General features: G+C 36.6%; 2 protein-coding genes across 10 annotated transcripts; both read right to left on the bottom strand.

Moving 5' to 3' along the window:
- Window positions 1-16,388: 16,388 nt before the first annotated feature.
- Window positions 16,389-32,335, bottom strand: LOC110628189. 7 transcript variants are annotated; one of them, XM_021774718.2, is made up of 12 exons: window positions 31,669-32,335; window positions 31,483-31,509; window positions 31,011-31,108; window positions 30,889-30,934; window positions 27,824-27,906; window positions 27,659-27,723; window positions 27,339-27,400; window positions 22,652-22,711; window positions 18,829-18,861; window positions 17,050-17,115; window positions 16,892-16,966; window positions 16,389-16,624 (listed from the first exon to the last, which is right to left on the bottom strand). In XM_021774718.2, the coding sequence occupies exons 1-11, from the start codon at window positions 32,116-32,118 to the stop codon at window positions 16,922-16,924; spliced, it is 1,035 nt and encodes a 344-aa protein (XP_021630410.1). In that variant the 5' UTR covers window positions 32,119-32,335; the 3' UTR covers window positions 16,389-16,624; window positions 16,892-16,921. The 7 variants fall into 7 exon arrangements, with proteins under 7 accessions (XP_021630410.1, XP_021630415.1, XP_021630411.1 ...); XM_021774719.1 differs by lacking the exon at window positions 16,389-16,624 and adding an exon at window positions 16,661-16,756; XM_021774720.1 differs by lacking the exon at window positions 16,389-16,624 and adding an exon at window positions 16,661-16,723.
- Window positions 32,336-33,119: 784 nt separating this feature from the next.
- On the bottom strand, window positions 33,120-56,940 carry LOC110628298 (beta-galactosidase 10). Of its 3 annotated transcripts, XM_043948729.1 has the most exons (19): window positions 56,507-56,938; window positions 56,159-56,254; window positions 55,949-56,061; window positions 55,752-55,818; window positions 55,543-55,635; window positions 53,811-53,954; window positions 53,210-53,298; window positions 51,590-51,695; window positions 51,356-51,443; window positions 50,970-51,088; window positions 49,697-49,861; window positions 48,108-48,304; window positions 47,612-47,721; window positions 43,352-43,461; window positions 37,085-37,192; window positions 35,510-35,620; window positions 35,192-35,403; window positions 34,296-34,632; window positions 33,120-33,535 (listed from the first exon to the last, which is right to left on the bottom strand). In XM_043948729.1, exons 1-19 carry the CDS (start codon window positions 56,693-56,695, stop codon window positions 33,425-33,427), a joined length of 2,565 nt encoding a protein of 854 aa, XP_043804664.1. In that variant the 5' UTR covers window positions 56,696-56,938; the 3' UTR covers window positions 33,120-33,424. The 3 variants fall into 3 exon arrangements, with proteins under 3 accessions (XP_043804664.1, XP_043804665.1, XP_043804666.1); XM_043948730.1 differs by lacking the exon at window positions 37,085-37,192 and having other exon boundaries at window positions 56,507-56,940; XM_043948731.1 differs by lacking the exons at window positions 43,352-43,461; window positions 47,612-47,721; window positions 48,108-48,304.
- Window positions 56,941-72,089: the final 15,149 nt, after the last annotated feature.

The following is a 72,089-nucleotide window of genomic DNA, read 5'->3' as shown; positions in this document are numbered from 1 at the left end:
TTTGGGGAGTATCTTAGAGTCATATTTATGTATGTTTGGTCCCTCATTTGAGTCCACCTGTGTAGGTTCGGACCCGAGGAACCGAGGACCCCAGCAGTGAGTCAGCTGCTTCAGTGTCTGTCAAAGCTAGCCAAAGGTGAGTGGAATAACTCTCTATGTTTTCAAAGTGAATAATGAAAGTTTAGCATGATTCACGCATCATGAATGCTATGAGTTATATAGGGTGCTTGCATTAGAATTCACGAATATGTTGCATTGCATATTATGTTGTTGATGTGGATGAATGTTGAATGATCCATTAGCCCTCATATGTTATGACATGATGATAGGATATGGAAGTCCAGGCGTGCCTGCACTACGCCCCTGGCACTATGTAAGAGAAAGTCCGGGCGAGCCTGCACTACACCCCCGGCACTATTGGATGTGTATGTTATGCTATGGAAGTCCAGGCGAGCCTGCACTACGCCCCTGGCATGATTAGACTGTATGGAGGGTTAAATGGTGACAAATTCATCCTTGATGTGAATTGTTTGTGCTGTGATGCATTCCATGTTATCATATGTTTTAAATTACCACGTTTTATTATTCTGCTCACTGGGCTCTAGTAGCTCACCCCACTCCCCTATCTCCCCAGGTTTGCAGGTACAGGATAGACCAGGAGGTCAGCTAGAGTAAAGTTGTGGTCATGTAATAGCTAGTGGTGTACATGATAAAACGTTGAAATGTAATGTTTAGAATAGTAATGTAATGAATAGAATGGAATAGAAATGTTATGTAATGATGCTTATGAAAGTTTAGAGTTGTGCTTGACCATAGTATTGTTAATCCCTTTCTAGTACATGATCTTAATGTTTAATGATGATTATTGTAAACCAAACTTAATTTATATTATGTCACCCCATTGGAGCATTGATGAGGACTCCAAGGTGGGGTTAATGTTTATGTTTATGTATAGTGCATGCACAGGTTGAGTTTGGTGATTGAATGGAAAGAAAAGTTCAAAATTTTTATGTATGTTGTTGATCATGTATGGGATTAAACAGGTTCACAGGATGAATGTTTGGCTTGCTACGGGTCCCGACAGCCTTAAGCCGATCTGGATCCTAGCGCCGGTAGCGGTCCAATTTTCGGGTCGTTACAATAAGGTTCGGCGGCCGAACCTGGATTTTCCTTCCAAAAAATATTTTTCTTTCTTTTGAGGATCTTTAACACAAAAACCAACATTAAAACCAAAAATTCATTTTGTGAAAAACTTATTTTACCCTTCTAAGAGGTTTCGACATTCGAGATTCTAGATTTCAATGGGGATTCCATCGGAAGGTTGGAATTCCGACGTCGGAGTCTAGCCGGGTATTACACCTCCCTTTTCCTTTGGGGTAAGGGAGGGCCCCTATTTTTGAGCTTTGAACCCATGGCTCTAATCCCACCATTTTTATGAGTTATGTTTTCTATTTATTGTTGATTTTTCTATTTCTTTCCACGATAAGTATTTTTATAGGAGTTCGTTTGGTCTGGTATTAGTTTGGTTGTTTGTAGGTTCTTAGTGTTCTAGTTGGAGAGGCTTTAAGAGTTGTTTCGTGGAAGAAATCATTGAGGATGCAATACTGGTCAATCAACACTGTAACGACCCGGAAACCGGACCGCTACCGGCGCTAGGATCCAGATCGGCATAAGGCCGCCGGGACCCGTAGTAAGCCTAACATACATCCTGTATACCTGTTAAATTCCATACATGATCAAACATATGCATAAAATTTTGAACTTTCTCATTCATTTACCAAACTTAACATGTGCATGCACAACTCATAATCATAAACATCAAACCCCACACTGGAGTCCTCATCAAATACTCCAATGGGGTAACATATCATAATTTAAGTTTGGTTTACATAAACAGTGATAAAACATTTTATAGACCATGTACAAAGGGATTAACCAACATATTAGGGTCAAGCACAACTCTAAACCTCAATAAACATCATTACATTACATTACTGTACTATACTTTACATTACATCATTCTCATGTCCACTTCTAGCTATTACATAAAACATGACTTTATTCTTATTGACCTCCTGATTCTATCCCGTACCTGCAACCTGGGGGATTAAGGGAATGGGGTGAGCTACTAGAGCCCAATGAGCAGAATAATAAAACATTATATTTAAAGTTCATGCTTTCATGGAATGCATCTTATCACAAACAAATCACATTAAGGATGAACTTGTCACCAATAGCCCTCAACATATCCAGTAGTGTCAGGGACGTATAATGGGTCTTCCTGGACTTTCTCTTACATAACATATCATAACATTCCAATATGCCAGTGATGTAGAATGGGTCTTCCTGGACTTTCTCTTACATAGTGCCAGGGACGTAGAATGGGTCTTCCTGGACTTCCGTACCATATCATCATTATATCATACCATATCATTTCATACGAGGGCTAATGGATCATTCAATATTCATCCACATCAACAACATAATATGCAATGCAGCATATTCGTGAATTCTAATGTAAACAACCTAATATATCTCATGGCATTCATGATGCGTGAATCATGCTAAAACTTTCATTATTTGCTTTGAAACGTAAAGAGTCATTCTACTCACCTCAGGCTAGCTCTGACAAGACACTGAAGCAGCTGTCTCACTGCTGGGGTCCTCGGTTCCTCGGGTCCGAACCTACACAGGTGGACTCAAATTAAGGACCAAACATACATGAACATGACTCTAAAATACTCCCCAAAAATCTCCTAAAACACCTTAAAACAATCATAGAAATCATGCAAAGGAAGGCTGAACAGGGCACTTTTGGCGGTAGGTTCGACGGCCGAAAGTCCCTCCAGAGCCGAAAGTCATGCACCTTCGGCGGCACTTTCGACGGCCGAAGGTTCTTCTAGATCCGAAACTCATGCATGTTCGACGGCACCTTCAGCGGCCGAAACTCCCTTCCAGAGCCGAAAGTCCACTTTCGGGGGCAGGGTTCTGCAGCCAGAGGCTTGCCTCCACAGGCAGGTTCAGCGGCCGAAAGTCCCTTCGGCTGCCAAACTTGAGTTCTTCCAAAGTGGCAGAACTCAGCCATTCTATGCACATTTGCCTCCTAAACCATTCAAACATGCATTTAGCTATTCTACAACATGCATATACAAGCAAACAAGCATATAGGGGCCTCAAACTATCTTAAACCCCAACACAAACACATAAAGCTACTCAAACAACATACATTACCCAAAAACTCAACATTTACCCCAACAATATTCAACTAACTTAAACATGTATTTCTACCCCAAAAACTTTCATAAAACTTGTTTAAAACATGAAATGAGCTAAGGATCTACTCTTACCTCTTGGAGATCGAGAGGGGAGGCGATCTAAACTGGGAGATGGGAGAAATCTAGCTCCTTGGGTCTCCAAGCTCCAAAACTTGATCTTAGCTCCAAAACTCTTCAAAACCAAGTTAGAACTATTTAAAACTTGAAAGATTTGAGGAAAATCAACAAAACCAACCATGGGAGAGTATGGACTCACCGTTGGCCGAAAATAGGGGAGAAAGCTCGCTTGTTTCGGCCATGGAGCCCTTTTATAGGGGCTGGCCAGACCACCTTCGGAAGCCTAAAGTGCCTCCAAAACTCATGCAAGTTCGGCGGCCGAACATGAGGTTCAGCGGCTGAACCTGAGCCACTTTCGAAAGCCTAACTTGCCCCCCTAAACTATCCCATGTTCGGCGGCCGAACATGAGGTTCGACGACCGAACCTGGAAATGCCTCCATGGTCTTTTTCATTCAAAACTCAGTTTCTTTCCTACTTAAAATCATATAATACATTAAAAACATTTTATGAAAATATGATTTTACCCTTTTAGAGGTTTCCGACATCCGAGATTCCACCAGACGGTAGGAATTCCGATACCGGAGTCTAGCCGGGTATTACATTCTTCCCCCCTTAAGAACATTCGTCCCCGAATGTTCACCAAACAAACATACATAGCATAAAACATCAACACACATACAAAGCACATAAAACTCACCTTAGAAGAGATGAGGATATTGCTAGAGCATGGACTCCCGTGTCTCCCAGTTACACTCCTCGATGTTGTGGTGATTCCAAAGGACTTTCACCATCGGGATTTCCTTGTTTCTTAGCTTTCTGATCTGGGTGTCAAGGATCCGTACTGGCTGCTCAACATAGGTGAGATCTTCTTGGATCTCCACATCAAGCTCGCTAAGAACCTTGCCCGGATCTGACACGAACTTCCTTAACATGGAAAGATGGAAAATCGGATGGATTCTCTCCATTGAAGCAGGTAAATCCAGCTTATACGATACATTCCCGATCTTTTGCAAGATTTCAAAGGGTCCGATGTACCGCGAAGCTAGCTTACCTTTCTTCCCGAACCGAATCACCCCTTTCATAGGAGACACCTTGAGCAATACCAAATCCCCCTCCTGAAACTCTACTTGCCTTCTATGGATATCTGCATAACTCTTTTGCCTGGTCACAGCAGTCTTGATCCTTTCTCTGATTATGGGCACCACCCTGCTGGTGATCTCTACGAGCTCAGGCCCTGCCAAGGCCCTTTCTCCAACTTCCTCCCAGCAAACAGGTGACCTACACTTCCTTCCATACAAAGCCTCATAGGGAGCCATTCCTATGCTAGTATGATGGCTGTTATTGTAGGCAAACTCCACCAAAGGTAGATGCTGCCTCCAAGAACCGCCAAAATCTAGCACACACATTCTGAGCATATCCTCTATTGTTTGGATGGTCCTTTCTGATTGTCCGTCCGTCTGAGGATGGAAAGCAGTGCTGAAGTCTAGCCTGGTACCCATAGTGTTCTGCAGACTCCGCCAAAACCTGGAGGTGAACTGGGGTCCTCTATCAGACACTATTGAAATAGGAACCCCATGCAACCTGACAACCTCATCAACATACACCTGGGCCAACTTGTCCACAGAATAGCCACTCCTGACAGGGATGAAGTGAGCAAATTCGGTCAGTCTGTCCACAATCACCCATATGGAGTCCAACCTGTTGGACGTTGCCGGTAACCCCACCACGAAGTCCATAGCTATATTCTCCTATTTCCACTCTGGAATCGACAGTGGGTTAAGTATTCCAGCCGACTTCTGATGTTCTCGCTTCACCCTCTGACATACTTCGCAGGCTGACACAAACTGTGCCACTTCTCTTTTCATAGCTGGCCACTAATACAATCTTTTCAGATCCTGATACATTTTGGTGGCTCCAGGGTGAACACTGTATCTGGCATTATGAGCCTCTCTCATAATGTCTCCCTTCAGACCCATGTCATCTGGTACACACAATCTATTCCCATAGGGGAGGATCCCCTTGCTATCAAATCTGAATTCATCATTTTTGCCTGACTGAACAGTCCTGGCAATCTTCACTAACTCTGGGTCCTCGTGCTGTTTCTGAGCCACCTGCTCCAGAAACACGGGTGCCACTCTCATCTGGGCTATCAAAGCACCTGTACCAGACAACTCCAACTGCAAACCTTCATTAATGAGCTCGAAGAACTGCCTCACCACTGGTCTCCTCTCTGCTGAAATATGGGACAAACTGCCAAGTGATTTCCGGCTTAAGGCATCTGCCACAACGTTCGCCTTACCCGGATGGTACTGAATCTTGCAATCATAGTCACTAAGCAGTTCTACCCATCTTCTATGCCTCAAGTTCAACTCTCTCTAACTCAAGATGTACTGCAAGCTTTTATGATCTGTGAAGATCTCACATTTAACCCCATAAAGGTAATGCCTCCACATCTTGAGTGCAAAGATTATGGCTGCCATCTCTAGGTCATATGTAGGGTAATTCAACTCGTGCTTCTTTAGCTATCTAGAAGCATAAGCAATCACCCTTTCATTCTATATTAGCACACAACCCAGTCCCACGCGGGATGCATCGCAATACACTGTGAAGTCTTCATTACTAGTTGGCAGAGCTAACACCGGTGTCGACATCAACCTCTTCTTTAGCTCTTCAAAGCTCTCTTCACACTAGTCAGTCCATACGAACTTCTGGTTCTTCTTCGTCAGTCTGGTCATAGGAGCTGCAATCTTAGAGAAGTCCTGAATGAACCTCCTGTAGTAACCTGCCAAATCCAAGAAGCTTTTGATCTCTGTCACTGTAGTGGGTCTAGGTCAGTTAGCTACAGCTTCCACTTTCTTGGGGTCCACTTCAATTCCATTTTCTAACACAACATGCCCCAAGAATGAAATGCTCCTCAACCAGAACTCACACTTTGAGAACTTGGCATACAAGCCGTGTTCCCTCAAGGTCTGCAAGACTAACCTCAGATGATGGGCATGCTCCTCTGCATTCCTGGAATACACTAAGATATCATCTATGAAGACGATAACAAAGTGATCCAGATACTGACTGAAAACTCTGTTCATGAGATCCATGAATGCTGCAGGGGCATTGGTTAACCCGAACGGCATCACAATGAACTCATAGTGCCTATATCTGGTCCTGAATGCCGTCTTCGGCACATCCTCTTCTCTTATCCTCAGCTGATGGTACCCAGATCTCAGATCTATCTTGGAGAAACAACCTGCTCCTGCTAGCTGGTCGAATAGATCATCGATCCTTGGCAACGAGTACTTATTCTTGGTAGTGACTTTGTTCAACTGCCTGTAGTCGATACAAAGTCTAAGGGATCCATCCTTCTTTTTCACAAACAGCACTGGAGCATCCCAAGGTGAGGTACTCGGTCGGATGAAGTCCTTATCTACCAACTCTTGCAACTGCTCTTTAAGCTCCTTCAATTCTGCTGGTGCCATTCTGTAGGGAGGGATAGAGATCGGTCTGGTTCCCGGCATCAACTCTATTTCGAACTCTATCTCCCTAGCAGGTGGTAAACCTGGCAGCTCGTCTGGAAAAACATCCAAAAACTCTTTGACCACGGGCACTGAGGCGGGCTCTATGACATGATTATCCAGCTCTCTCACATGAGCTAGAAAACCCTAACAACCCCTCCTGAGTAACCTACGAGCCTGTAGGGCTGATATCAAACCTCTAGGTGTACCCCTCCTGTCTCCTCTGAAGACAACCTCTGACCCATCCTGACATCTGAACCTGACTACCTTGTCTCTGCAGTCCAAGGTAGCACCATGGGTAGATAGCCAATCTATCCCTAGAATGACGTCAAAATCTGTCAAATCTAGAACCACAAGGTCGGCTGAAAAGCATCTCCCCTCAACAAAAACTGGACTACACTGACAGACTGACTTTACCACTGACGGGTCACACTTGGGTCCACTGACCCATAGGGGACGCTCTAACCCAGAGACCATCAAACCCAACCTCTCGACGGCTCTCGGAGCAATGAAAGAATGAGATGCACCAGGGTCCATTAAGGCATAAACATCTGAACAACCAATGATGAGATTACCTGACACCACGGTGTTTGATGCATTTGCCTCCTGCTGAGTCATCGTGAAGATCCGTGCTGGAGCTGATGGACCTTCACCCCTGAAACCCGCTGAAGAAGAGGCTGCCCCTCTCCCTCTGCCTCTGCCACTGGCCTGAGTCGCGGCTGGAGCTGCTGGCTGAGCCACACTACCCAAAGCTGTCTGCTGGAACTGTGCCACAAAAGCTGCTCTAGGACACTCCCGTGCCATGTGTCCCTCCTGCCCACATCTGAAGCAGGCTGTCGTCCCAAACCGACATACTCCTTTGTGCGGCTTCCCAAACTTCATACATATTGCATTATCTGCACCTGAGCTCGAGCCACTTCCTAATCCCAGACCTGACTTGATCTTGTTCCAAAACTTGTTCATCTTTGACTTTTTAGTGGTATTGCCCCACCTCTTACTGCCTGAACTCAAAGAAGAATGGTCTAACCTTCCACCACCTGGGGTCTTGGAACCAGAAGGCTGCGCCACTGATTGCTTAACTTTTCCTTCGATTATTGCACTAGCCTCCATTCTCCGGGCCATATCCACTATGGCATGGAAACTCTCCCTCTCTGCTGACTGGATCAAGGAGGAATACCTGGAATGAAGCCTCATGATATACCTCCTAGCCTTCTTCTGATCTATGTCCAGATTTTGCCCGGCAAACGGCAACAGCTCCAAAAACCTATTTGTGTACTCATCCACACTCATCTCCTCTGTCTGGCTCAACTGCTCAAGTTCAATCATCTTCAACTCCCTTGAACTGTCAGGGAAAGCCTATCCTGCAAACTCATTAGTAAACTCTTCCCATGAAAGACTATCCAACCTCGGGTTCACATAGTTTTTAAACCACTCTCGGGCCTTCTTGCACTTCAGTGTGAACCCAGCCATCTGAATGGCTCTACTGTCATCAGCTCCTATCTCATCTATAATCATCTTGACCCTCCCAAGGTACTCAAACGGGTCATCACCTGTTTCATACAGGAGAGCACCCAGCTTCATGTAATCGGTCATCTTGACCTTGCTCCCTCCAGATGAGCTAGGTTTAGGTACTTAGGTTTCTGGGACAGTAGGTTCTGCTAGTGGTGGAGCAGGTGCAACATCCCCTGGGTTAGGGTTTGCTGTACCTGGATAGAAAGATGGGGGTGGGTACATAGGGTACTGTGGGTATAGTGGGTATGGCATGTGAGAAGGGTAAGGGTTAAAGCTGGGGTAATCTGATGTACCTCCCATCGAATACCCGGGATTCTGCGAAAATGGTGGGTACTGGGGTGGCTGAACAAATCCCGAGGCCTGAGTGCCTCCTTGAGACTCTCCCATGCCCTCTTCCGACATACTGACTCCTAGTGGACATGATTTTCCTATTGTGCTTGACCTTCTATAACATCTATGAGCCCGACTCTCTCTATAGGTCCGACCATATGAACCTAGGGCTCTAATACTAATCTGTAACGATCCGGAAACCGGACCGCTACCGGCGCTAGGATCCAGATCGGCATAAGGCCGCCGGGACCCATAGCAAGCCTAACATACATCCTGTATACCTATTAAATCCCATACATGATCAAACATATGCATAAAATTTTGAACTTTCTCATTCATTTACCAAACTTAACCTGTGCATGCACAACTCATAATCATAAACATCAAACCCCACACTGGAGTCCTCATCAAATACTCCAATGGGGTAACGTATCATAATTTAAGTTTGGTTTACATAAACAGTGATAAAACATTTTATAGACCATGTACAAAGGGATTAACCAACATATTAGGGTCAAGCACAACTCTAAACCTCAATAAACATCATTACATTACATTACTGTACTATACTTTACATTACATCATTCTCATGTCCACTTCTAGCTATTACATAAAACATGACTTTATTCTTGTTGACCTCCTGATTCTATCCAGTACCTGCAACCTGGGGGATTAAGGGAATAGGGTGAGCTACTAGAGCCCAGTGAGCAGAATAATAAAACATTATATTTAAAGTTCATGCTTTCATGGAATGCATCATATCATAAACAAATCACATTAAGGATGAACTTGTCACCAATAGCCCTCAACATATCCAGTAGTGCCAGGGACGTAGAATGGGTCTTCCTGGACTTTCTCTTACATAACATATCATAACATTCCAATATGCCAGTGACGTAGAATGGGTCTTCCTGGACTTTCTCTTACATAGTGCCAGGGACGTAGAATGGATCTTCCTGGACTTCTGTACCATATCATCATCATATCATACCATATCATTTCATATGAGGGCTAATGGATTATTCAATATTCATCCACATCAACAACATAATATGCAATGCAATATATTCGTGAATTCTAGTGCAAACAACCTAATATATCTCATGGCATTCATGATGCGTGAATCATGCTAAAACTTTCATTATTTACTTTGAAACGTAAAGAGTCATTATACTCACCTCAGGCTAGCTCTGACAAGACACTGAAGCAGCTGTCTCACTGCTGGGGTCCTCAATTCCTCGGGTCCGAACCTACACAGGTGGACTCAAATGAGGGACCAAACATACATGAACATGACTCTAAAATACTCCCCAAAAACCCCCTAAAACACCTTAAAACAATCATACAAATCATGCAAAGGAAGGCTGAACAGGGCACTTTCGGCGGTAGGTTCGGCGGCCGAAAGTCCCTCCAGAGCCGAAAGTCATGCACCTTCGGCGGCACTTTCGGCGGCCGAAGGTTCTTCCAGATCCGAAACTCATGCATGTTCGGCGGCACCTTCGGCGGCCGAAACTCCCTTCCAGAGCCGAAAGTCCACTTTCGGGGGCAGGGTTCGACAGCCAGAGGCTTGCCTTCACAGGCAGGTTCGGCAGCCGAAAGTCCCTTCGGCTGCCGAACCTGAGTTCTTTCAAAGTAGCAGAACTCAGCCATTCTATACACATTTGCCTCCTAAACCATTCAAACATGTATTTAGCTATTCTACAACATGCATATACATCCAAACAAGCATATAAGGGTCTCAAACTATCTTAAACCCCAACACAAACACATAAAGCAACTCAAACAACATACATTACCCAAAAACTCAACATTTACCCTAATAACATTGAACTAACTTAAACATGCATTTCTACCCCAAAAACTTTCATAAAACTTGTTTAAAACATGAAATGAGCTAAGGATCTACTCTTACCTCTTGGAGATCGAGAGGGGAGGCGATCTAAACTTGGAGATGGGAGAAATCTAGCTCATTGGGTCTCCAAGCTCCAAAACTTGATCTTAGCTCTAAAACTCTTCAAAACCAAGTTAGAACTCGTTAAAACTTGAAAGATTTGAGGAAAATCAACAAAACCAACCATGGGAGAGCATGGACTCACCGTTGGCCGAAAATAGGGAAGAAAGCTCGTCCGTTTCGGCCATGGAGCCCTATTATAGGGGCTGGCCAGACCACCTTCGGAAGCCTAAAGTGCCTCCAAAACTCATGCAAGTTCGGCGGCCGAACATGAGGTTCGGCGGCCGAACCTGAGCCACTTTCGGATAACTTGCTCCCCTAAACTATCCCATGTTCGGCGGCCGAACTTGAGGTTCGGCGGCCGAACCTGGAAATGCCTCCATGGTCTTTTTCATTCAAAACTCAGTTTCTTTCCTACTTAAAATCATATAATACATTAAAAACATTTTATGAAAACATGATTTTACCCTTCTAGAGGTTTTCGACATCCGAGATTCCACCGGGCGGTAGGAATTCCGATACCGGAGTCTAGCCGGGTATTACATTTGTCCTAGCTACAAGAGAGTGAGCAGCTAGATTCTCTCTTTTCCTTTTTTTTAAGCAGATTTTACTTTTTCAAAGTCTCTCTTGGTAGTCCTGCTAATTTTTGTTTGAAAGGTTGTTGCTCAGAGTTCCAATCAGCTGTCTTTGACTCGCATATCTCTAGGGATGATGGTTTTCAATTACTCTAAGGAAAGTTTTGCTTGGCCTTGATAGAATAAACGAGCAATGGTGGTGCTGCGATCCTTCTCCATTGGAAAGGCTTAGTTCTCTTAGGTTTGCTGTAGGCTTTTTAGGTTTTATCTCTAGGCTTGTATGGCTTCCATGTATATATGGACTTTAAGTTTATTTGTGTGCTGCCATTTTAACCTACTGGACTTCTGCTCTCTAGGCTTTTTATGCAATAGATATATGATATCAAAATGTAATTGGTTGTTGTGAATGTGATTTAACAAAGAGAAAATTATACGGTAGATGTAATCCTAAATTAAGTAGAATAAAAGTTCTAAAATATTAATTTTGCTCAAGTTACCAAAATTGTGCTTTCCCTGTGGTGATCGGGTGAAATTAACTATGCCTTTAGTGGGTGTGTAGGGAACCTAATGGATAAGAATACATTCACCTGAGCTCATTTAGTTGCTCTATACATTCTTTGGCATAATGAACTCGATATGAAGCAATATAAGACAAGAATGAATCCACTTGAGGTTTTGAGTATTAGGCGCCAAGTTCATTGATTGAGCTTCACAAAGAATGAGATGAGAAAGGTGTTATCAACTCATAGGTATCATGGGTGCAAGAATGGATGTATACTAGAGTTTATGGTAGCTTTTGGAAATTTAATTACTCGCTAAAAATCCATCCAATTAGGATTTTTATTTCTTACCCTGAAAGTATAGAATTAAAATCTTGAAATATCATCTTTTTATGGCAGTTATATCGTATACTTAATTAGACATACTAAAAGACCATTTGACCACAGTGATCAAATCTATTTCATTAATCATATATATCCACGTAAACATATTTATCACCACTTAGATATACAATATAATAACTTGAGATTATTATTTGAAAAGTTTTTTTTTTTTTACAACAAGTATGGCCAACTGAACATACTTATAATAGCTTGTGTATACAACATAAACAACTTACTATAGAGACAGATTGATTCCATTAATTAAGTATACGCATCTAAAGATATCTATCACCACTTGGGTATATAATATTTTCAAGAAATGCCATCTTCTTATGTCAAATTCAATAAATTAGATAAGTCCAAATGCATACTTACACATGTACTTTAATATTTTTTTTATTAAATACCTCAACTTTAATTGTGACCTAATAAGCATATAAACTTTAAAAAAATATATTATTTTTAAATACAATTTTGTCAAATCCATGATTTTAAAATTGTGTTTAAAAGTAATTTTTTAAATTTACAGTTAAATCCATGGTTATAAAGTTGTACTTAAAAGTAAATTTATAGTTTTAAAGTTGTGTTAAAAAGGAGATTTGCTTTTAAAGTTTAGGCGCTTTAAATAATATATATTTTTTAAAAAAAGTTTAGATATTTAAAAATAATATTTTTAAAGTTTAACCGTTTATTAGGTAATGATTAAATTTAAGATATTTGATAGACAAAAATGCTAAAATATAAATATGCAAGTATGTATTTGGCCAATTAGATAATAATATAAATATGCAAGAATGTATTTGGCCAATTAGATAATAATTACAACAAATTAGTATGTAACATAAACTACATTGCCATAGAGATTGGATCGAATATTCCATTAATCAATTATACCTATATGGAGATATTTATTACCGCATTATATTTTATAACCATTTATGATTATTATATGGAAATACAATCTTTTTATAGTAGGTATACCTAATTGTACATACTTATAACGACTTAAGTTTATAGTGTGAACCACTTGGCTGCAGCGATTAGATCGCTCCCATAAATTAGATATACCCATTTGGACATATTTATCACCATATAGGTCTACAATATAGCATATTAATTATTATATGAAAATATCATCTTTTAATGACATATATACCTAATTTGACATATTTACAAAAGCATGCATATATAATATAAACTACTTGGCTTCAAGGGCTAGTCAATCACATTAATTAGATATATCCGTCTGGGATACTTATCATCCCTCAATATAGAGTATGACAATTTGGGATTATTATCTAGAAATACTTTCTCCTTATGCCAACTATACCACTGGACATATTTATAACAGTCTGTGTATTCAATATAAATAAATCGACTATAATTCCACTAATTAGGTATATCTAATTGAAGATACTTATCACCGTCTAGGCATACAATATAATAATTTCGGATTATTTTCTAAAAATATTATCTTCTTATGCTAACTACACCAAGGTAAACATAACTATTACAACCTTAGTATATAATATAAACCACTTAGCCATAGGGAGTGAGTCGATTCCATTAATCAGGTATATCCACTTAGAGATATTTGTATAACTCATTATCATTATTTGGAAATATAAATTTTTAATGTCAAGGTATATCCAACTGGAGATACTTATAACAACTTAGAAATATAGTAAAAACTAATCAGCCATCTTTATCAAGTTGATTCATTAATCAAATATACCCACACTTGCACATATTTATCACCACATGAGTATATAATATAATAACTTGAGATTATCATCTGAAAATACCATTTTTTTGATATGCATACTTAATTAGAAATTACTTATAATAACCCGCATATATAATATGAATCACTTATCTAAAGAGACCAAGTCGATTCCATTAATTAGTTATATCCACTTGGAGATTCTAATCACCATCTAGACATGCAATATAATAACTTGTATGTAATATAACAACTTGAAATTGTTATCTGAAAAATAAAAATTTATATTCATCTTCTCCTTTTTAAATCTCTTAATGAATAATTTTTTATATCAATGATAATAGTTCAAATATAATTGGCCAAAATAACTTTGAATCGTTAAAATGATTAAATTAAGCTACCTTATGATATTGATCAAGCCTAATCTATCCTATGATATGGGATAGATACCTTTAGGGATGTAAAAAGAGAATTTGTTTTCACTCTCTAATTGTTTTGATAGAGAACTTTCTTTGCTTTTTCTTCTACCATTGCAAATCTCCTTTCTTTTTATTCGAAAAGTGGATTTTCTCCCTTTTTTTAGTGATGTTTTGGTCTTTTTTAGTTTTTGTATTTGTTTGGTAGATCTCTAAAAAATTTATGAGGATCTTTTTCTCTGTCGTTTCATTTCCTGTTTATTGTTCTCTTTTGATTCTGTTTTTTTTTTTTCTATTTTGCATGCAGATGAAGATTTTTCAAATCGATGTATTTTTTTTATTTAAGACTGAGGATAGATTATTTCTTGTGGCTTGCTATCAATTTCAACTTGATCTGACGGTGATGTGGGTTATCTTGTTCCAAATTTAGATCTTTGTTTGAAGAAGGTTGCATGCATCTCCCCTATCTACTTGGAATTCATTAAGTCGGTGATATGGCCTTTATGGTTTGAGTAGAAGAAAAAATTGATGAAACCACCTTATTTTAATTCTTATTTTGATTTTTCTTTAACAGCGGAAGATCTTCTTTTTAACAGCGGAAGATCTCAAAAGAAGAGAGGCCATTTTAATTAGTGATAAAGATTTTGCCACCAAATCGGATCTGAATTAAAGATTGATTCGTCTTTAGAGTTTATACGGGAATGGAGTTTTGTATATATTATATTTTAGAAGCTTTATTTTTATTCTAACTCTAATGTAGGTTTTGTTATAGTTGTATTCAATAGATCTTTACTTTCTGTTAGGACAAAAAAAAAAAAAGAAAAAAGCCGATGGGATGTTACAGAATCCCCTTTGAATTTGAGAATCAATTCATTGGACCATCAAATATTTCAGATGGAGGTCTTAGCATCCTTCTCCTACTCCTATTAATTTTTTTTTTTTTTTTATCAAACCCATTATAAACATATTTGGAAGCTAGACAACATGTATGCCAAGCTAATGGCCCAATACATGCTTTCTCACACACAGAAGATTAGAAGTTGATATATAAATGCAATTAGCCCACGTCTTAATTGTGATTGCTAATTGAAATTTTATTGCAGAAATCAAGCTCATAAGTCTATTTGTTTGTTTTTTTTTTTTTCAGAATGATTAATAAAATATTCATTTATTTAACTAAATTAGTTTTATTTGACATGTTTATTTTGATTTTAGTAATACTCCCTCGATTAATCTATTAATAGAAAAGTAAGATAATTAAAAGAGAGAGAAAAAAAAAAGAAATAATAAGATAAGTTAGAAAATTATAGACTTATTGCTTTTACTAAAAATAAGGATAAAACTAAGAAAGAAAAGAATTAATAATTGTTAACCCTATTAAAACGATAAATAATTTTGGATAAAGCAATTTACAGAAAGAAACAGATGAAAGTGGATAGAAGGAATATTATTTTATACTTTCATTTATTTGCACAAGCATCCATGGAATGTAAATATATTCACAATTTCCTATTGGTATGTGAGCAGGTAGAACATACAGCTGCAGCCTTGCAGATGAAGTTGGAAACAAGCGCAGACCAGCTATGTGAGCTACAAGAATCACAAAGCATGTTTACAGTGTGCATTGTTATGGAGTGCTGAAGATGATTCAGGTTCGCCCACTGTAAGGAAGAGCAAGAAGCTTAAGAGGAGGATAAGCTACTGGAATCCTCCAATTAGTTCCCCGGTTTTTAAGCAGCTACAAATATAGTTACTTAAACCCAATTTCTCCGTTTGGCTTTCATAATTTCACTATACATATAAAACATTTTCTAAACTTACATACCTTTCTTCTGGCTTTCATAATTTCACTATACATATAAAACATTTTCTAAACTTACATACCTTTCTTCTAATCAAATTACATACCGCTACGCTGTTTTAAAAGTAAATACACATTTTCAGCTAATATTGCAAGCTATGATTTCCCAGTATATCAAAACAGATCCAAACTAGATTTGATAAGTGTACCTAACATACTTTCTAACTAGTAACAGCCCTTAACAAGTCCATTAACTTGCCAATGTCGCCAGCCACCACCTCGGCTTCCAACCAGTTTCTCCAAACAAAACTTCGTCCATGTTTTATATAATGTATTTGAACACAGATAACGCAGTGGAATGAATTTTTAATTAAATATTTAAGTTTTATTTGATTACATTCTACCATACATTATTACATTCTATTACAATGATCAATTCTCCAATATATTTGTCCCAATTAAATAAAACGTGCTCTTCTCTTAGTACATTTGCCCAAATTCAAACACAAGGTGCCATTTTCTCATTAATAGCTGCATGCATGATGGCACATAGGGGTGGGGACTTCTAGCTTGGAGGACTAAGCACGTGGCTGGGAAAAATAAGAAAACAAAAAATAAAAACAAAATGAAAAAACTGTGGAGAATGACCATTGAACAAAGCTTGGGGATGATCCATAACTAGTAATTATCTGTGCAATTCAACACCTTTAGCTAGCAACTATCTATATATACAAAAAAGGAACCAATTATGTTGCAATGCTTTAACAAGTCTTGCCAGGTAACATCCAACCATTAATAACTAGAAGCCACTTCCAAAGAAAAAGTTTGGAAGACTCAACAAAGTTACAACGAACTACCTGTATCATCTTTCAGACGAACTACCTGTATCATCTTTCACCCATCAATGATTCTAGAAGTGCTGCCTCTTCCTCCTGCACAAGACATTAGAATATAGAGATCAATAGAAATAAATCAGCAAAGGAATTAAAAGCATGTGCAAGGAGCAGTTACATACCACCAGGGCATTAAATTCAGTCTCCTCGTCTATCGCGCTTATTATAGCAGGATCCTCCAAGAGATCCTTTGTCCACAAAAGAATCACAATGTGAGAGACCATCGCTATATCTATGTTTTCTTACCTTAAATTTAAATCAAGTAATATAAAGTTTAAGAAAATTCTAAGAAATCAGCTAAAAGACGAAGATTCAAGAGCCACATATCCTTCCTTTTTTTTTTTTTATGATTTGTACTGATGATTGACTTCATCCTTAGCCTCTCACTTGGAATCAATTTTTTCTTGGTTGCGACTGAATCTACAATGCTAAAAGGGTTTACCTAATTGTGAAAATGGAGTGCATATGAATTGAACAAGCATAAGATAGATAGAAAGGACTGTCAGCTACAAGGGGAGCACAAAAATTCAAAAGTTAAAATGAGCACTAAAAAAGAAGATCTGTAAGCATATGTGCCCAATCAGATCCCTACTGAAGTTTGAATATGTCTTGGATAAGGTAAGAGTGGTGGTGTTGACTGTTGAGTAGATTGTTTAATAAAATTCTGATATCAAAGAAAACACCCAGGGAGTGGTTGAGCACTGTTAACGTTACATTCATGAAGGGAGGTTTCTAAAGTTGCTAAAACTTTACACATATCAAGCTCATAATTCACACAATGAAACTTTCAGAGGGAGGAATGGAACGTCAATCAAGATTTCAGAAAACTTCGATAACTAGTTTACTTGAAAGGCAGGGAGATGATTATGAAGTCAATTTTTACAATACAAGGATCAATTAAGAAGTTTGAGAGAGAGAGAGAGAGACTTCAATAAGGTCATTAAAAATCTAGATAAAGCATATGGCTGTAAAATATGCCCCACGGTGGGTTTTGGAATGGAAAGAGCACAAAGGGGTTGAAGACTTGGAAGTAAAAAATTTAAGTGAAAGTCGCCAGTGTTTGAACAGTTGAGGGTGATTCAAAGATCTCACTATCACACTTGAACTACACCAACGATCCGCCTTGTGCCCTACCTTTTTAACTTTAGAAATAGCCAAGTTGCCAAAGCATATCCAAGGAGATACCCCTTGAGTATGCAATTTGCAGGTAAGTGTGATGTAGAACCAGGAAGAAAAGGGGATCAAGAGAATCACACTCTCAAGCACAATGAGAAAATAATTCTCAAAAATATTTTATTTAATGGTCAATACTTCATAATAAACAAGACTCTTAAGAAAATACCCAAATTGGATAGTTATTTATAGAATAGCAATCCTACTAAATACCCAAAATGGATAGTTATTTATAGAATAGCAATCCTACTACTATTACACTTAAATAGCCCTAATCAGATAATAATTAGGAATTCTAGATCAAAACAAACTAGAAAGACAATATTATTAAACCTAATAATAATAATAAATTCCTAAATAATAAAAATCTCAATTTTCTAATTATACAGTCTAAGACCCCACTAAAGTATATGTTATTTAAAAAAATGATTATTTTTAACACTTAAAAGAATTATTAAAAAAAGTTAAAAGAAAAGGTCTGATTTTTTCACATCATACTTTCTACTCTATTTGTCTCCTTAAAACAGTTTTATGTAAAACTTTTAGTGATAAATATATGCCATCTTAGCAGTTGGGGAGCTGATACACTCATCATTCCAATTTCGGCTAAAATTGACACCAATATGAAAATTGCATACAATTGAAAAAATTAAAAGGAGTGGCCGCAATTGCAAATTTGATCAAAGATTTGGAATTTTTATCATTAACTCTAAATGTATGATGCTTACATCATCAGCAATTTGCAATTGTCCATCTTGATCCTGCACAAACAAAATCCAATATATTTTTATTCAAAACATAATAATGGAAAAAAAAAGCTTTAAAATAAAGGTCAATAAACATTAAGGCAAACGTAATTTTGTCATAATCTCCTTGGATATTATGAAGTAAAGAAGGACTGATAATTTTGAACATATTATATTAACATAAATATAAAGCATACTCATAGAAAGAAACTTTAGTTTCATTGCACAGCTTAAAATGAAAATATCAAAAGAATATTTAAAAAAATAATGACAATATTAACTGAAAAAGGAATGAAATAGTATAGTAGTAAAACGACTTAGGAAATAATATTTACAACATTCATTCTTTTTATGTTTGGTAAAATGCATTTATTTGCTGCCTGAACTTCTATAATTTTTGTATTGAGTCACCATAGCTTTATTTGATCAATCTGCATCCTGAACTTTTACTTTTTCTTTTTTATATTAAGGATTTTTTTTTACGGTTGTTTAGTGTCTGATTTACGCGATTTTAAGTGAGAATGAAATTGAGGAAGTATTTTTAGCTTGAAAAAGAAAAGCAAAAAGTTAAAATCCTTTCTTTGCCTTCAAGAACAAAAGAAGAGGAAAAGATGACCAGCCACTACAACCTTTGGTTCCAGCTAGTCCAATGCTGATCAAAGCAACTGAGCCCTTTCATCACATCTACTCATTTGTAGAGCCACCATTTTGGTCAATTGCATTAGTTTCCCAAGGAAGAAGCAAAGAGAAGGTTTTGAAAAACAAAATTTATTGCATTCGATTCACATAGCTGCATATTTGTTTCCGCACTTGGGCTATATATCATGGAGGTTGTGGGAGATTGCTCTACCAGTAATGGCTTGATTCAAATTCAATACCAAATAGTAAATGCCAAAAGCAAAGATGGAGCAGAGTTAGATTTGGGAGTGGAGCAGCCATAACTCTAGTTTGACTTGGGTAAGTAATTTCCTATCAATAATGAAGAAGAGTTTGATTAGGGTAAGTAACTTCCTAATCCTTAATTTATGTGCTTTGGATAATAAGGAGCATAGATGGATGCAAATGCTTGGTTCTTAATCCTCACAACTCTCTCTTTTTAGATTTGAAGATTCAACAATAGCCATGACTTGATACTTGATAGAGAAGGCAAAAGAAGCAATAATCCACTTCAAACCAAATCAACTTGCAGAGGAAGGTCGTTGGGTTGTGCCATATCGTCAAGAAAAGCTCTACTAGGTTATGCAAAATGGTTGGTGAAGGCTGTCAGATTCTAATTAGCCTTTTTCTTAAGTTTTATTGTAATTTGCCTGGACTTTCTTAGGTTTCTTAAGTTGGATTCTAATTTGTTGTGTTGTCCAGGGAAAAGAGAATGGGAGAGATTTTGGGTATGCATTTGTAGAGGGAGATAGGGATAGAGATGTGGGAGAAAGTGAGAACACACACACAGAGACGCAGAGAGAGATACAGAGAGAGAAGGGGGCAGAGAGCGATATTGCAGAGAGAAGTCCAACGACTCGATGCATAAAAAAGATAAAAGTTCAAACTTCCAAATTGACCAAAAAAAACTATGACTCATAAAAAATGAAAATATAGGGACAAAAAATGCATTTTTCCTTTAAGTTTTACCAAATTCTGAGAAATGGAAATTTTAAAGACTATTACTTCTTTCCTTTTATTGTACTGTTTGTCCCACTTAATGTGGCATTTTCTTATTGTTATAATCCCACCCAAAGGTGAATTGACAGTGTAGAGCACCAAGTGCATGCCATTTGTAATGTGACAAGGCAGGATGAATAAAAATATATGGAATACAAAAACGCGAGGCACATGGATTTAAATAGACTCTTGTTTAATCTTACTAACTGCAACTGACCTTCGCTCTTATCTCTTTTCCATTATACTTAGCATAATGTTGTTAATGTTCACATAACAGAGCATTTTTTCAAATCATGCAAAAATGGAGAAATATTTTTAAAAACATACAGGATCCGAAAATATTTTCGGATTCTGTATGTCAACGCAGCGTGTTCGCCAGTCATACTGGCGAACACGCTTGTTCGACACCCTTGGTGTCGAAGAAGGGAGAGTTCGACACCATGGGTGTCGAAGACTGCCTTGCTGAGCTTGTTCGCCACTATGAGTGGCGAACAAGCTCGTCCGGGCCACGGGAGCAGTGCAATCTGCTCCCGTGGCAAGCCAGCTTGGCGGAAAGAATTGTTCGCCACTTAAAGTGGCGAACAATTCTGCTGCGTGGCTGGCGAACATGCCAGGCGAACATGCCACATGCATGCCCCTGCGTGCATGCAGGGTACAGCCCTGCATCAGCTATTCGGCACTATTTCAAAAAAAAAATAAAATAAAATTATTTTATTAAAATAATTTTAAAATAAAAAAATAAAATATATTAAATATTTTCAAAAAATATAAATTTTATTATCTCTTGTAAAAATAAAATTTTTAAAATAAATATATATTTAAAAAATTTAGAAAAATTAATAAAATTTTATACTAAATTAAAATATATTTATTGATATTAATTAAAATATATTAATATTAAATTTATTTTGTATACTTAAAATTATATATTTTTTAATCATCAATCAATTAATAACTTATTTCTAATTTTATTATAAAATTAATTTTTAATAATATTATTGTTATAATATTTAAATTTAAATTATCTAATCTATTATTTAATAAATTTATATATTTTAAAATTAAAATATTTTATAAATTTAAATAGTGTATGAAAAAATTATTTATTATTAAAATATTATATATATATATATTTTTATTTTTAAAAAATTAAAATTTATTATACTGTTAAAAATAAAATTTAATATTTTTAAAATAAATATAAATTAAGAGATAATAAAATTTATATTTTTTGAAAATATTTAATATATTTTATTTTTTTATTTTAAAATTATTTTAATAAAATAATTTTTTTTTTTGAAATAGTGCCGAATAGCTGATGCAGGGCTGTACCTTGCATGCACGCAGGGGCATGCATGTGGCCTGCATGCACGAAGCTTTGATATTTGAGCATGTTCGCCACCCAAGGTGGCAAACATGCCACGCAGCAGAATTGTTCGCCACTTTAAGTGGCGAACAATTCTTTCCGCCAAGCTGGCTTGCCACTGGAGCAGATTGCACTGCTCCCGTGGCCCGGACGAGCTTCTTCGCCACTCATAGTGGCGAACAAGCTCAGCAAGGCAGACTTGACACCCATGGTGTCGAACTCTCCCTTCTTCGACACCAAGGGTGTCGAACAAGCGTGTTCGCCAGTATGACTGGCGAACACGCTGCGTTGACACACAGAATTCGAAAATATTTTCGGATCCTGCATGTTTTTAAAAATATTTCTCCATTTTTGCATGATTTGAAAAAATGCTCCACATAACATGCTATTTCCCTTTTTTTTCAATTATTTTATCAAAAAACTATTCAAATAAAAAATCAGAATGTATAAACAAAACTTTGATTTGCAATAATTTTTTAATTAGTCTAATAAATTTAATAGGTTTACTAGAAAATTTTTTAATATACATTGGGGGAACTTGAAAAATTTTGGAGTAGCATTCTAGTAGGAGAATTCACGTATAACTTTTAAAACTTATTTACTATTATATATAAGGCTTTTCAAATTTCAGGGGGGGACACATTGACCCCTTTCAATTGTCCTGTATTACATGATACATTTTGAAAAGCGATCACAGTTAATCAAACTATAGAAATTTTAATTCTATATTTGAGAGAAGCAACATTAGATTCCATCATTTTTCAAGAAAAGAATTCATGTTACCTTGACAGCAACAAAGAGAAGTGGGTCAGATGGTGTATAAATCATGTAATGAGAACCATCCTGCATAAAATGAAAGCATGAGAAAAAGATGACTATAGATTATTAAAAGTGAGCACATTCAATGGCAACTAATTATTTGCTTGCTAACTTATTACGCTCCAAACAATATCTTATTGTTGATCAACATAGAAGGTTCTTAATTAGGAGGATTCAAATCTTTAGAATCCTAATTAGGCTAGATTTAAAGGATTTTATTTTTATTGTAAATATTTCTAATTTAGATTGATTCTTTATGTATAAATATTCGAACTTTGTAAAAATCAATTCAATTGGAATAGAATAAAAAATTCCTTCCCAAATTCTTCATGGTATCAGAACTTTTTTTTTTTCCTGATTTTAGCATTTAAATTCATTTTTTCTCTTAGCTTTTTTTGTCTTTAATCTCACCACCGCCACCAGCAGGGTTGTCGGCCAGCTGTCCAGTTCCAACGCCAAAAAGCCACGCGCGTGAGACTCACGCGCCCTCGCAAGATTCTACGTCTTTCCCACGCGCTGGCACGTGTGATGTTTTCCAGTGGTCTTTTTCTATGGCGATCCTTTTCAGCGGGCTCGCCTTTAAGTCGCGCTTTTGACCTGTGTGGACCCGTGACTTGGTTCACCTTTTTCCTGCATGGGAGATGTTTTCTGATGGTTTTTTCGGTAGTAATCCTTTCCAGTAAATTTGCCTTCAAGTCGCGCTTCTGATATACTGGACCCGTGTCTTTTTCGCCGATGAACAGTAATTTTTTCTTTAGTAATAATAATTTTCTACTGTTTCTAACAAAAAAATGGTAGTTTTTTTTTTAAATGGCAGTGACTTGTTTAGGTAATGTAAGGACTTTTGATAATACTTTTGTTTTGTCTCTTGATTCTACTCTATGGATTATTGATTCTGGTGTAAATAGATATATGACGGGCTCCTCTGAAGACTTTCTTAATTATATTTCATGTCTACAGAAAGACACTGTTAGAATCGCAAATGGTTCTTTCACTCTTATATCTGGAACCAGTTCTATTATTTGTACTCCAAATATCAAGCTATCATCTGTTCTTCATATTCCTTGTTTACCTGTTAATCTTTTATCTATTAGTACTCTCACCAAAATACTTAACTGTAAAATTGAATTTTTTTTCCTTACCATTGTGTTATTCAGGACCTTCAAACTGGAAATAGGATTGCCAATGGTAGATTGCACAAGGCTTATATATATTTGAAGGGAATCTGAGTTTGAATTCACCTCGCACTCTGTTTGAAAGAATTAAGATGTCAACAAGGAAATCATATAGTAGCATCGACGATTAGGACACCTATCCTTCTTTGTTTTAGAGAAAATTTATCCTGATTTATTTTCTAAGGTTCAATGTGGTTCTTTAGTTTGTAATGCTTGTGAGTATGCTAAGCATACAAGAACCTCTTATCGCTCCAGTAACAATAGGCGTACGATCCCTTTTGTGACCATCCATTCTGATGTTTGGGGACCTACTCAAACAGTCTCACATCTGGTAATCGTTGGTTTGTTACTTTTATTGATTGTTGCACTCGCATGACTTGGATTTATTTGATAAAGGCAAAGAGTGAGGTGATTTTCTTTTTTTAAAAAAATAAGAGTGATGTGATTTCTTGCTTTCAATCTTTTCATAAGATGATTTGTACTAAATTTGATGCTAAGATAAAAGTTTTGAGAACTGATAATGGTACAGAGTATATGGATGGCCATTTTTCTACTTATCTGGAGTTTAATGAAATACTGCATCAAACTAGTTGTCCTTACACTAATGCCCAAAATTGTGTTTGTGAACTCCTACGGTTGCAAAGATTGTCGGAGGAATTAAAACTATTGGAGAGGGACAAACTCCTCTTATACTGTGACAACAAAACTGTCATCAGTATAGTTTACAATCCGGTTCAACATGACCGAACAAAGCACATAGAGATTGATCAACACTTCTTTAAAGAGAAGTTAATAAATGGTGTCTTGAAGTTAGATCATGTGACTTCCGATCAACAGCTAGCTGATATATTTACTAAAGGGCTCAGCAACAAGACCTATCATATCTTGCTTTGCAAGTTGGGCATGTGTGATATCTACGCACCAATTTGAGGGAGAGTGTTGACCAACATAGAAGGTTCCTAATTAAGAGGATTTAAATTTTTGGGATCCTAATTAGGTTTGATTTAAGAGATTTTATTTTTATTGTAAATATTCCTAATTTACGTTGATTCTTTATATATAAGTACTCAAACCTTGTAAAGATCAATTCACTTGGAATAGAATAAAAAATTCCTCCCAAAGTTCTTCACTTATTTATGAAAAAGATATGGTGCTTGTCTAATCTTCAATCTATCTATCTATCTATTTTCCCTCCCCCCTCACCTGTTGCATGGATCCTCCATCCTTTTAAACAATTACATGCATCCATCAGCATATGTACAAGTTTTGCACCCAGAGAAATCACTATGCTAGTACAATCAAGATTTAAGTGAATATATTAGGGCAAAATAGACAAATATAGGAACCTAGGATTATGTAAAATCATAGATTATGTGCAATCACAGTTCATATTTCATAATCACATCATAATTTCAGAACTCCTAACTCTCAATGATCCAATTCTGCGGTACAAAAAATAAAATAAAATCAAGGCACACTCTTATGCTTGTTTCAAAAACAATAACATAAGAATGTATGAAGAAACCACATAAAGACACCATCATTTTCAAGGGACCTATTGAGAGGAATTGTGCTGCAGTGTTGTTAGAATCGTACAATTCGCTGAATCGATGGTGAACCATAAGTAGCCAAGAATCGGATAGGAATTCCATGAATTGAAAGTGAATTGTGAGAATCATTACAAATCGATAGATTCATTGTTTCATAAGAAAATGGCAGAAAATGGCCAAATTCGAAGGAAAAAATAAGGGGAAAAAACAGAATCCTAAGAGAGAGACAACATATTAGTGAAAGAAGAATGGGTAAATGGCCCAAGATAGCTTTAATTATTATTTTTTTTAAATTTCATTTTGCTAGATTGATACTTTGAGCTTGGCCGCAACAAAGTCATTAGGTTCACTTTGATTTTATATATAGTACATGATTAAGAATTTATATATATATATATATATAATGTTTAATACCTATTAACATAATAATATATATATTTGTTTTCAACTGATTTTTCAAAAGTAGACCGCTTATGATTCAATTTAATTCTCAATTCTCGATCCAAAAGATTAGGATTTCCATTCTTCACTTGAAAACTATGTTGTGTTGTACTTAAAAATGGCAACAAGAAGTATGAGACAAGACTGTTTAAAGATCAATGACAGCAAAAACCATATGATTTGCTTCAAACTGAAAAGAGAAAATAAAAGTTTTGTATGGAAGAGAAATTATTTGGCTTTCACTCAGACAAAAGTTTGCAAAGTGGGATTTCCATGGTCATTAGTCACCCCCAATTAGAAGTAAACTTTTTGAGAAATTATTTGGATTCTACAATAATCAAGGATACCACCAGTTCTTGTACCAAGTATAATGTTTGAGGTTGAGATGGAGAGGCAAAAAAAAGCTTCTTTTTTTTTTTTCGAAAAGTACCATTTTAAATGCTATTGAAAAATGCAGTTTGAAAAAAAATTATTTAGTTGTTTTGTAGTACTTATAACAAAAACATGCCAAATTTAAATGTAACCAATGTTTAATACCTCACTAACATATTTAAGGAGGTGCTTTTCTCCAACAACAAAGCCAGATAGACCCTGAGGTTACTTATTCCCAAAACTAACAAGGAGACAGAAAAAGACCAAAAAAAAAGGTTTTAATCAGCATATTACATGTATCAATCATGGTTTAAACAGAAACGGCATGCTCTATTGTAGCCAGTTGTTATTATCTGATGTTATATGCATTATAGTTGTCAAATCTAGATTGGAATCGAGTATCAAAATCTTCATTTTATGAATCGAGAATCGAATCGTAAGATTCGCTAAAAATTCTAAAAATCAATTAAAAAATAATATACTGTTCTAAAAATACGTGAAAAATATATCATAATGGCATATTTTGATAAATATAGAATTACCATTTATCTAATTAGAAATTTTTTTTCCATAATAGAATAATATATATGTATTATGTTATATAGCTTTGTGTTATAAATTATGAACTTTAGAATTGTAGACAATTAGTTAAGTAAATTAACTAAAAAGAAAAAAGAAAAGAAAAGGGAGAGGGAAAAGAATGGTTGGTTGAAGAAAAATCGCTAAGGAAGGGTTTTATGTACATTTTTTATAGCAAAAATGAATAAGATTTAACAAACTCTTATAAATAATTACTTGAATCGGGTGAAAATTTAGTCAGTTCATATTGATTCACCTGATTCAGATTCTGTCATAATTCATTATCCTGTAGATTTGAATTGTTCAGGCGTAGAATCGAATCAAGAATCGTAAGGTTTGGATACATTTAAGATTCACCCCACAAATTCAAATAGAGAATCATAAGATTCTAACAACAGCTATATGCATACATAATAAAGTAAATCCAAATCATTTTTTAAACACAATACGGCATACCACTAAATCCAGGATTAGATTCAAATAAAGACCAAAGAACATAAGACTACATGTAACCATGGAGAGCTATCACATTACCAGATGGAAGCATGCAATTTCCACACCTTCAGTTGGCAAGCCATCTACATCTTGACCATCATCTGCAACATTTTATTGGCACAAGTTAGCAAAAACATCTCATAGACAAATGCACCTCACATCAGAAATTATTAAATAGAAAAAACGTTGGCCATGATCATTACACTTAGGCCATGATATTGATACCCAAATAGTTCAACACCATTTAAAACCTTGCTACTAATCCCTCTCCCTACTTCCCCTTGAACCAAAAATCGAAAAATAGTGGTTGCCCACTGATATTCTCTATTTCTCCCATGAACAATTAGGTAGGTCATTACCTGTGCGGAAATCAAATATGTCATCTTCAGAGTAACAGAATCCTCCTCTTGCTGTATAACAAAATCTGATAAGACCACAATGATAAAACCAAACAGTGTGAAGACAAATTATATAACATAACAACGGAAGTATTCACATTTGTTACAAGCTCTACTTCATTGTACCCGCTATGCACTAGGTGCATGTGTATCTTGGCCAGAGCATATGCTGCAGCCGGAAGAATAGCTTCAACTTCTTCATCGCTAACCTAAAATGTAGAAGCATCTGGATTACTAGATTGGATGTAAAGTTTATCGGGGGAAAGTAACAAAAACTAATTATGGAAAATAAAAACTCCAAATACTAATAAGAAAATAGAAGTTTCTTCAATCGGTAATTTGGAAGCCAGCAAAAGACAGAATGCAAGGCCAGCTTATCCGTCCAATTTTATCACCCGCAACAATATTAACAAACTTATGCTTAGCTGACTCATTTCTCTGCATTTCTCAAAAATTTTACTAATTTTATAACAATTTTAGTTCATAAGGACCAAAATTGAAGGAAAAAAAAATTTTCTGAGGTGTATGTACACATTCCTCCTGGGATGGAAGGAAGATATAAGTTTTTGAGCATCATTTTCTTAAAATCAAATTTCCTAATGTCTGTGCAAAAGCTTGAAATAAACAATGAAACTTCAACTACAAACACGAGTTATGGAAACACTCAAATAAAATAATTAGGTTCATATTTCACTTAACAACCACCTCTAACATGAGAAGGCCACACATAAAAGTGGCAGGTATACAAGCTTCAATTTTTTTTCCAAAATTTTCTAACCCTATACCTTAATAATCAACCATATAATAATGCTGTTGAGATACTTTCTATAAATAGCCTAAATTTGTAGTGGTTGTGTGCATAATTAAGAATATGATTATATGATATGATTGGGATATGATTAGACTGTAATTAGGGAATTAATTTATTTTCTTATTTAGTATGTAGTCTTGTAAATAGTATATATACCCCAATTGGCTTAAGAAGAATCATCAAGCATCTTTCTCTTAAATTTTCTGCTTCTCTCTCCCTTTTCATCTCAGTTTCATGGTATCAGAACCAAGGAACTTGGCCTAATTGTGAGTGGCAAATCTGCCACCTTCGTTTGGAGTCTTTCTGAAAATCAGTTGGTCTTACCACCTGACCCACCGCTTTCGCGGGCCTCCGATCAGCAACCCTGTGAAGCGCCACTACCAAAATGGCCTCCACGTGCCTCCACCAGAATCAGCTTTCGGTACACGCGCCGGTGCGTGAATAATTCTCTAGCGACTTTTTCACGACAGCGCTTCCTCTAGCATCATTGGAGACCAGCGACTACAGCTTACTCAGTCCGATCACCTGTCTGGCTCTTCTTCCCACGTCCCTTATGAACAGTAGCTTTGGTTCTAATGTTCACAATCACATATTCCCTTTTCTGCAAATTCAGTCCTTGGCCCAATCAAATATTGCTCATTTTGGTAATTCTTTCGCTTATCTAACCAAGTCTTTACTCATTATCATTAGTCCATAGATCCTCGACTTTGGTGCTTCTGATCATATCTCTGGTAATCCCAATCTTTTCTCAAGTCACGCTAGCTAATGGTTCACAAACTCAAGTTCAAGAGATTGGTAATGTATACCTCCTTCCTTCTATTCCATGCAGAAAATTCATTTTTTAAGTACATTATAGATCTCATTTTATGTTATGCAGGGAAAAAGCTAGCTACAGAAATTCTGGTTGTTCCATCTCTTATGACTCTGAAATTGGAATAACATGCTGAAGAACTCATTGAACAACCAAAAAACTATAAGTTGGAACCTGTTACAAATGCCATGAATAGGCATCAGCTAACAAAAAACTATAAGTTGGCACCTGTTATAAGTGCCATGAATAGGCATCAGCTATTAGGTACCAACAAAAGTTTCCATAAGGACTTCCATTAAGTGCAAACAAGTATGAAACTTACCCTTTTGACTAATCTTTAAACAAATTGACAACTACACTTTAGTCTTGTTTTAAGTTCAAATTTGTTTGGTATGGCAAGATGTTTGAAGTTCTTTTGCAGAAAAATTAGGATCAAAAGCAGTTGGCACAAAGTAAAGAATCTTGTAAGGAAGTAAATTAATAAATCTTAATGCACATTAAGCTAAAGTGTAACAACCACTATGCAAAGACTGTTGCAAAAGAGATCTGCAATCGGGTGTTGCATGATGCCAGAATCTAGATAACAGATAATGCAATGACATTATTTATAGGGCTGTAAATGAACTAAGTTGCTTGTGAGCTATTAGAGACTTGACTCAATAAAATAATTTGGCTTTGCTAGATTCATTTTCTAAAAAAGCCAGGCCCAAGCCTAACTTTACTAAATGATACAAAATCAAGCTACCAAATATCGGCTCATTAAGGCTCAAGAACTCAAGAACTCGTTTGTTTGTAGGTTTGCGAGTTGGTTCATGAGTATGCTTGTTTAAATAAAATTATTCAGTTTTAAACTTATTATAAATAAACTAAAAATTGAATTGCTTGGGAGCCATTCAAGACTCGGCTCAACAAAAACTTAGCTCATCTTGACTCAATTGCTAAATGAACCAAACATGAGTTTGTAGATATTCGGCTCAAGTTCAAAATGAGCCAAGCTCGAGTTCAGCTCAAAACCTCGGGCTTGGAGAACTTTTGATGAACCAAACTTGTACTCTTCAAAGCTCGACTCAGCTTTTTGTTCTATTACACCCTAATTATTTACATGCAGTCCCACAATGGCTGTTGTATTAGATATCCTTCTCCAAATTACTTCCACCACAGAGTTAAAAATTTTGTCCTCTTCAAATTCCATTTTTTTTCCAACCTAGATTCTTCAAATTCCATGGAGTTAAAAATTTGGTCCTCTTCAAATCCCATACATTCACTTGAATGCAAACCTCAAGTAATGGGGGAAGGGTACAAAATTTTCCAACCTAGATTCTTTTTAAGTCAAAAAAGACAGAGCATAAGAGCTGATACTATTGGAGAAGACAAGCAAGAAAAAGAGTAACAGAAGAATCACAGCCAAAATTGATATCCAGAATCTAGGGTCATACAATAAGAAAGACTTGATGGAGATAAGTGCAACAAAGCAGATTTTTAAGATTAATGTTTAACATAATAAAATGTCTACATATAAAAATCAAGAGAAGTTGTCTGATGGACAGTTAAGGGTCAGATTAAACATACAGCTGACCAGCCATCAATATTCTTGCTCTTTAATATCTGCACAGGCCTGTAGCAATGAATATCAGATATTGGAAGAATAAAATAAATTCAATTTGATATTCATATATTTTATAATTACTTACGTGTCTACTGGGCATAGCAGCATGCACTCATCCCCTTGTGAACTTCTAAATACTCTCCTTATGATGCATTCTAATGGATGATTATTGGAAGAATCAACCTGTCAATTTTTCATTATAATTTTCAATACATAAAATGAAAGAACATGCTATAAAATAACACTACACTAACTGTACTTTTTTCTCCATAAAAGATAGAATAATAAGCAATGTGATGCTCTCTTGGTTTCATTTTTCTCTCCTTCCCTCTTTTCTTGCTCTTTTCTTTTTGGCCACTTTCCTGCATTTTCCCTTTGTTTCTGAGCTGCCAAACACGACATATGGATAATTCTAGGTAGTCTTTTGCTAGTCAAATTTTCATTGCAAACTACGAAAGTGCCATATAGCGTCCAAAAAATTACAACACAGAAGAAGTTAGGAAGATATTCAAATATATAAATGTAACCATTTGTACACTTAAAAGGGAAAAGCAAACCTCACTAGTATAGTTCTGCAGCCCCAGCTACGCAGGAATATAATTAAATAGAAAAAGGAGCATTAATCTTTCTTTCTTGACAATTGGAAACTAGAAAGGAAAACACGCGAAACTGAAGTAAAAGCAAATGGTGGATAAGTAAATGCAATTATGCAAAGACAAAATCTAGGAAAAGGAATCACTCACGATGGTGACAATCCGCTTGTCAGAAGCCATGAGAACCCTCCCACTTTCATCCACCACGAATCCCGCGGGCGGCTTTGGCAGCGGCGTGTTTGGAAGGTAGGACAAGGACCTCGAATTTGAACTAGAATTTGAGTATGTGTAAGAATCCTCATCATTATCATTATCCACCTCACCTTTAACGATTTCGACATCCCTCAAGTTATCGCTGCCTCCAGTTTTGCTTCTTTTCTTCCTCTTCTTCTGGTTGGCAGAGGCGGACGAAGAGGAGGAGGAGCCTTTCTTGACTGGTCCAGTCTGGGACCTGGTGGATTGGCAAATGGGGAAAATTGGTAAGCTGGTGCTAGGTTTTGGTACTGAGATTGAAGAAGGACACGAAAGAAACGAGTGTTTTTTATGGTGAAATTTGACGGAGACTTTTTGGGGCTGAAAAATGGAGATGGAGAGAGCCATTTTGGTTTTGATATTGTTTATACTTCAGTTCAAACACACTGCTCTGTGTTTGGGTGATGTTTTCGAGTTCTATTGCCTCCGCTTCCCTTTGAATTTGAGGACGAAGAAGACTGAAGACTGATGGGCGCTTACTCCCCACTGTTCTATTTATATGGCTTACAGAGACAAATTGTACATGGCTGCTATCCAGCCGGCGATTTTAGCTACCCATAACTAAATCACACCTTTCTTTTTAAATATTTACTTATTTTATATCAAATTTATAAATAGACATTTAATGGAAGTTTTAAGTATTAGAAATAGGAAAACAATGGACATAAATTCCTAAAAGTTATGATTATTAACCTGCTCCACTTAAAAAAATTTTTAAAAATATATAAAAAAAGTATTCTTATTATTTATTGCATTACTTATATTTTGTTATCAAATAAAAATAACTTCATCCTTTGTTATTTGTTTAGCAATAAATTTCCATCTTTAAAAAGAAAATTAAGAAGAAATTTAACACCATTGTCAAAGGAACAATTCAAATAATCAACATCAACACCCAATTGATAGAAGGCCTTGAACTGCAAATTAGTTGAGGACTAAAAACATATATTCATAATTTAAAACTCTTTTTTTTTTATTATTGTTATTACTTAAGTAGTTGAGAAAACACAATTTGGAAGGGTGATTGGGAGTTAAAAAAGTTATATTAAAGCTTTTTCTAATATCTCATGCAACATTTAGGTTTGAGACAAATAAAGTCTTACGATTCTAATAACTTTTGGTCCTTTTCTTATTCAATATTGAAGTCTGATAAAAAAAAATAATAATAAATATGTGATTTTACATAGTCAATTGATATGTTAGTAGAAGTATAATTATTAACACCTGTATTCTAATTTACACGCATTCTAAATTTTTAGGGTTAAAGGTTGAATTGGTTTATTTTATAAAATTCAGTATATTTTTATAAAGGTAAGGGTCAAAAATTAATTAAAAAAAAAAAGTCAAGATAACTGAAAAATTATGTTTTTGGCCTAAAAAAATAAAAATAAAAAATAAAACACTTAAATTCGCATGGTTGCCTTGATTGCTATTTCCATTTAGAGTACCTCAATCAAGAAGCCATACCAGCAGCGTTTTCTGCAACATAAAACAAATAGATTTTCAAGGAAGAAAAAAGGAAAACAAAAAGCTTTGCAGGGCAAATGATTCTCTCTCTCCCCCTATCTTGCTTCCCTTACATACTACTCGAGAATGAGATATTAAGAGCTGCGCGGTTGAAACCTCTTGTCATTGACACTGTAATTGATAAGTTTCAGGTGCAAACTGCTTCCACTGCAAGTTTTTTAGTGGTGCCAGGGCACAATCCCTTGGTGAAGTTCTCTTCTGTTACTTCTACAGTACACTCATTTTTATTTAGGCAGACCTGAAATATTCAAAACAGTTCAGGACAATATAACTGCATATTGGAAAACAGAGAAAGAAAGTCCATGGTATATGCTCAAATAAATGCGGCAAAATTTGGGAGGTGGAGGGAAAGAAAGAATCACAATGACACTAAGATTAACAATTTTATTTGCTTGAAACTTTTCCTTCAAGGTACGACATGCTGGAAACTAGCGGCGCGCAAATGATCAGTTGGTCTCAAACAAAACTGAAATAACAAACTGAATTAAGAAATAATATTAACCAAGCCGAACAGTAGGGGTTAAATTGAACCAAAAATTTTAGTTCAATTCGGTTTGTTTTATTGGGTTGGACCTTTTTTCTTTTTAATTTCTATATTTTTATTCTTTTAACCTACATAAATTTCATAAACTACATACTATATTCTATAAACAAAAATGTGTTAAAAAATCAGTTGGTATAGCTTTTTCGAGTTTTCAAAACTGAAAAAACAAATTTTTTGGAAAATAATAACTGAACCACACTAATGGGGTCCATGACCGAATTAAATCAGTTCAATGTTTTGGTTATAACTGATTTTTGCTCACCTGCCAAAAACCTGCACAAAAGGACTGGAGATTCCTACAGTATCAAAAATTGTGCTAGAAGGCGTGCATGGAACTACATGTTTTTTAACTTGTGTGTATTGTGTATCTTGCTCCTTTTATAATACGTAAACTTCTCCACTGAAGATTGTTTCAGAAAATAACTACTTAGACATTAAAAAATAAGAAATTTACCTTTTCCACCACGGGAAGGGATGTGGGATCATGGCATTCTCCTTGGCTGTAGGATCCACATGCTCCAGTAGGAGATCCAAAACTAGCAAATTTTACAATAGATATGCTACTAGTTTTGGGGCACTTGAGATGGACAGAGGCCTTGGAACTGGAATTTCCATTTCCAGATTTCTGAAATGATTCAAGGTTGGCCACCGGATAATCCTCAGAAACAAGAGCACAAACACTGGAGATTTTCCGTCTCGAGAATGTAATTTTTGTTGGATCTCCACCTTTCTCCTCAAAGATCACCAGAATATTTCCAGATGGCTTGAACCAAGACCGTGGTACATGGTACCTGGTCCATACAAGAATTATATCGACAGTTTGCTTCCAATAATTCCTATTTTCTTCTATAAAAAGAATGGGTCCCACCAACAAATAAAATATCATGAAGAAAGATGTTTGGAAAGAAGTTATGGAACTACAGTCAAGCAACACTAAAAGCTCCACAATGTTATAGCGCTTGAGATCCCATCCCTTAAAGTGGGGAGCATAATTACAAAAGTATACAATGTGTATGGAAATTCAAATTTGACTTCAAATATGGTTTGACGCTGAATAAAATGGCTATGGGTAAAAAATAATTGAATTGTATAATATGATGTTTTAGAACGTTATTCAGATAAGAAAATTTATCAAATTCTAGAAACTAGAAAGGAATAGTCAATATTTCATGAACAGCTAAATAGTTAATATAGCTTCTTCAGTTATTGTAGTCTCAATGAAAATTTCACTAGTAATTCTGGTGGTTGATCGTGGATGCCCTGCTGACATCTAATTTGCTTGCCTATAAAAGGTGAGGAATGTGAATTTCTACTTCTACTTTTACACTAAAATGTTCATTTTTAGTTTACCATCTTTGTGTCGGTTGTCCACATCCAGTTCTGCATTTGTCTGGCATAAATTTGCCTCTGTAGTCGCATTCTTGAACACATTTTTCATGTATAGAACTTTTCCTGGGCCAATATCTTCCAATTTCTTCTCCATTCAACCAAGCTAGACCTTTCCCCATATGAAGCATGTCCAGTCCAATGGGTTCATCTCCTGCTGGTGGGTCCACAGCAACCTAAGGAACTCCAACATTAAACACTGAAGATGCTATTGATTGAAATTTGATAAGTTCATTACCTGGAAGGAAACAATTTGGATAGTTTTCTTCGCCAAAAGCTTACCTTATACCATGTTAATGGCTGATACTTTGGCGGTTTTGAGGATGCAACCCAATGTACTTTATCTACAGCATCAGCCTTGTATATACCTAGCTTTTCTCCTTGCAATCCAATCTGGAAAAAGCAGGAACAGAGAAAGATGTAAGGCTTTCTAAAACCGTAAGTATTGCATATGGTCCACGAAAAATCTTCACAATTTTGGTATGATACACAATTCTGCATCCCCTTATGGTCTTATAAAGCGGCTGTAGTCAACTGTAGCTTCCTGCTAAAGCAATATAATCGGACTATGGATATTATGGCTTCAATTCATTGGTCATAGCACTTGTCTGCTCACTACATTTTAAACTGAGAAGAATTGGTTATGACTAATAAGCATTAAGCTGCCTTGTTTTTAAAAGATAAAGGTTAAGTTTGTACATATTGGAGGAGAAAAACCAAGGGACACTTTAGAAGCCGTAAAATTATTTCTTCCATGCAAACTAAAACAATTAATTTTTCTTATTGAACATCAAAATATTCTTTCAGCAAATACCATTCCGAACTATCAATATGGGGACTAATTATTCTCCAATAGGTTCTCGTTCCACAGTTCCACCACTCCCTCCACAGAGGATAATAGATGATGTACAAATCCATGGTTTTATTTATTGCTATCAATAATTACAGTCCAAGTGCAAACTCAATCTCTTGCACTCCACATTTGCCCAAGAAATTCCCATAAACCAAACCTCTAATTGTCTCATTCAGCAGAATGCAATATAAGGTTTGCGACTAATTCTGTTGCATAGGTACAAAGACAACATCTGTGAACCATGAGTTTCCCCTTTTATTCCTCCCTTTCCTAAAGGTGATGATCCTCTTCCATAATGCCTAACAAGGCAAAATACTAGCCACAGCTACAAATGGCAGGACTCCAAGTCTCCTGACTTTCTCCTCTTGGCAATTATCTTCCTCTTTGAACACTTACAAAATAGTGCTATGTCGTAACATCAGAACATCTTTGATATCAATCCTCCAATTTACATGCCCTTCCATTTAGAACATAACTTGCCCCAATAGGAACCAACATGTGGTAGATATTAAAAATTAATTGGATTAGAAGGTGAGAGGATTTCTAAACTTAAAACTTCACTATAATACAATTATTATTTATCTGAATAACCCAAAGGTTTAGAAGGTGTAAGATACAAAGTGAATATGCATAAGGTATTGCTTATATATAGATTAATAACAAAATTGGACTTGGACCTAACTCATCCACAAAAGCTGGCTCAAGAGGAAGGATTAAGGGGCACACCATCCACATATCTAACCAATGTAGGATATTTAACACACTCCCGCACACCTAGGATTAACACATTGAGCATGAAATACTTATGGGGCCCAACCTCTATGAGGGAGGCTTTGATACCATGATAAAAAAAAATAGACTTGAGTCTAACTCACTGCTAGTTCAAGGGGTGAAAATTCCTCAAGTCTGCATTGGGAGAAAATTACCCACAAATCTATTCATTAAGGGATATTTAACACTGGTGAACTGAGAAAATATATATGAAATATGCACAAGGAAAGTACCTTATAAGTCCAATTGAACGTAGATAAGTCTAATGTCCCATTGTTGAACCCATCAATCTTGACACTTGTTAATCCAGCTCCAACCCATTCATAATATGGGCCAGCATTCTGAAAGCAGAGGAAAAAGCCTTTGACAACTTTAACATTGTAGCATTTGATGGAAACAGATGCAATGCAAAGCATCTATTAATGGTTTGCATTTAAGATAGCTATTAAGAAGGAGATCATCCTGATTCTAGATATATTCAATCAAGTTTTTCACAGATTAGCAACATCCAAATTCCAAGTTGTTAGGAATATTTAATTTACTGTTTGGCATGGCAAGACAAGTGAGATAAATTTGTACAACCTTTAACTATAGAAGATAAATTTTTTACTGAACTATTTGTAAAAGACTAACCTAGGAGTTTGTAACTGGACAAACTAAACTTATTTACAAAATATTTATTTAATAACTCAATAAAAAATAATTTAATTTAATAAATATTTAGGTTAAATGTTTTACTAAAAATACAATAAAATAAACTCCCAAGAGATGAAATAGACTGTTTGTAAAGGACTACTCTAGGACTTTGTAACTGGACAAACTGAACTTATTTATCTAATATTTTATTTTATAACTCAATAAAAAGAATTTAATTTAATAAATATTTAAATTACATATTTTATTAAAAATATAATCAAATAAACTCTCAAGATAATGGAATGGAGCCATTCCCATTTTCATTAACTAGAGGTCTCAAATTTCACTCAAGTACCTTTAAAACTTAGGAGAGGTCTGCTAAGTGCAAATCTAGACTAGTCAAATAAGTGGATTTTGGACATGAATGGTTTATTATATATATATATATATATGAAGAATTTTGGGAAAAAATTTTTATTCTATTCTAATTGAATTGAACTTTACAAGATTTGAGTATTTATGCACAAAAAATTAACCTAAATTGGAAATATTTATATTAAAAATAAAATCTCTTAAATCAAGCTTAATTAGAATCTCAAATATTTGAATCTTCCTAATCAAGAACCTTTATGTTAGTCAACATTCCCCCTCAAGTTGGTGCATAGATATCACACATGCCCAACTTGCAAACTGAGATATGATAGGTCTTGTTGCTGATTTTTTTGGTAAACATATAAGCTAACTGTTCATTGGAAGTCACATTATCTAACCTCAAGACAGCATTTATTAACTTCTCTTTAGTGAAGTATCGATCAATCTCTATGTGCTTCGTACGGTCATATTGAACCGAATTGTGAGCTATACTGATGACAGCTTTATTGTCACATAATGAGAGGACTTTGTCTCTCTTCAATAGTTTCAATTCCTCCAATAATCTTTGCAACCATAGAAATTCACAAACACCTTGTGCCATCACTCTATATTCTGCCTCAGCACTTGATCGAGCAACAACACTTTGCTTTTTGCTCCAAGTGACAAGGTTTCCTCCCACAAGAGTACAGTAACCACAAGTCGACCTTCTATCATCAAGGGATCCAGCCTAATCTGCATGTGTGAATGAATGTATGTGAAAATGTCCGTGTTTAGAGAACAAGAGACCTTTTTCAGGAGCAGATTTCAAGTATCGCTAAATGCGAAAAACAGCTTGTATGTGAGACTCACGAGGATCATGTATAAACTGCTCGGCCATGCCGCCAAGGCAACACAAAATAGACGAAAATATCCCCCCCCCACCTCTTTTTTTTTTGCTTTTTAAGGACGAATTGGAACTATTAACTATTTGACTGTAAATTCATGAACGATTCTTGTATTTAAATCTAAAATAGTATTTCCCTAATCCTAATAATATAAAAAAATTGATACATAACTGATCAATATTGATTCCTTTCAATAAAAAAAATTCTTCTCAATTTCAATTATAACAATTATGTATATGTAAACCCTAGAACAAAAAATTTTACACAGATATATAATCTAATATCTTATTAGTCTATGATTCTTATAGGAAAATTTCTATTCAATCTGACTACATATGCTATGTCTTGTCGAGTATGCGAAAGATAAATCAGTCTGCCTACCAACCTCTGATATCTGCCCATATCCATTGATTCACCAATCCCTGCTTGTAACTTGTAATTGCACTCAATGGGAGTTTATGCTAGTTTGCAACCTAATATACCAGTTTCCTCTAAAAAATCCAGAATGTATTTTCTCTAATAAATAAAGATTCTCTTCTTCGACTTAGCAACCTTGATTTCCAAAAAATATTACAATTTTTCTAGATCTTTAATTTCGAACTCCTAAGCTAAAAGTTTTTTCAGCCGAATCATCTCTTCAGTGTCATTCTTTGTCATTACTATGTCATCAACATAGACTATATACTATAAGAAGAGTAATTTTACCCTTGTGATATCTGATAAATAGGGTATGGTCAGCATTGCTCTCTTGATAGCAAAAAAAAATCATAACTCTACTAAATCGATCAAATCAGGCTCTTGAGTGACTATTTCAACCCATACAAAGCCTTCTTTAGCCTGCACACATTTCCCTTTATTTTTTCATGGGCAAATTCAGGAGGAATTTCCATATACACTTCCCCCTCCAAGTCTCCGTAGAGGAATGCATTTTTCACATCAAATTGTTGGATACCCAGTTAAGGTTGACAACACAAAATAGCAATACTCTAATTGAGTTCATTTTGGCAACAGAAGCAAATGTCTCTTGGTAATCCACTCCATAAGTTTGAGTGTATCCCTTAGCCACTAGTCTAGCCTTTAATCTTTCAATTGATTCATCTGCTTTGTGTTTCACAGTTAACATCCATTTGCAGCCAACAAGTTTCTTCCCAAGTGGGAGAGTGACAAAATCCCAGATCTCATTTTTTACCAGTATTTTCATTTCTTCAATTATTGCTCACTTTCATTTAGGATCTGCAAGAGCTTTTTTTCAATTCTGTGGAATAGACACAGAGAAAATAGACAAGGCAAAGGTTTTATAGAATGGAGACAAAGAATCATAAGAGAGAAAGTTAGAAATAGAGTGATTTGTGCAAGATCTAACTCTTTTTCTTTGAGCAATTGGTTTATTTAGATCATCAAAGGGCTCAAGGTTTAGGGATAACTCACCAGATGGAGAAGAAGAAGATTCATGGTGTTAAATTTGGGCCAGACCTAACTCACCCCAAAAGCTAGCTCAAGGGGGAGGAGTGCCTATGGCCCATATAAGGGGCACATTACCCCTTTCCACAACCGATGTGGGATTCAACACACCCCCTCACGCCCATAATTCTTACTGGTGCGTGGCACATTTATGGGGCACCCAACATCGGATGGGGAGGCTCTGATACCATGTTAAATTTGGGTCAGGCCTAACTCACCCCAAAAGCTAGCTCAAGGGGGAGGAGTGCCTATGGCCCATATAAGGGGCACATTACCCCTTTCCACAACCGATGTGGGATTCAACACATGGCACTGAGTAGGCTGCACAATGGCTTTTTCTGCTTCTGTTTTGTCTCTTTTTGTGTATCTCCTCAAATCTGATTTATCCAAACGCCTAATTTGGTCACTAATAGCCTCCCCTGTATAATAGTCTCCTAATCCCTAATAGTATCCCCTTATACAGTAGTCCCATCTAGAGTAAAACATTCTAGAGTTATAGAAGTAGGAATCATCTCTTCTCTCTCATTGTCCTCCCCTAAAGAGGTGATGGAACAGTACTGAAGTAAGGTTCAGTCTCTCTAAATATAACATTTATACTGACAAAGTATTTTCTAGATAGAGTGAGTATCACTTATAACCCTTTTGTGTAGGAGAGTACCCAATAAACACACATTTAATAGCCTTCGGATCAAGCTTCCCACCTGTTCTAATATGAACAAAACACGTGCATCCAAACACCTTTGGTGAAATAATATAAGTATTTTTCTGTTATAGCACCTCTAAAGGGCTTTTAAAGGCAAGAGTTTTAAGAGGCATTTTATTAATAAGATAAGCTACAACTAAGACTGCATCTCCCCAATAGGTTTTTAGAAGGTTCATGGTGAAGAGGAAATATCAAACTACTTCTAACAAGTGTCTGTTTTTTTTTAGCAACACCATTTTGGACACTAGTATAAGGACAACTAGTTTAATGCAGTATCCCATTAGACTCTAGATAAACAGAAAAACAGCCATCCATGTGCTCTATACCATTATCAATTCTCAAAACTTTTATCTTAGCATCAAATTGAGTACAAATCATCTTGTGAAAAGATTGAAAGCAAGAAACCATATCAATCTTTGCCTTTATCAAATAAACCAGAGTCATGCGAGTACAACAATCAATAAAAATAACAAACCAACGATTACCAAATAGTGAGACCGTTTGAGTAGGTCTCCAAGTTTTAGAATGGATGGTCACAAAAGGGATCGTACTCCTATTGTTATTGGAGGAATAAGAGGTTCTTGTATGCTTAGCATACTCACAAACATCATAAACTAAAGAACCACATTGAGTTTTAAAAAATAAATCAGGATAAAGTTTCTTTAAAACGATGAAGGATGGGTGTCATAACCATCAATGTCGCTGTATGATTTCTTGGTTGATATCTTGATTTCTTTCAAAAATAGCCCGAGGTAAATTCAAACTCAGATTCCCTTTCAACATAAATAAACTATTGTGTAATCTACCATTGTCAATCCTCTTCTCAGTTTGAAGGATTCTGAATAACACAATAGTTAGGAAAAAATTCAATTTTACAGTTAAGTGCTTTGGTGAGAGCATTAACAGATAAAAGATCAACAGGAAAATAAGGAACATGAAGAACAGATGATAGCTTGATATTTAGAGTATAAACAATAGAATCGATTCCAGATATAGGAGTGGAAAAACCATCTGTGATTCTGACAGTGTCTTTTGGTAGACATGGAAGATAATTAAGCCTTCAGAGGAGCCCGTCATGTCTATTTGTACCAGAATCAATAATTCATGGAGCAGAATCAAGAGACGAAACAAAAGCATTATTAGAAGTCGTTACATTATCCACACAAGTCACTGCCATTTCAAGAAAAAAATCACCCTTTTTTTATAAAAATCGGTGGAAAATTGATGTTACCGAAGAAAGAATTACTGTTCACCGAGGAAAAAAGCACAGGTCCAGCAGATCAGAAGCGCAACTTGAAGGCGAGTCTGCCGAAAAGAATCACTGCTAGAAAAAACATCGGAAAACGTCTCCCATGCCAAAAAAAGATGAACCAAGTCATGAATCCACACAGGTCAAAAGCACGACTTGAAGGCAAGTCTGCCAGAAAGGATTGTCGTCGAAAAAGACCACCATAAAACGTCACGCGCCGATGTATAGAAAAGATGCAGAATCTTGCGAGGGCGCGTGACCCCACGCACGTAACTTTTCAGCGTTGGAGCTGGACAGCTAGCCAGCAACAATTCAGCGACCCTGCTAGTGGTGGCAATAAGATGAAAAAATATTTCTAAATAGGGTAGTACCAAAAAGGTAGATCTAGGATTTTAAAAACCCTAAGAGAAAAATTAAATTTAAACCTTAAAATCAGGAAAAAAAAAAAAGCTATGATACCATGTTGAATTTTGGAAGGAATTTTTTTTACTCTATTATAATTGCATTGATCATTACAAGGTTTGAGTATTTATACAAAAGGAATCAACCTAAATTAGAAATATTTACAATAAGAATAAAATCCCTTAAATCAAGCCTAGTTAGGATCTCAAAGATTTGAATCCTCCTAATTAAAAACCTTTTATTGTTGGTCAACAATATATATATATATATATACATATATATATTATGAAATAAAATGGAAATTATTTATTAAAGTTACAAAAGATTTTGATATATTAATTACTAATTTATTAATAGTTAATATTAAAAATTATAAAAAAAAAAAAAGCGGACAGCAATAGCATCCATGCTACTTATGGTAGAGTCTAACTGCTGGGAAGTTGCATTTTTCCATCAAAAAAAATAGTCATAAGCAATTTTAAGTCATGTTTGGCTAAAAATCACCACCTTTGGTAAATACATTTTGATTCAACGCCTTTGGTATCTAAGTTTTTGAAATACCACCTTTTAGTCAAATGCCCTAAGTAGAACTAAAATCTAGTGATCAAAGTTGATAACATTATTCGAATCCAAATGATATTACTTACGATGAATAAAGTCAGAATTTGTCATTTTTGCACAGTGCAAGAACATATGACAATGGATGAAAAAAACTGACAACGATAACAATAGATGAAGGCCCTAGCAAACACAAATCCGCAACTAAGTAGGTAAACAATTAAGAGTAACTCACTTGTAAGCCAACAGTCATGCTAAGGAGAGCGATATCGTTCTTCCCTGCCCTGAGAGAAATTGACTTCTTAAATTTAAAGGGTGAATGGGTGCCATTTCCAGATGCACTACCTGAATAATTGCATATACAATAAATATGGTTATTAATATTAGCTTGTTTATACATAAATGATGAAAAGCAAGCTTGAATATCACTATCTTTAATGAAATAAAAACCAATGGAGAATCTATAAACACAAGTAATGGTATATGTTAAATTTGGACCAGGCCTAACTCACCCCAAAAGCTAGCTCAAGGAGGAGGATTGCCTATGGCTCATATAAAGGGCACATTACTCCTTTTCCCAACCGATGTGAGATTCAACAGTATCCTAATATGACAAGAATAATAAGTCCTAAATATTTTAAGCTAAAGCCATAAAGAGCTCTAGCTTATATGAGAATAACCTTGACAATTGTTAGATAAAAATTTGTATCTACATTCGTGCATTTATTATATACACTTTAATTAATTTTATGCAAATCTCAATATAAATATTTAATCTAACGGTTATTAAGTTTGTTCTGATATGAGGTCGAATTTATATTAGATGTACCCCATATCTTGGAGATTTTACATTGACTACAGGAGATTGAATGACATCACAGTGAAAGACAAATTCTCCATTCCAATTATTGATGATTTACTTGATGAGCTCCATGCACTTTAATTAATTTTATGCAAATATCAATATAAATATTTAATCTAACGGTAATTAAGTTTGTTCTGATATGAGGTTGAATTTATATTAGATGTACCCCATATCTTGGAGATTTTACATTGACTACAGGAGATTGAATGACATCACAGTGAAAGACAAATTCTCCATTCCAATTATTGATGATTTACTTGATGAGCTCCATGGTGCCACTATTTTCTCCAAGATTGATCTTAAAGCTGGCTATCATCAAATCAAGATGAGCCCACTTGATGTCCATAAAATAGCATTCAAAACTCACATGAGTCATTATGAGTTCACAATCATTCCTTTTGACTTAACCAATACACCAGCCACTTTCCAAGCACTTATGTACCATATTTTCAAGCCTTATCTTAGGAGGTTTGTCCTGGCTTTCTTTGACGACGTTCTGGTGTATAGCTCTTCCTGGGAAGAAGATTTGCAGCATCTAGAGGCTGTGTTCCAAGTCTTGCAACAGCAACAACTCTTTGCCCAGCTCTCCAAATGCTCTTTTGGCAAGACTAAGATTGATTATCTAGGACATATAATATCTAGAAAGGAAGTATCTACTGATCCAGGGAAGGTGACAGTTATGCTTAATTGGCCTATTCCAAAATCAATTAAGGAGTTGAGTTTTTTGGAATTAACAGGCTATTACAGAAAGTTTGTCCACAATTATGGACTTATTAGCAAGCTTGTCACTGATTTGTTAAAGAAGGATTCCTTTCAATGGAATAGAGTGGCTCAAGGAGCATTTCAGCAACTGAGACAAGCTATATTTAAAGCCCCTGTGTTAGCACTGTCAGAATTTAGCAAACCATTTGTAGTTGAAACTGTCGTAAGTGGAATGGGCATGGGAGTTGTGCTGCAACAAGGAGGGCACCCTATAGCCTATATCTCTAAAGCCTTTGAGCTAAGGACCAGCAGCCTGTCAGCTTATGAAAGAGAATTATTGATCATCACTTTTGCTGTATCTAAATGGAGACACTACTTGGAGCAAGGGCCCTTTTTCATTAAGATTGATCATGAAAATATTAAACACTTGTTTGAACAAAAATTGCATACAGCTTGCAATTAAAAGGGGTTTCAAAGCTATTAGACTGCAATACAAAATTCTATATAGGAAAGGGAGTGAGAAGTGAGAACAAAATTGTTGATGCTTTATCCATAATAAGCCACACTAAGGAGGGACAAATTCTGACTTTAGAGTCTTCCATTCAGCCTTTATGGATGAAACAACTCATCAATAGTTATGAGGGTGATCAATTGGCCACTGACCTTATTACTCAGCTTCCTATTGATGCACAAGCTTGTCCAGGGTATTACCTCAAGAATGGCCTCTTATACGATAAAGAGCAATTGTTTATTGGCTCTACAGGTTCCTTACGAGACCATCTGCTCAGCCTGTATCACAGTTCCTGTTTGGGGGGACATTTTGGAGTTTATGCATCCTATATTAGGCCCAGAAGGCACTTCTTCTGACCTGGCATGTTAAGAAGTATGATGGAGTGAATTAAATGATGTGATACTTGTGCAAGATGTAAGATAGAACACTGTGCTTCCCCTAGTTTACTTCAGCCTTTACCTATTCCATCCCAAGCCTGGCATCTGATCACTATGGATTTTATAGAGCAACTTCCCACAACAAAGGGCAAAGATACTATTCTGGTAGTGATATATAAATTCAGTAAGAATGCTCATTTCAGTGCTTTGAAGCATCCACTCTTTGCTTCAGTAATTGCTCAAGTATTTTTGGACAATATATTCAAACTTCATGGGCTGCCAACTTCTATTATAACTGATAGGGACAAAATTTTTACAAGCCTATTTTGGAAGGAATTATTCAGGAAGCTAGGAACTATTTTAGCCTATGGTTCAGCTTATCATCCACAAACAGATAGGCAAATTAAGAATCTAAATCAAAGTTTGGAAGGATACTTAAGGTGCCTCAGTTATCAACAGCCTCACTCTTGGGCAAAATGGCTTCCTTTAGCAAAATGGTGGTACAATACCGGCCATCATTCTGCCTTGAAGATGTCTCCCTTTGAAGCCATTTATGGTTATAAACCTTGCCTCCCTTCCTCTCCTTCAACTACAAGATGTGTTTGTTGAAGGTGTTTTTATATTTTTGCAATCAAGGCAACACATGTCTCAACTTATTAGAGACAATTTGTTGAAGGCACAGAACAGAATGAAGCAATATGCCAATAGGAAGAGGTCTGACAGAGAATTTCAAGTAGGAGATTGGGTTTATTTGAAGTTATAGCCCTATAGACAGACTTCCTTGGCTTTTCGAAAGGCATTAAAGTTGACAACTAGGTACTATGGGCCTTATCAAGTGCTAAAAACGGGCCAATAGCCTATAAACTTCTTTTACCCTCTACGGACACTATTCACCCTGTATTTCATGTTTCTCTTTCGAAGAAGAGAGTTGGGGATAGGGAGACTATTATTCATGAGTTACCTACTTTTCATCTGAAGTTGTTATAAAGCGAAACAGGGTGCTTAAGAAAAGAGTCATAACTAGGGATGAGGAGCAAGTTGTCCAAGGGCTCATTCAGTGGTCTTCACTTTCAGTGGAAGAAGCTACTTGGGAAGATCAATCTTTTGGCCCAATTTCCTCACTTTATGGCTTCTTGGGGACAAGAAGGCCCTCATAGAGGGGTGTATTGTCACGTAATATAGAAGGAAGAAGAGAGGAAGTGATAGAACAGAGTGGAGGAAAAAATGTGATTTGAGTTTTGAAGGGAAACAGGCCTTGGTAGCTTAGATGTTGAGAGGTTGTTACAAGTTTGTTACAGTTGCAGCTGTATAAATACTGGCTGGAGACATTCCTTCAACACTTGAAGAATGAAATCAATAATTCTTCCCTCTACAATTCTAGTTCTCTTTCTCATCTAATTCTATTTCTCTATCTCATCTCCTATTCTCTTTCTCACCCAATCTATTTCTTATTCATCTTCTACAATTCTCTGTTCCTTCTCTGTAATTTGTTACAGCTTGTTGGACAAATTTATATCCTATCAACAGGTTAAAAAATGCTCAACCACAAGCATAGAAAGTACACCCATATAATATCATCAAGGAACCTACAACTACGTTACATAGCAGATTCTTAAGGCATCAAAACTGAAGAAGAATGAAGAGAAGGATAGCAGAAGGTAGAAACAAAACAGAACTGAGGGATAGTATCGAGAAAGAAGAAGAAAGAGAGGGGGAAAGAATTGAAGAGAGAGAAAAGTAATTGTTGTATTAAATTCACCAGATTGATGTATCACTTACAATCTGCATGGCACAATTCCATGTCATCTTCTATTGGTATGTAACTAACTAATGCACAACTAACTATGATCCTCAGTCATAACAAACTATTATCACATTATACCACAATCAACAAGCTTTATGCATAAAAGTAACATAAAAAGTCGCAACAGAAATAAATGGTAATTGCTGATTGACATTTTGACCCCTTCTACAAAAGCTAAATCACAATAAAAGAAAACTTATGCTAAAACAACTGTACAGAAAGAAAAAGTTAATAACCTTGAAGTTTCTGATTCACAAAAGCATGAAGAGCATGACCCTTTGACTCAATCAGAAGAATTGGCCAGCTTCCCTTCTTCAAGAACTCTTCACGTTCGCTGACATAAATACTGTCATTGAAGGGTATTATTAGTTTCAAAGTTAGATTTAGATTACAAGTTTACAACAGAACCTCTTATATATGTAGTATTCATTTACACTGTGATAATTACATTCATACAGGAAGATTCCACTAGTGTGGATAAAAACCTGCTATGAAATCCAAAGCATAATCTTCAAAGACTCCACCTTGAAGTTCTAATGGATTGGCATGAAAGGCAGCCACAAATAAAGTAATTGAGTAAACCAGAACCTTTTTGTTGTTCATTCTTTTCCGCTCAAATAACATTTGAATGATTAAAACGCATGCTAAATTAGAATAATCAGTCCATATGTAATTGTCCATGCTTACAATTCTATGCTGTTGCTTATTAGTTTTCTATGGAACAGGACAAACCTTGTTGTATACCAGAGGTAGTCAGTGGTATCTTGTGTGGTATTGATGTGATCCACAAAACCCTTCTTAACAAAGTCTGGATTTCCCCAAATCCCAGCATTCTCCACAAATGATTCCCACTTAAGAGCCTTCAAGACTTTATCTGATGGCCTCATATCCTCAGGTACCATTTCAACTACAGATGTCTGGGAACTCACCTGTTGACATATTATGTGCAAGTGCAAATCCAAACTCAAAAAAAGAAATAACAAGGTGAGGTAGGGGTCAAATCTGCTTATTGCAACACAATATGTTAATCATATTTGCTACCATGAAATTGTCAGTTGATGTCTGTATGATGATAGGAAATGTTGTTGATCTTCTATTTGATGATTTTTTTTTTTTCTTTATACTTCGCATTTGGTCATTGATGGCCAGAGTTCTGAAAGTTTTCTTTTAGCTGTTGAATTCATTTTCATCGTCCTTTTAGTAAACAAAATATGTAACTAATAAAATGCACAGATACCAACAGGGGACTTGCTTTCAGCATCTCATCCTTTCCATAAAAACTGACATCTATGCATTTCAGATAACAAATTTGCACTGATAGTCAAGTCTGATTTCAGTTTTCAGTTGAAGCATCATATGTATCATTGTTACACATGTAGAACCAAGAAGCAACCAGAAGTGGTCATGAGAAACACGGCACTAAATACTACAATTTACTGCTTTATGTAAAAATTCCTCAAGATGTTCACGACTGCTGATTCTTAAGATGAAAACCTTCAAGATCAAATTATTTAAAGGCCTTCCACCCTCGTGAGAGAACACCAGATATGATGTAGATCATGTGTAAAGAGGTCCTAGATCAGGCTGATTGGTAGAAGCAGAAATGATAGTGCATAAACTGTAAGTTCCTACCCTAATTTTAAACAATCATTATGCCAAATCAGATGGCATTTCAAGTATCAATGAAAAGTTTACTCAAAGGACCCCTTGAATATGGTACACATGGTTTAAGTCATTTCCAAAGTAAACAATATTTTCGCACATTTAGGTTGTGCTTTTTCAGCTTCTGTACATTCTATTCCACCTATTTTGAAAAATAAAAAGTATTTCAATCTTTTGTCCCATTTTCAGTTTGTAGTTGTGTAGTTTTGATTATTTTCTCATCAATTTAATATCTCAGGTGCCCTTGGAATCAGAGAGATGCCAATATACCATCGCCACTATGGCCTTCATTATTGAACAAACAAATTTCTAGAGTTTTTATTCGAAGTTTGATCTTACTTTTGAAAGGTTGAGCTGTGTTCTATTCCTTATCACTACCTATTGTGTTAATATGCAACATTAATATTTGAATTTTCCTACCTAGGCCAAGACTATATCTTCAGATATATGCCAAAGTAATGATTTTGGAGGATTTTAAATTTTATTTTACAATTTTGTCGCATACAGTTTTTTGAGTTTGATTCAATATGTCGCAGTGGCAATGGTTCAGACTATTTGGCCTGGCCTAGCCAAACAACTACTGAAAATAACTTTATATGACAATGGAATTAGTGATTGGATGTTTTATCAGAATGCTGACATTTGTAAATATGAGTTACCTTTGCAGTATTGAATACTACATTCTTGCAATCAGGCAGAATGCTAACTGACCAAGCAGGCAGGTGATATGACATATTCCGAAATTCAACAATCTTCTCATTCTTTTCATCTGTGTTAGCAAGGAAGGCAACGCATGCTCCTGATGCATCAGCAAAGACATCAGCCTACAATAAGTGATCATCAGCAATCAATTTTCATACTTAGATTTAGGCACTTCAAACATTACAGACCTAAAATTGCACAACTATCACAATAGAAAATATGAGTACTGCATTACATTTACAATTCATAATTGATAGAAGTACCACAACGAAGAGCCGCTCACATCAATACAAACGACTATCCAAATGCAAAGCCAAATGACAAATAGATTGTTCCGAATTCCAGTTATGGAGGCCGTCAGTAGACAGCCCTCTTGTTGTCATGTCCGTGATATCAAACACAAAATTCATAAGAAAGTAAGAAGAAACACCAAAAAGTAGTTTTAATGCATAGCCAGTCTCAGCAAATGCCCCCAATTTCCCTATCACTCCATGAGATGATCAAGTAAAGCTGGAATGATTGACAAAGAAATTTTCAAGATAGGTCCCAGACTTCCTCTTTCTCACTCTCCCACTTACTGTTTCCACTGAGGCAAATGTATCTACCATCATCACCATATAGCCATCCATTGTCCTTTAAATTGGCAGTTTATATCAGACCTTTCAATTTAAGAAAATGCATTTTCAATATCACTCATAATTTGAACAATCAAGAAGACGACTTATGTGCTTGCCTTTTTCATCAAATCAACATTAGAGATGCTTCAAGATTAGTATGACCATGTCAAAAAAAAATAGCAATAGCCTTTAGCCAGCTTGTCATGAGAAGAGGTGGCAATTGGTTATCTTTTCCAAGGCCCTACCAATTCAACAATGCTTCCAGTCCTTTCGTCTAAACAAATGGATAAAAAAAGGCTATATATGTGTGATAAGTACATCATTACATTGTTGACCACAAATTTTTTAGGATTTTTCTAATATAATTGTACATGAAGATTAGAGAACAGCGAGTATGGAAACAACAAAATACTAAGTACTGTGGACAAAGTAATTTCAAAGTAATCTAAGTTCACATGTGTATGCAGTATGGACACCAAAAGCTAGAAACCCCAAATAATTTGAACATAATGAACCATCTTCTAGCATGGAAGAACACTTCAAAATACAAAGAGGAAATAAAACATTTTTTTCAATTAAACAGTTCAAAAGTCAAACATAAGACAAACTTCACCTCTTGGGAAGGACCCAGTGACAGATTAACTGGGTTACTGTTCAGCATCGTATGCTCACATAATTTTATAGCCCTATGGAGTTCCCTAAGGTGTGCCCATTTTGGAAGCCTAGGTAACCCTGTTAACCACATGAGAACTCATCAAGTTATGCACCATGCATTCATAATAACATGCACTCAGTTTTCATTTTACTTATTCATGATTTGGAAAGGCAAAAATAAGAATTAACTATGTGCACATTCATCAATGGTGCAATATAATACTTATCAATTTATGCACCATGTGTGAATCAGTGAATCATACATCAGAAAAGAGGCTCACCTGCCATGTTATACTCTTAGACAGTGGGTTTATATAATTAGAATGACAAATTATATTTGCTCACCATATTCATCTATTGGTGCCTCGTAGTCATAACTTGTTGTAATGAATGGTCCGCCTGAAGTGCGACCGAAATTTGTTCCACCATGATACTAGAGAAAAGGCATAGTGATAAAATTATAATATTAGTGATGTAGAACTAACTTTAAGTGAAGATCAAAATTCAAATGTGGTATGTGCAAAAATGAGAACATGACAGAAAAATAAAATTCATGAGATAGAAGATTAACTGATTTACCATGTAATAATTTTGTACACTGCCACCTTTCTGGAAGAAACGAGCAACAGAAAAAGCAATATCTTCAGGTGGCCTGTGAGGATTAGGGGCCCCAAATGTCTGAAACCTGGAAAAGTGAAAACACTGATTATACCGAGTAAAGAGAAATTACACATGCTGTATAAATTTAATAAGTGCATTCAGTAGTCTATTGATAGAACACAATGGAAATAACTATGGTAAAAATTCAAACATCTACCACAGAGAACAAATGGAAAGCCACAACATAAATGGTATCAAGTTATCAACTGAATTTCTTATTTTGCAAGATTCTGTTGAATGAAATTCACAAAATATAACTTAAGTAAGCATAAACCGGTACAAGTTTTCAGCTTGTCATGACATCAGTGGTTTTTTTATCTTTTTCATGCGAATGAATAATCCCTCCAACACACCCCCCCCCCCCCCGCGGCCTCCTTTCCCTTTCCAAAAGAAGAATTTATTAGAAAGAAAAGACAGTATAAAACAACTTAGAATTTTCTTAGGCTTCCAGCATAACAATTTAATTAATATAATGTATTAATTTTAAAGTTCATTAAAAAATATTTCATAAAAAAACAAAAGAAAAAAACATAATTTAAAAAAAAATTGCTGGGGTTTGAACTTTGAACCCCAGCAGCAAGGTTACAAAGAATATTAAAAGTGCCAATAGAACTTGTCAATTTGAAAATAAATGACTAGATGTATGTGTAAAAAGAAAAGATGGAATAATCCTAATGACAGATGCTGAACAGGAGTTGAACATGGAAACCACAGATCAGTGCTTTCCACCACAATGTAAATGTTTCTCCAATGGATAACTTAAATGTAGAAAATTTGAAATTTTGATTTTTAATTCCCTAATCTCTAGTTGGAGACTTGTACAAGTAAAATAAATTATATGTTGTAGTTTTCTTAGAATAATTTTCTGGAAAAGATGACTTGTTTCCCACAACTAAACAAGTCCTTAGCATTCCTCTCCAGCCAAAGGCACCAAACTGGTAGAAATATAGAGAACAACATCATAACCTCTAAGCCTTCTTTCCTCTTACCTTGTACTGCCTATTATCTCTCTCACCTCGATGGTAAACCCACCATCCTAAAAAATTTTTCCAAATACCACGCAAACAAACAATCTTAAAACACCAAGGAGACATTTATCCATGCAGAAAATTTTGGTAAAAGAAGGATGAAGAATGCATTTCCATTAGCTGAAGTAAATAAAATAAGTTTTAAGTAAACAAAAGGGGCAAAATTGCTAAATACCTACCATGCACACATATACCAAAGAAGCAAAGCACCACCTTACAAGGCAAATTCATGTTTTTGCATGATAAAAAAATTCTAGTGAACTTGAAGGAATTTCAAGTTGAGAAGAGAGATATTAGCATACATCTTACATCTTTAATTTTTAAGCTAAAGTATGCCATTTCATACATGTCATATGGAATACTTTTTGCGTTATTCTCACAAGACATAAATGCGACTGGTTTCATTTGAGCTAAAGCATAAGAATGACTGATCGATAAAGTTAATAAAATTTCAAGAGCTAATTCAGACAGGATACAACAAAATAGAGACCAGAGGATGAGTACAAATTACCATCCAGGCCAATTCTCAGTCCAAATTTTAGGCTTGTCCGGAAAAATAGGTTTAAATTGATCGCAGTAGAAGGAATTACAAGTATTTATCTGCACCAAAATGGAAAACAACAAAAAGTGAGGGAAAAAAAGGGAGGTCATGCTTAGAGTTTAGTTTTTCTAAAAAAGAAAAGGTGATATCAAGATCAAGTGTTTCATCATCCTTACAAGTATATACTGGTGTAATTAACTATAACAGAATAGTTATCTAATAATTAGATGCATGGTAGATGTAATTGGAAATGTTTAAAACAAAACCTAAAAAAGGCCAAGTGCCATGCTCCAGGTAAATTATTTGCCATTACTATTATTATGCAAGCACAGGAGGGTAAAACTTTTTTATAACTTGAAGCATAAGGTATCCTGGGCTTCTGCATCACATTATGTCAAGGGAGACACTAACTCAATAGTCAATACACTCAGCCTAATGCAACAAACTGAAGAAATTGTTTTTGCTAAAGAATCTTGAATATGAAAAATGTCAGCACTCCCATATACATAAATATATTTATATTGTTGTGCACTATTATATTATATAACATAGGGAATTTATGTACTCATACCACAATATCTGGAGCATCAAACTGCTGGCACATTATCCAAGGCACACCAGCATTTAGAGAAACAGCCATTTCAGCTGCCCACATGGCATACCGCTTCCCTCCTTCTCCATAAAAGCTTTCATAGAATCCATATTCATTTTCAACCTGCAATTGCCGCATAAGCTATGCTTACTTTCACTGCAGAATGAAGCTTTTTATTGATAATCACTGCGTACAAGCAACACCTATAGTCTAGAGGTTATAAATAAATACATACATATATATATCATGGTTGTTCACACTACAAATTTCTTCAACACACTTCATTCTACCTTTTTGTTTGATCAATTTTTTTTTTATTGCAGACACTTCCTTTTCCAGTAAAATTCTTTTGATATGTTAAATGGAGTACATGTAAAAATTTCAGAGCATGAACAACCACGTCCAATTAATTAGTAAATATTTCAAATCTGTCCTTTTCACTTTTGCATTAAAAGTTTATGTATATGTTATGTAATTAAAATAGACAAAGGGGGGATCCTATGGAAAACCCAGGTTACGTTGCTTATCTAAGGAAAAAAAGCAGTATACAGGAACAAAAGAAAAAATATAAAGAAAATGGGGGAAAAAAAAGAAGAAAAAAGATAAGCACAATTCATCATTAGGCCCAAAAATGTTGTTACGTATTATAAAGAAAAATGTTAAAAGGAAAAGACAAGAGAGAAAAGTAGAAAGTTATTAGTTGTTCTAACAATTCTTGCTGGCGGCTTGTTTTATGATTGTCAGAATATACCTCTAAGGTTGTTATGTGCAGAGAGGTTATATGTATCTAGCCTATCTCAGCAAAGGGATGCATGAATGATAATCAAATTCAAATTTCTCTCTGTCATTCTCTCTCTCTCTCTCTCTCTATTTCTGTTCTATTATTCTCCAAGCCCAATCCACACTCTATTTCCTTCCTCAGCCACTCTCAGCTTCTCAGTAGCAGAATTAGGGCTGTGAAAAGCTCTTACCAGGCCTAAAATAAGCATGGTACAAAGTTAAAAGCACTTTTAAAATTTGGGACCTTGTTTACCTAAAGAAAACAGTGAAGAGTTCCTCTCATCTTTCCAAAAAACACAGACACAGGCCAATGAAAAAAAAAAACATATTCATCAGCATAAGTTTAGAACAAGGGAAAACTTGTTTTCACTTTTAAAAAAGAAAAAATAAGGATTTTATTATGTTTAAACATCAAATTATGGTTAACTTTCCATGTGGAAAATGTTTCCCAAAATTGTTTCATTTTTCCATACGTAAATTTTAAGAAAGAAAAAATAAGGATTTTATTATGTTTAAACACAAAATTATGGTTAACTTTCCATGTGGAAAATGTTTCCCAAAATTGTTTCATTTTTCCATAAGTAAATAGGCCCTAGATAGTTTAAGCCCTTCTCCAGAACAAAAATATTCAAGATGTTGCCATCATCTAAAGAAAAAGCAGAAATCCTCGGCAAGATGAGTTTGTGATGGCTTCTACCAATAATGTCATATAGTTATTAGGTCGGTTAACTCTATCAAGGAAAACTTCAAAAATTCAAGTCTCAAAAGTTACATGTGTCCATTGTCCATACAGAAAACCAAAAAGTTGAAATCATAGTAGCAAAAACAAAATAATAGAATGTTGCTCGAACTTGATGAATGCTGATACCTAAGGAACTGAATTCACGGTAAAAGATTAACCACAGGGACTACTGTCTACTGTTATACTTGCCTGAGTCAAGATGATGGGACCTCCCTGCCACGCAAAAAGCTTCTCTTGCTTCATTAGGTTCACTATGTAAGTCATGAATTTCTGCATGTGATACTGAACACAATCCAACAGGCAATTAAATCATCAGAGGCAACCACATTTCCTTCCAGATGTATTAAAATATTTTTCTGCGATAAGGAAATTAGAGAGCTAAAGATCCTGTTCAATACCTTGAAGTTATAATTATCAGTTCGAAAGACGGTGTCAGGAACATAATGCAACCAAACAGGTACTCCCCTTCATTCACATAACATAATTAAATATAAAGGAAGTGCAATAAAAGAAAATTAAATATGAAAATAAGAAATTAGAGAAGTTTGTATAAGATGAGAGAACTTAGAATCCAGCATTCACAAAAAATCAGTACCCAAAATTCCATTCTGCAGCAACAAATGGGCCAATGCGAAGAATTAAATACAACCCGGCCTGCTGAACAATCTTCGCAAACTTGACCAGATCGAACCTTTTCTCGAAATAGTACTGTCATTTTCCAAGAGAAACCAAAGAGCTAAGTACAAATAGTCAACAAAAACTACAGAGATAACATTAGAGCAGTTTTTACTAAAATTACACTCACATTGGAGACGGAAGGTTCATGACCGTTCCAGAACACATATGTTTCGATCACATCCACCCCTCCTTCTTTTGCAGTTTGCACCAGCTCCGGCCACATCTACCAGGTACCACATAACATTCACACAAGATATAAACCCAAATGGAGTGGAAAGAGATGTCAGTGATTAATTCAGAACATGGAGTACAGTTGAGATTTTCAATTTTTGTGGTCATCATATAATAGCGAACGAAAAGGAGAAAAAAAAAAAAAACAAAATGCCAATATCGCAATTTCTCCACCTTCCCTCTATTTCACAGCAGCCAATATAGAGAAAAAAGCTCACATAAATAGTATAGAAAAGGAACTAACCCCAGGGACGCTACGAGGATAATGAATGGCAGCAGAGATGAGAAGCTTTCGCTGGCCATCGATGATGAGAGAGCGAGAATCATAAGTGACATTTCCTCCAAAACACAATGTGAAGGACAAAAAGAAGAATAACAGTGGTAGTATAAGCAGAGAGAAGCAAGTGGGAAGTGCTGAAGAGAGATTCTTCATTTTCCTATGGAAGGAAAATAAAGAAGTGAAGGGATCTGAGGTGCGGTCTCTATAGACAGAGGTTCATGTGAGGCGAGATGCAGAGCATGGATTGGACAGTGCAGTGAAGTTGAGTGAGGTTTTATAGACAATGAGCTAAGGAGAGAGGGAAAATAGGAAGAAGAGAAATGAGCATTGGGCAATTTTCCAATCTACAAAAGTCGGAGATCTGTAATTTGCAAACGTCATTGACTCCACATATATCCATTCGCGCAGGGTTTTATGGAGAGACGTAAAGCGGTGGGGTTTTACAGGTTGGAAATTATATTACATGGAAACCGCAACTGCTCTATTCCAAAATACTTATTTTGGATCAGTTTATTATAAATGAATTAAGATATTTCAAAGTATAAAAAAATAATTTTTTAATAAAAGAAATAAATAACGTTTATTTATTTATATTTTAAAAATAATTTAATTATTATATTTACATGATAACAATTGTATAAAAAAATTCCATTTAAAAAAAATAATTGTATAAAATAATTATTCTTAAAATATTTATAAAGTTACAAATAAAAATGACATTTATAAATTTAGTATAGTGTTAAATGAATTTTACTTTTTTAATTTTTAATTTTTATTAAAAAAATTATAAATAAAAATGATATGAAAATAAAAAATAAAAAAAAAGATGATATACTTTCTCTTTAATTGAGAGGAAGTTAACAAGAAATTATTATTGTGCATCTACTCAAACGAAAATATAAAGGGAATAATAAGTTGAGAATATTCTTTCTTTTTCTTTTTTTTTTTAATTTTTTCCTTTTCGCTATAAAATTCTAAACAGGATGTTAGATTTAATTTGTATATTTATTACACATAGTTTAATTATTTTTTACAAAGAAAATCCTCTTTTATTTTCCACTTCAAAAATTATAAAAGCTAATCTCCCGATTATGTAAATATTTCATAAAGTGGCATATCCATTTGGTTTTATCTTTGGTACGTGATGTCAAGAAACAACTACTTAGACTTGGAAAACAAGTGGGCCATATATAGCTTTCATTTTATAAACAAGAGTATTTTAAAAATATCAATTTTTTTACTAAATTACTCTTACATCCCTAAATTTTATCAAATTAAAAAAAATTATAAAAATAATATTTTTCAATTTAATAAAGTTAAAATATAAGAATTAGATTATTTTATTTTTAAAATTTAATAGATATAAATGTTAATTTTAACAAGATTTAAAAATGAAAATTACTATTTATTTAAGGAATTATGCTATAATTAATGTAAAATTAAATAAAATGAACTTCAATTTAATAAAATATATATATGTACATGATAATGTTGATATAAATTATGGATGTAAAAGTAATTTACGTAATGTTAAAGATATTAAAATTTTTTGATGTGAGAAGAAGAAAAATATTAGATATTTGACACACACACACAGAGAGAGAGAGAGAGAGCATGTTTAATCATTAAGTGAGGCACGTGATGTGTCAACATACGTACCATGCAATGGAGTGACAAAATTTTTTTATTTTGATTCGGAAACGCGTCGGTGAGCCGACAGCCAATTTGATGCCCATTTTCCTACCAACCGATTCATTCTTTTTTCATTGTTTCCTTCAGTTTTTAACCTTCCGTTTATAAACCGATTGTTTAATTTCTTTTTGAGTTTATTTAATCAAATAATTTATTGTTTATATAAAAATTAAAATTTTAATAACTACATTCATCAAACTAAAATTATATTACTTCAAAGTAGCAAAGCTTCAAGAACTTGGCTTCTTCATTTAAAGTAGGCCTTAGGTTTACTAACAGCTCAGCATTTTCTATTTACAAAGTATTAGTTTAGAATTGATATGGAGATGTTGTCGATAAAATTATCAACATTGATATAACCAATGTGGAGTAATTAAAATTTAATTCTGCTATCTCAGTTTTCTAAATCTATTTGTAATAATTCTTTCTAAATCTGTTTGTAATAATTCAATTGACCATCAGATTAATTACTGATCACCAATCGCACTAATGAAGATTTTTTTTACTAATGCAAGTCCATTAATTATATACAGAGAGTATATAAAAAATATAAAAATTATTTCAAAAATTCAAATGGATTAAAATAAATTAAACAAAGAAAATTAAATAAAACTGTTAAAATATGGATATAATCGGTATATAATAAAAAAAGATTGCATAAGTATAGATTAATTAATATTAATTGATTGATAAATGATTCTTAAAAGTTGGCTTAACAAGTCTTATAATCTGCATACAAATACACTTATTTCAATAGAAAAAATATATAATATTGTCTAATTGTTCCTTGTCTTGTTATATGTTATCAGAGTCTTTTGGTTTGTTTTGAAATTGGGTTTTTGGATTTGTTTTATAATTTTATTTTCTGGGTTACCTTAGAAAAAGAGATTGTTTTGTGAAATGCAAGTGAATTTCCGGTCGATCCTCAAAAATTGATGGTTGGGCGGTAAGCGAGTGGGTCTCACGCGTCGTTTGTTGTTTCTGTTATAGATTTTGTGTGCCGCAAGTGGAGGCACATAAGACATCTATTGGACCTCCCATTTCATCTTCGGCATCGCCTCGACATTTTCGACCATCCTCCGGTGCTTTTTCTATCATCGAGCTTTTCTGATTAAAGGATCTTCCTTTTGGGTAGTATAATACCTTTCTGTTCTTTTTTTTTTTTTTTGTATTGTGCTCGCTATTGTTTGGAGGTCTTGTTTGGGTCTGTATTTTTTGTTACTATTTGAAGGCAAGTGTTGTGCTTTGTTTGGGTCTGAATATTTGATTCTCTGTGTGGTACTCTTCTTGTTGTGAATCTTAACATGGATATAAATAGTAAGTCCACTCTTGTAGCTACTATTATTGAGACAAGTAAAACTTATCTTATCTCCTCTTCACACAAATGGATCATTGAATCTGGTGTCACAGATTACATGACAGGTAATCCTCGTATTTTCGTCAGCTTTTGATCTCATAAAATACTATTTTTTGTTACCATAGTTGAAGAGTCAATCTATAATGTTGAGGGGTATGAGACTGTTAAACTTACCTCTTCTATTACCTTATCATATGTGCTAAGTTTATTTAGCCTTGCTTTTAATTTAATTTATGTGAGTAAACTTATCAAAAACCTAAATTGTTGTGTCTCTTTTTTTTTCTTGTTTCATTCATGATCTTGTGACGAAGCAAATTATTAGTAAAAGACATGTATATCAGGATCTCTACATTTTGAATGCTTGGTGCCTTAGTCTATTGTCTACTCCAGTATCGTATCTCCGTTCGAAGCATATTGTCGGTTGAGTCATCATTCTTTATCGGTTTTGAACAAGCTACGTCCTCAATTTCATGAGATATCTCCACTCGAGTGTGAGTCGTGTCATTTTACCAAATATCATCGAAGCTCTTTAAGTCCTACAGTCAATAAACAAGTCGAATCTCCCTTTGAATTAGTTCATTCAAATGTTTGGGGATCATGTCCGGTTAGGTCTAAGACTGGATTAAGATATTTTATCACTTTTGTGAATGATTTCTTTATAATGACTTGGATTTATATTATGGCTAGGAAGTATTTTCTCATTTCTCTGCCTTTTGTTCTGAAATCAAGACTCAATTTAAGGTTTCTGTGAAAATTTTACGAAGCGACAACGCTAAAGAATATATGTCAGAATCATTCCAGACTTATATGACTCAATATGATATTCTTCACCAATCATCATGTGTTGATACGCCCACTCAACATGGGGTAGCTAAAAGGAAGAATAAACATCTCCTTGAGACTACTTGAGTTTTGTTGTTTCAAATGCAAGTTTTTAGTAATTCTGGGCTGATGATGTCTCTACTACATGCTTCTTCATTAGCCGCATACACTCCATAGTACTAAACAATAATACTCCCTATAATGTTCTCTTTCCTAAGAAGTTATTATTTACTCTAGAATTATGACTTTTTGGTAGTACTTGCTATGTTTAGGATGTCAAACCTTATATGACTAAACTTGATCCTAAAACTTTAAAGTGTCTTTTTAGTAGATTCTCGTCTTCAGAAGGGGCTTCGGTATTATTTTTTAGAGCTCAACAAATATCTGGTTTCAATAGATGTAGCCTTTTCTGAGCAAATTTCTTTTTATCCTGTTGCACAAATCTCTACTGGTCAGGAGGAGGATGATGAGTGGCTCACCTATAGAATCACATCTTATGGTGGAAACTCATCAAATGTGCCTTCTATTGCACCATCTAATGGTGGCATTCCTTTTAGTACTTAGTCTCCTATTAAACCGTCAGTTATTCAAGTTTACTCTTGAAGACCAGTAATTGATGATACATATTCTGCACCAGAATCTTCTTCGCCATCGGATACACCACTGAGTGACCTTGATCTCCCCATTAGTCTTTGTAAAGGTAAACGATAGTGTAAGTCTACATATTCTATTATTAACTTTCTTTCTTATGATCACCTGTTTCTTTCTTCTACCTCTTTAATTGTCTCTTTAGATTCCATTTCTTTATCTAAGATAGTTAAAAAGTCCATGACCCATTCTGGATGGCATGATGCAATGTTTGAGGAGATCAAGACTCTAGATAAAAATCTGTAATGACCCGGGAACTGGACCGCTATCGGCGCTAGGATTCAAATCGACTTAAGATCGCCGAAACCCGTAGCAAGCTTAACATACATCCTGTACATCTGATAAAATCCCATACATAATCGTACTTTTGCATAAAAAATTTTAAACTTTCCATACATCAAGCTTGACATGTGCATACACCATAACTGTAAACATAAAACCCCACACTAGAGCCCTCATCAAATGCTCTAGTGGGGCAACATATCATATGTCAAGCCTGGTTCAACATAACTCATCATTAAATCATTTCATATAGATCATGTACAAAAAGGGATCACCACTACTATTAGGGCCAAGCACAATACTAAACCATAAAACATTTCTCTACATTACATTTCATCATACCATTTTACATTACATGTCCACTACTAATCTATTACACTTAACACAACCTTCAACCTTGACGACTTTTCGGTCTATCCTGAACCTGCAAACCTGAGGGTTAGGGGAAAGGGGTGAGCTACTAAAGCCCAGTGAGCAGAATAGTAAAAACAATTTAATAATCACATGCTTTCATGAAATGCATCACAACACAAACAATTCACATCAAGGATGGACTTGTTACCAATAACCCCCTACATATCCAACCGTGCCAGGGGCGTAGAATGGGTCTCGACCTGGACTTTCTCTTAACATAACATAACATAACATAACATAACCAATCGTCCCAGGGGCGTAGAATGGGCCTCGACCTGGACTTACATATCATACCATATCATATCATATCATATCATATCGAGGGCGAATGGATCATCCAATATCCATCCATATCAACAATAATTAATGCAATGCGTCATATTCGCGAATTCTAATGCAACAACCTATAAACATGGCAATCGTGATGCATGAACATGCTTAAAATTTTAGTTACTTTGAAATAACATAGAGTTGTGTTCTACTCACCTCTGGCTGACTCTGGACTAACTCTGAAGCAACTAACACTGCTGGCCTCGTCGGTTCCTCGGGTCTGATCCTACACAGGTGGACTCAAATGAGGGACCAAACATACTCTAACATGACTCTAAACATCTCCCCAAAAACCCCCTAAAACATCATAAACATGCATGGAAAAACAGGCAAAGGAAGGCTGGGCAGGGGACTTTTGGCGGCAGGTTCGGCGGCCGAAGGTCCCTCCAAAGCTAAAAGTCAGGCACTTTCGGGGGCAGGGTTCAGCGGCCGAAAGTTCCTCCAGAGCCGAAAGTCACAACCTTCGGGGGCAGGTTCGGCGGCTAGGGGTGAGCATTCGGTCGGTTCGGTTCAAAATCGAACCGAACCGAATAAACTAAAAACCGAAATTTTAGTGTTTATGAAAACCGAACCGAACCGATTTTGGTCAGAAATCAAATCGAACCGAACCGGTCTGATTCTGTTCGATTAGGTTCGGTTTGATCGGTTTCGATTTTTAATAATTTTTTTATTTTTTACTCTTTATTTTTAATATTTTAAAATTTAATTAAAATATTTTAATTTTAATATGATTTAATTTCTCTATATTATTGAAAAAATATATTATTATCACTAATCGGTTCGGTTCGGTTTTTTCGGTTTTTTTTTCTGATCAAAACCGAACCGAACCGAAATAACCGAAATTTCTGAAATTAAAAACCGAACCGAACTGAAATGTATAAAAAACCGAACCAAATTTTCAATTCGGTTCGGTTCGGTCGATTTTTTCGGTTTGAACCGAATACTGCTCACCCCTATCGGCGGCTGAAACTCCCCTCTAGAGCCGAAAGTCCAAACCTTCAGGGGCGAGTTTAGGCGGCCTAAAGCTGCCTCCACAGGTAGGTTCGGCGGCCGAACCTGGGCTCTCCCAAAGTGCAGAACCCGATTCTGCCTTGCATATCCAGCCACCCACAACATCCCAACATGCATCCAACTATACTAAAACATGCATAAACACATTTTCAAGCATATAGGGGCATAAAACTAGCCTATACCCCAACAAACATCACATTTAGCATACATTTATCATTAAACTAACATAAACCCTAACATTTTACATCTACTCTAAACATGCATTAAACAACCTCAAAACCCCTCAAAACTTACTTAAAACATAAAACAAGGCGAGGATCTACACTTACCTCTTGAAGATCGAGAGGAGAGGTGATCCAAACTTGGAGATTGGGAGAAATTGAGCTCCGGGGGTCTCCAAGCTTCAAAAACCTTGATCTTAGCTTAAAAACTTCAAAACAAGATGAAAGCTTGTCAAAAACTTGAAAGATTTGAAGGAAAACAAAAAAACGACCAAAGGAAGGCGAAATCTCATCTATACCCGAAAATAGAGAAAGAAAACTCGCCCATTTTCGGACGAAGGGCCTTTTATAGGTGGCTGGCCAGACCACCTTCAGGATCCAAAAGAGCTTCCGCAAGCTCCCCATGTTCGGCGCCCGAACTTGAGGTTCGGCGGCCGAACCTGGGTTTTTCCCTCCTTGGTCTTTTCTTTTAAAACTCAATTTCTTTCTTCATAAAAACTGTAACGACCCGAAAATCGGACCGCTACCGGCGCTAGAATCCAAATCGACTTAAGGTCGCCTGGACCCGTAGCAAGCCTAATATACATCCTGTACATCTGGTATAATCCCATACATGATCAAACATAACATAAAAACTGTAAACTTTTTCTTTCATTTACCAAGCTTAACCTGTGCATGCACAAACTCATAAACAAAAACCCCAACACTAGAGTTCTCATCATATGCTCTAGTGGGGCAACATGACATACATTAAGCTTGGTTTACATGTCTCATCATAAAACGTACATAAAGATCATGTGTAATAGGGACAAACCATAAACATTAGGGCTAAGCACAAAACTAAACCTCATTACATTACTTTACAATACATCATAACATAACTTTTCATTACATCATGTCCACTTCTATTCTATTACATAAACATAACCATAGCCATAACCTGCTGACATCCTGAACTATCTCTGTCCCTGCAAACCTGGGGTTAGGGGAGAGGGGTGAGCTAAAAAGCCCAGTGAGCAGAAACTATATATAAAAAAAACAGTTCATTAAAACATATGCTATCATGGAATGCATCACATCACAAACAAATCACATCAAGGATGAATTTGTCACCAATAGCCCTCTACATAAAAAAATCTCATATCATAACAAGTTCAGCCATATTCTGTGCTAGGGGCGATACGGCCACACCTGGTCTTCTCTTACTCTGTGCCAGGGGCGATACGGCCACACTTGGTCTTTCCATCTCATATCATATCATACATGTTATATCATATCATTTCATATCATGTCATATCATATTATACTGAGGGCTAGAGAATCATCCAATATCCATCCACATCATCATCATCGTATTATGCAATGCATCATATTCGTGAATTCTAATGCAAATAACCTATTACATAACATGGTATTCATGATGCATGAACATGCTTAAAACATTTGATTTATTTCAAAACATAAGGGTTAGTTCCACTCACCTCTGGCTAGCTCTGGACTAACTCTGAAGCAGCTAACACTGCTAAACACCTCGGTTCCTCAGGTCCGATCCTACACAGGTGGACTCAAATGAGGGACCAAACATATACTATCATTACTTTAAACAACTCCCCAAAAATCCCTTAAAACATCATAAAACACTCATGCAAAACAGGCAAAGGAAGGGCACCTTCGGCGGCAGGTTCGGCGGCCGAATGCTCCCACAGATCCGAAAGTCAGGCACTTTCGGGGGAAGGTTCGGCGGCCGAAAGTCTCCTCCAAAGACGAAAGTCGAGCACTTTCGGTGGCACCTTCGACGGCCGAAAGTCCCTTCCAGAGCCGAAAGTCCACTTTTTGGGGCAAGGTTTGGCGGCCAAAGATTGCTTCCACAGGCAGGTTCGGAAGCCGAAACCACCTTCGGCGGCCGAACCTGGGTTCCCCAACAAGGCAGAACCCGTTTTCGCCTTATGCAATCCGCCTCCAAAACCTCCCACACATACATCCAACGCTTCCAAAACATGCACAACTCATACAACAAGCATATAGGGGTCTCAAACTAGCCTAAACCCCCAACAAATATCACATAAACATGCATTAACATACTTTTATCATAAAAGGGTATCAAAACCCCAACATGTACATCCATACAACTCATGCATTCCTAGCCCTTAACCCTTCATAAAACTTACTTAAAACATCATAAAAGATAAGGATCTACACTTACCTCTTGAAGATCGAGGGTTGGTGCGACCTAAACTTGGAGATATGGAGAATCCAAGCCCCAGAGATCTCCAAGCTTCAAAACTTTGCTCTAAGCTTAAAACTCTTCAAAACAAAGATAAAACTCATGAAAACTTGAGGGATTTGAAGAAAAAGCATAAAAACAACCAAAGGAGAGCATGAACTCACCTATGCCCGAAAAGAGAGAGAAAACTCGCCCATTTTCCGGACAAGGGGCCTTTTATAGGTGGCCGGCCAAACTCCCTTTGGCGGCCAAATCTGCTTCCGCAACTCCCCCACGTTCGGCGGCCGAACTTGGGGTTCGGCGGCAGCAAAAGGAAGCCATTTTTGGAAGCCTAACGTACCCCCTAAACAGCCCCATGTTCAGCGGCCGAACTTGAGGTTCGGCGGCCGAACCTGGGTTCTTCCCTCCTTAGTCTTTTCTTTCAAAACTCAATTTCTTTCTCATTCCAAACCTTAAAATACTTAAAAACATTTTAGAAAACCTTTATTTTACCCTTCTAGAAGGCTCCGACATCCGAGATTTCCGGATTCCAATGGAGATTCCGTCGGAAAGTTGGAATTCCGATGCCGGGGTCTAGCCGGGTATTACATTCTCCCCCCCTTAAGAACATTCGTCCCCGAATGTTCCTCAACTAGCACATGGATAAACATAACATAAAAACTCTAGCCTTAACAGAAACACGGTACTACTGGAGTATGAACTCCCGGTCTCCCAGGCACACTTCTCATACTGAGGTGATTCCAAGGGACTCTCACTATTGGGATTTCCTTATTCCTCTACTTTTTGACTTGTGTGTCTATGATCCGTACTAGCTGCTCAACATAGGTGAGATCCCCCTGAGATCCTCACCTCTGGTCCTTTAAGAACCTCACTCGGATCTGACACGAACTCGCATACCATGGAAACATGGAAAAACGGATGGATCTCCTCCATTGAAGTAGGCAAATCTAACTCGTGGGATACATTCCCAATCCTTTGCAGGACTTCAAAGGGTCCAATGTATCTTAGAGTTAGTTTTCCCTTTTTCCCTTTTTCCCATAGCGAATCACCTTCTCGTAGGAGACACCTCCAGTGTAACGACCCGAAAATCGGACCGCTACCGGCGCTAGGATCCAGGTCGACTTAAGGTCGCCGAGACCCGTAGCAAGCCTGCTATACTGTCTAAGTACCTGTAAAATCCCATACATGATCATATATTTTTCTGTAAAAACATAAAACTTTGCTCTGTACCAAGGCTCAACCTGTGCATGCACTATCTCTGCAATACAGAACCCCTTACTAGAGCCCTCATCTTTGCTCTAGACGGGTTAAAACTCATACTATGTTAAGCCTGGTTCTCATACTCATCAGGAAAACACATTTACATAAACCAACCATGTATACAAAAAGGGATTTACAACATACGAGTCAAGCATAATACTATACAAAACTATAACATCTCTTTTACAAATTACATGTCCACACTATGCTATTACAAAACTCTTTACTCTTTCTGTACTCTTCTGACTCCCCCTGCTCTGATCCTGCAAGACTGGGGTTAAGGGAGAGGGGTGAGCTATACTAGCCCAGTGAGTAGAACAATAAAACATGTTAATTACACATGCTCAAATGAAATGCATCATATCACAGACAATTCACAGCAAGGATGAATGTGTCACCAATAGTCCCGACATCCTAAACTCGTGCCAAGGCGTAGAATGGGCACCTGGTCTTCCTGTCTTACCTGATAACTCATGCCAGGGCGTAGAATGGGCACCTGGTCTTTCTCAGAGACTAATGGATCACCCACATTCCATCCACATCAACAACATAAAATGCAATACAACATCTTCGTGAATTCTAATGCAATCAACCTATTGCATAATCATGGTGCATGAAACATGCAAAAAGCATTTAATTACTCATATTAAAAAGATTCAGTTTAGTTCCACTCACCTCTGGCTGACTCTGAAAACTCTGAAGCAGTGCTCACTGCTGCTCTCTTCGGTTCCTCTGGTCTGTCCCTACACAGGTGGACTCAAATGAGGGACCAAACTAGCTCAAGAACAACTCTATAAAACTCCCCAAAACCCCCCCTAAAACATCCTAAAAGGGTCAAGAAAAACATGCAAAAGAAGGCTGAACAGGGCACTTTCGGCGGCAGGTTCGGCGGCCGAAAGTCCCTTCCAAAGACGAAACTCAAGCACTTTCGGCGGCACTTCGGCTGCCGAAAGTCCTCTCCAGAGACGAAAGTCCCCTACCTTCGGCGGCCGAAACCCCCCTCCAGAGCCGAAAGTCCAAACTTTCGGGGGCAAGCTTGGGCAAGCTTAGGCAGCCGAAACCACCTCCTTAGCATGTTCGGCGGCCGAACCCTCTTTCGGCGGCCGAAACTGGATTCTCCAGTAAGGCAGAAACTTGTTCTGCTTCATGCAAACGTACCCATTTCCTCTGTCTCAGGTCCTTCTCCTTTGACTCAAGATGTACTGCAAGCTCTTTCGATCTATAAGGATCTGACATCATACCCTATACAAGTACTGCCTCCACATCTCGAGTGCAAAGATTACAACTGCCGTCTCTAAATCATATGTAGGATAATTCAACTCATGCTTCTTCAGCTACCTAGAAACATAAGTAATTACCCTGTCACTTTGTATCAACACACAATCTAGTCCCACACGGGACGCATCACAGGACACTGTGAAATTCTCATTACTGGTAGACAGAGCTACCATCGGTACTGACATCAACCTTTCCTTCAGCTCTACGAAACTCTCTTCACACTGATGAGACCACGCACCCTCTGGTCCTTCTTGGTCAAACTGGTTATAGGAGCGGCAACTTCTAGAGATGTCCTGGACGGACCTCCTGTAGTAACCTGCCAACCCAGAAAACTTTTAATCTCTGCCACTGTAGTGGGTCCAGGCCGGTTAGCTACCGCTTTTGCCTTCTTGGGGTCCACTTCAAATCCTTTTTCTATACCCCAAGAATGAAGAGCTCCTCAACCAGAACTCACACTTGGAGAACTTGGCATACAAGCCATGTTCCCTCAAGGTCTGCAACACCATCCTCAGATAATGGGCATGCTCCTCTGCGTTTTTGGAACTCACCAAGGTATCGTCAATGAAGACAATAATGAAGTGATCCAAAATCTAACTAAAAACTCTGCTTATGAGATCCACGAATGTTGTAGGGGCATTTATTAGCCCGAACGGCATTACTAAGAACCCATATTGCCCATACCTGATCTTGAACGCCGTCTTCGGCATATCTTCTACTCTCATTCTTAACTGATAGTGCCCGGATTTCAGATCTATCCTGGAAAAAACCACCTGCTCCTGCTAGCTGATTTAAAAGTAGATCGTTGATCCAAGGTAACAGATACTTGTTCTTGGTAGTGACTTTGTTCAACTGGCTGTAGTCGATACAAAGTCTTAGGAATCCATCCTTCATCCTCATAAACAATACTGGAGCACTCCAAAGTGAAGTACTCGGTCGGATGAAACCCTTATCTACCAACTCTTGCAACTTGCTCTTCCTACTTCTTTAACTCTGCAGGTGCCATTCTGTAGGGAGTGGTAGAGACGGATTTGGTCCCTATCATCACTTTAATTTCATACTCTATCTCCCTAGCAGATGGTACACCCGACAGCTCGTCTGGGAAAACATCTAAGAACTCTCTGACTATAGGTACTGAGGCGGGTCCCCCGACCTGACTACTATACTCTCTCACAAGTGCTAGAAACCCCTGACGACCTTTCCTGAACAACCTACGAGCCTGTAGGGCTGATATCAACCTCTAGGTATCCCTACTCTGTCCCCTCTAAGGACTACCTCTGATCCATCCTGATCTCTGAACATGACTACCTTGTCTCTGCTATCCAAGGTAGCACTATGAGTAGAAAGCCACTCCATCCCTAGAATGACGTCAAAATCAGTCAATCTAGAACCACTAGGCCGGCTGGAAGGCATCTACCCTCAACATATTCTGAACTATATCGGCAGACTAACTCTGCCACTGATGGATCACACTTGGATCCACTGACCCAAAGGGGATACTCTAACCCAGAAGCTATCAAACCCAACCTCTCTACGGCTCTCGAAGCAACAAGGAAAGAGAAACACATCAGGGTTCATTACAGCATACACATCAAAACATAAGAGAATGAGATTACCTATCACCACCATGTCTGATGTGTCAGCCTCCTGCTGTGCCATGGAAAAGATCCGAGCTGGAGCTGATGGACCTTCACCTAGGGAACCTGCTGAAGAAGGGGCTGTCCCCCTTCCTCTGCCTCTACCACTGCCCTGAGACATGGTTGGAGCTACTGGTTGAGCCACACCGCCTGGAGCTGTCTGATGGGACGGTGCCATAAAAGCTGCCCTAGGACACTCCCGAGCTATGTGTCCCTCCTGGCCGCATCTGTAACATGCTGTAGTCCCAATCCGACAGACCCCCTTGTGCGGTCTATCGCACCTCATACACTCTGCAACCTCCGTGCCTGAGCTTGAGCCACCTTCTAATCCCAGACCAGACTTTATCCGATTCCAGAACTTGTTCTTCTTTGATCTTCTGAGGCCTCTGTATCCCTTTTTACTCTTCGTGACAGCCTCGCTCAAAGGGGAGAGATTAACATCACTTGTCCCCGGGATTTTGGAACCCGAAGACTGTGCCACATACTGCTTAACTGTCCCTTGAATGATGGCACTAGCCTCCATCTTCCGAGCCATATCCACTATAGCATGAAAACTCTCCCTCTCCGCTGATTGGATCAAGAAGGAATACCTAGAGTGAAGCTTCATGATATACCTCCTAGACTTCTTTAGGTCTGTATCAAAAACTTGCCCTGCAAACGGCAACAGCTCCAGGAACTTGTCTGTAAACTCATCTACACTCATCTCTTCCGTCTGCCTTAGCTGCTCAAACTCAATCAGCTTCAGCTCTCTGGAACTATCTGGAAAAGCCCATCCTGTAACCTCATTGGCAAACTGCTCCCAGGATAAGCTCTCCAACCTTAGGTTCACATAGTTTTTGAACCATTATCTTGCCTTCTTACATTTCAATGTGAACCCTGCCATTTGAATGGCTCTACTGTCATTTGCTCTCAACTCATCCGTTATCATCTTTACCGTTCTGAGATACTCAAAAGGGTCATCACCTGTTTCAAACTTGGGGGCATCCAACTTCAAATAGTCCGTCATCTTTACCTTACCCCCAACTGATGAGCTAGGTTTGGGTATTTGAACATCAGGGACTATTGGTTCTGCTGGTGGTGGAGGAGGTGCAACATTCCCTGGGTTAGGGTTTGCTGGACCTGGGTAGAAGGATGAGGGTGGAAACATGGGGTACTGTGGGTAAAAGGGAGGATAGGGCATGAAGGTGGGGTATGGGTTGTAACTGGAGTAATATGATGTACCTCCCATCGGATACCCTGGGCCCTGTGGATAGGGTTGGTACTGGGGTGGGTGAACAAAACCCGAGGCCTGAGCGCCTCCTTGGGACACTCCCACACCCTCTGCTGACATACTCATGCCCAAACTATTATCTCTTCTCTGATCATCCTCCTCTGATTCCCTCACATCATCTGACATTCCGCCCAGAACTGATCTCCTCCTGTTTGCATCAAAAGACCTTCTAGGGTCCCTTGATGTTCCTTCTCTACTTGCTCTACAAGACCTTGCCCTCTGCAGGGCAAGGGAATGGGCATCCATGCCCTCATTCTCTGGCGGAGCTCCAGTCAATCTAGCAGATCGACGAGTTCCTCTCATCCTGCTCTTAGAAAAACAACATCATAAACACTGAAACATAACATCATACGATCCATGTGGAAACACATGAATCCACAACACATACATAACATATCATTAATGCACATGCATTTAGTCATGGCATTTCACATCATCATGCAAGACAGGACTCCACATCCTATCCTAGTGGACATGATTTCCTATTGTGCTTGCCCCTTCTATAACCTCTATGAGCCCGACACACTATAGGTCCGACCACATGAACCTAGGGCTCTGATACCAATCTGTAACGACCCGAAAACCGGACCGCTATCGGCGCTAGGATCCAGATCGACTTAAGGTCACCGGAACCCGTAGCAAGCCTAACATACATCCTGTACATCTGGTATAATCCCATACATGATCAAACATAACATAAAAACTATAAACTTTTTCTTTCATTCACCAAGCTTAACCTGTGCATGCACAAACTCATAAACAAAAACCCCAACACTAGAGTGCTCATCATATGCTCTAGTGGGGCAACATGACATACATTAAGCTTGGTTTACATGTCTCATCATAAAACATACATAAAGATCATGTGTAATAGGGACAAACCATAAACATTAGGGCTAAGCACAAAACTAAACCTCATTACATTACTTTACAATACATCATAACATAACTTTTCATTACATCATGTCCACTTCTATTCTATTACATAAACATAACCATAGCCATAACCTGCTGACATCCTGAACTATCTCTGTCCCTGCAAACCTGGGGTTAGGGGAGAGGGGTGAGCTAAAAAGCCCAGTGAGCAGAAACTACATATAAAAA

This window comes from Manihot esculenta, chromosome 12, assembly GCF_001659605.2.
Source record: "Manihot esculenta cultivar AM560-2 chromosome 12, M.esculenta_v8, whole genome shotgun sequence".
NCBI classification, from domain to species: Eukaryota; Viridiplantae; Streptophyta; class Magnoliopsida; order Malpighiales; family Euphorbiaceae; genus Manihot; species Manihot esculenta.
Note: the sequence above shows the minus strand (reverse complement) of the source record. Positions and strands in the feature narration are given on the sequence as shown.

Excerpts from the sequence above, each read along its gene's own strand:
- LOC110628189 (XM_021774718.2), bottom strand. The coding sequence starts at position 32,118 with ATGGCTCTCTCCATCTCCATTTTTCAGCCCCAAAAAGTCTCCGTCAAA. Across the intron at positions 31,510-31,668 it reads ACAAGCGGATTGTCACCATC|CTGGGGCTGCAGAACTATAC; the intron begins GTGAGTGATTCC and ends ATTCCTGCGTAG. Across the intron at positions 30,935-31,010 it reads CTGCTATGCCCAGTAGACAC|GCCTGTGCAGATATTAAAGA; the intron begins GTAAGTAATTAT and ends TCATTGCTACAG.
- LOC110628298 (XM_043948729.1), bottom strand. The coding sequence starts at position 56,695 with ATGAAGAATCTCTCTTCAGCACTTCCCACTTGCTTCTCTCTGCTTATA. Across the intron at positions 48,305-49,696 it reads TAGTATTCAATACTGCAAAG|GTGAGTTCCCAGACATCTGT; the intron begins GTAACTCATATT and ends ATATGTCAACAG. Across the intron at positions 34,633-35,191 it reads GGACAACCGACACAAAGATG|GTACCATGTACCACGGTCTT; the intron begins GTAAACTAAAAA and ends TGTATGGACCAG.